Source organism: Hyalella azteca, unplaced genomic scaffold, assembly GCF_000764305.2.
Source record: "Hyalella azteca isolate HAZT.00-mixed unplaced genomic scaffold, Hazt_2.0.2 contig1765, whole genome shotgun sequence".
NCBI lineage: Eukaryota > Metazoa > Arthropoda > Malacostraca > Amphipoda > Hyalellidae > Hyalella > Hyalella azteca.
In genome coordinates this window covers 1-72089 of record NW_025932066.1, presented here as the reverse complement: position 1 = coordinate 72089, position 72089 = coordinate 1, and the positions used below count along the sequence as shown (strand labels likewise).

Sequence of the window (72089 nt, the reverse complement as noted above, 5' to 3'; positions counted from 1 at the left end):
GCTTTGTCAGCTTGGAGGCATTGGCATCCATTACGCCATCACATTACCGCTCATGCTCGTGTCTACCCTTTCCAAGGTATCATCAACTGTTATGATTTTGGGAAACAATTAGAGAGAGACTTAGGCTCCGGTTCACGGGAGGACTTTAACCCTTTACCGCCTTTACGTGAGTAACCGGAGCAATATTGTCACGCGTCTACTTCCCAAAAAGGATACGTTCTAGTGAGCGCAAAATGACTTGCACTGCGATGGTTGCCGCCACGTACGACAACTTTGAAATGTTCTCTGTTGCGTACAGAGAACATTTCAATTTAATTTAAGAAGAACATTTAATTTAAAGAACATTTTAATTTAATTTAAGAACATTTAATTTAAGTTAAAAATTATGTTCCCGGAGAGTGCCATACGGCGTTAGAGGGTTAATAATAACGGCCGCGAAATCGGTTACTGGATTACTGTAACAAGCAATAGTGGCGATTTTTGCGAAGAGGTGGAGAATACTTCAGGATGAACAATTTCATTGGCATCTACGTGACATCAGCTCACAACCGATGAGCTGAAGTCAAATCAAAACACATGGAAACAAATCATAGCTTTTGTTTGAAATCACCCATTTTTGGGTACGCTGGTGAGTAAAGTAAAGACAAGGAGCTTTATTTCCACCCCTAGACTTTTTGATTCTTGGAACTTCATCGCTTAGACATACGTTTAGGGACTCCAGCTTATATGCATTGCAACCTTTAAACACTTCTAGGCAATCGAGCTTCATATCACTCCAGATCCTAGTTACATTAACTTCTAGATACTGTATCTGCTAGGCACCGTAGTTTCTTCTATAGACATCTTAGCCTCTGGGCACTTCAGCTTCTGAGCACACTAGCGGGAAAGCTGTCAATGCAATAGGCATCCTAACTTCTGTACATCCTAGCTCCACGACACTACAGCTCCTAGTCACCCTAGGTCCTAGGCCCTCCATGCAGTTATAGTCGCCCTAGCTCATATATAGGCTCTCCAGCTCTGTCACCCTCCACTCCGCCGCTCCAGCGATAACGGGACTTGGGCTATGAATGTTACACTGCTTTGAATGCTAATAAGTTTATATTAAAAACTAGGCTTAACTTCCCGGCTTATCTAGAAGTGAATTTTGCAGGCGGTTTATCAGGTTTTTCCTTGGTAGATCATAAAATAATCTTTTCGTGAGCCAGACTTGTGAAGGCTAAAAGACTGACTTATATGTTAATGCAGGAGGCTAGCTTCGCAAATACCATATCATTATGTTTGCTAATCAGCGACTTAAGCTCCAACTGTAAGAAAGCTTTCACGTTATTTCCATATGATATTTCAAGCCACTATTCACGCGCACTTATCAATGGACAGCCATCATCGTCTTCTGTACACTGCCCGTGTTAGAACTCAGCTTTGCAAGTTACAATCGCAGGGCTTGAGATCGTGATCCTTCTCACAACATTGAATGTGGCTCGCTTAGATCGGATATAAGGTCAAGGTGCAGGATACAGTACATATGACTACACACAGCCGGAAGAGGTAGAATCAGGTCGAGGGGATGAACGAAACTTCAATGTAAGATCAATGATGTACACACAAGTCACTCGTATCTTGTGACTTCTATTGAATACAAGCATCAAGTGTTAACCTCGGCATATGATTGATTAACGATGTATTACAATAGCAGCTATGCCCAGCGTTGCTCTGAGAACTCATTGAGATCTGAGATCTCATCTGAGAACAATCTCATCCACAGATCTGAGAACTCATTGAATCGTCCGCCAACCCAAGGGGGCATAATATTCAAAATAAATGGTGTTAATTGAAAAAGACAAGTTCGTGTTCTTCTTAACGAAGAACACCTGGATTTTATAGGTGCTAAATTTACAAAATATGAAGAGTTTACTTTCTTACATTATAACTAAAATTAAAATTTAATAATTTTTTGTTTAAATTCTTCAATCCAACCAAAATTTGACGATGCCTAGTGACATTAAAACTAAAAATAAAATTTTATATACATACAATATTCCGTTAAATTAAGGACTGATGGTCCATCCTCGAGTTACTTCAAGGAGCAAGAGCCGTTTACTTTCAAATAATTCAACAAACATTAGACACAAAATTCAAGTCAGAATGTGACTAGGTATCTCAAGTTTCGGAGTATGACAGAAATTTGAAAGTAATAAACATCTGTCACATTGAAGCAAAAAATCCGAATTTTGCTTTCAACCAACGCTCCCCGATTTTCAATACCGTACCGTATGACCCCCACCACTTAACATGAAATTAAAGGTAAAAGTAATGTCCTGACGCGAAATGTCGTGGATGCGCGATCAAATAACTACACTGTATATTTATTGTGCTAGAAATCAAACGTGAAAATTTCCGATTCAATAGATTAAAAAATATAACTCAGTACTCATTGCAGTGAGTGACAGAGAGCGCAATTTCTCGTCGACGAAAACGTGGTCACGGACGGACGGACAGACAGACGTACCGACAGACGGACGGACATGACGAGCACAATAGCGCATTTTTTCCATAAATGAGAAAATGCGCTAAAAATCAGATAAATCCACGTGTAAATAGGTAATACCTAGATATATAACGACTCAATAAAAGAGTTCAAAGTTGTCTGCTTGCTATGCCTTTAAACTGAAAAGATATGGCTGTATCTGATAAGAATCTATCTTATGCCTGTCAAGATTTATTTAATTAAAATACAAGTAATGCATGGCTTAGATGAACACCACTGATAAGATTATCTTCAAGGCTTACTTCAACAAATGAGTTGATGAGTTATATACTTCACGCGAGAACACATGCTGTTCTGCAGCCAGCATGCTTCGATGTGTACAGTATTACAAGTTTATTTCTTTTACTGTAATTAGCGCCACATAGAATAAACCTGTGTCAAAAACACGTTTGTATATTGTATGTATATATTGTATGTATATATTGTATGTATATATTGTATGTATGTTGTATGTATATATAACAACATCAGCTGTTGAAGCTAGCAAATTGGTTGGTGATATGAAATCTTGAGCGAGCGTTGCGTTAATGACTCCACGTAATTCTATTTAAAATTACTAGATACTGAACCTGGGGTTTCAACGCACTACATTAAATGACTACTAAAATCCAGAGATTTTTAGAATATGGCTACTCTATCCACTAAATAATTTTTCAGCGAAAGTGATGGATTAAATAAAAATCCTCGTTCGGATCGACATCTAAAATGTAACACTCATTTGAATTAGCATATTTAAACACTTGTAAAAAATACTTACTGTATCATCAATTAAACTCATATTTCGTTTGTACAGGTGGAGGTACCTATGTTAATATTACATATTTAATTCATTCAAATTTATTCAAACGTTTGCTCAAGAAGAAAAAGTAAATAGTAACAACAATTTCATTATTGTTAATGAAAATTACTACTGGTCTTCATCAAAAGCTGCACTAAGGATAACTTCAGGCTAGCTATGTCACTTTAAACAAAACTGAATGGCAAACCCGCTTAGGTACATCCGATTTGTTTCAACCTTATGCCAATTATAGTGCAACATTATATGTTGAATGCAACATTCGACAAACATAAACAGTTTACAGTTCATGTCGACCAAGCCTCACAACGAACCAACCCAGAATATTCGCGTTCAAACGAATATATAAAATGAATGGAGTTATTCGTAAATTATTATTCGTTTCTTGGTTTATGCGCAACATACTAAATATAATTCAGATACACGAATCCTTGGCTGCGAAGACTTGGTCTAACGGTAAAATCTTTCCGTATTCAGGGAATCGTGAATTTATTATGACAAATTATTCTAGTAGTAAAACTCATTTGTTGTTCGCCATGTATAGTTCTGTATTGTACATGGTATGTATAGCCTTGTCTAAAAAATCGATCAATTCGTAGAATAAAACGTGGTATCAAATAAATCAATTCAAAAATATTTTTATTTCAAAAGAGTACGCTTCATTAAACGCAGGTCAATAGTTTACTTTTATCTAAAAATAATATTTACACGATTAGGTTCGATACAAGGTAAAATAAACATGATATAAATATTCTGATTCGATGTTTACGATGTTGAAATCCAACATAACAGAAGATTCTGTTCTGATGTATTGGCATTATCTTCATTTCTCAGCAACCTTAACTCCATGGTTTGCGTGCTGACACTTAACAAATATTCATAGGTTGCACCAATTTTCATGGTATTTCAGTCATGGACTTTTGCCTTCGGTAATAAATTGATTAATCTTACAAACAAAAACTTTTCACAGTCCCAGATTACATAACTAAAGAAATTGAGATAAAGATTAATTAGTAGTTGTACTACTGATAAGTCAATTAATGATTGAATTGATTACCGGATATCATGCACCTATAATTATACGGAAGTTGAGCCCCACAATCACGCACACTGCACAGCTCATCTCCGGCCACCCCGTGTCGTTCAAACAAGGCGGACACAAAATACTGTCACGTTACATGCGTGGGTGACGAACGCCGCTCATTAACTTAAAACGTTGCACGGATACACTGAAAACCAAGGCCAAATCCCGGTGATCAATTTATAATAATTCCCTATATTCAAATTGATATTAAAGTTGATATATATTGGTGATGGCCTTGATGGTGTTGTTAGGTACCTAATGCTGATGGTCCAATATCTGGAGCGTCATAGCAAACACAACTCAACTCATGTTTGGTTCGAGAAAATAACGAAATGTGCTCAATTGGTAGTCACATGGCCGTTTTTTATTCGAATAAATTTCATTGAGAGTACAAACTTAGTGGGAAGGGAGCAGCTGCAGTACTCCACTGCACGACAGAATGCGCAGCGCCAGACGTAAGAGCGTCTCACGAAGCTCTGAAACAAAGCGCGATTTATCCAACGCGTGACAGCTGCGTTTGTTCTCCATCAAGGGTAAAAATACGTATCGTGGTTACAATTCGTGCCAGCGTAATTGAAAGGGCACGTGTTTTGTTAATACAGGTGACTCGCAGCACTCTCGGACGTCCGAATAATTTCCTAAGGATTATGTCTCAACATCATTCACTCTAAAGTTAGAACAGCAAAACACGATCTTTCATTCATTTTGAAAACTTTTGATCCATTATCCAGAGTTAAAAAATAGATATGCATGTACTGCATTAATCCATTATCATCCATTGGCCAACGTTCATGCTAATAATAATCTAGGCATAGTGATTGTATAAATATAATCATCCAAATCAACGGCTGAATGCTTAAGAAAAACTTCGATGTCGAACCCACGCGGTGGGAAGACGCAACAGAATTTCCGGTGACGCATCAGCCACAAGCGGGTGGCTGACTTCAAAAAGCCAGCCTGTCAGCCAGTCAGCCACGAGACAGGGCATACCAGCAAAAGCTGACATCGGAAACAGAATTAATTCAACAAAACGACTGTTACTTCAAGTGAACTGCTGCAACTGGCCGGCTGGTTTATCTAGAATCTAGATTCTAGAAAACAATTTCAACTGATTTCAGTGAACATCTCAGACTAAACTGCAGTAAGACGGAGGTAGTTAGAACTGCTAATAGGTACTTGAGAATTCACAACTGTAGTAATTATGACTCATATGCATTAACTTGCGTATCATTTGATTTCAAATCACTGCAATTGCGTAAGGCCTACTAAGAGCGGGACCGGTTTATGAGACGCGTGTCCAATGCCGCGAGTCTGCAGGCAGGTTTCTTTCGTACGCACCAGGTTCATTTAGGTAAATATTATTCAATGCGACGAAGTGCGAATTCTTTACTGACTTCTCTTGAACTGTAGTTAATATCTAGTAGCAAATCTTCGAACTAAGATACAGTAAAAATAAAATACATTATTAAATTAATATGAGAGCGATACTCACCGGAGAAATTAATTGTTGCATGCGACGACTGTCACTGATGCTTTACAAGTTCCCTTCACTGCCGAAAAAATAGTAAAGAGGGATTTAGCTGAAACGAACTTAGTAGTCAGAATTTTAAAAAGGGAGCTAAAATAATACTATTTTATAGGGCTGAAATATGCCGTCGAGGGAATGAATGCGTGAGATGGATGATAGTCAATGATATTAGGGAAGCCTTTAAGAAATGTTATCTTTATCGGTAGACGGAAGTGTACAACAGTACAACATTCACACTGTCACACATTGCCCACGCGTCAACATAATATAAAAAGACTAGTTCGCGTAAGTTTCTGTAACACACGAACACGTTTCTGCATATAACTTTTCCCGCCAGAACGAGTGGAGTTCAAGAACACTCGAGTTCATCGAACTGCGTGTCTTCAACAATAGCAACACCCGATGCTCTCTGCCGTGAGTCTGTCGCGACGGATCTCTCGCGCTTAGGGAAAACTGTGAATCTTACATGTCTTGGAAGCTTGTAGTATCCCGAGAATTCATTACAAATATGATTTGGTTGGTACTAATTCACGACGAATAATTCATAACATAATCAAAACCATCCTGCATTATTCGCTTAAATGCTTTTATGCAAAGCATACGTCGTTGAAAGCATCGATAGAATTAATTCGAACAGCGAGCGTAAATGTCAAGTGTGTTCGATCAAGAAGTTCGAAGATCGCATTTAAAGATTTAATCGACCACAACTTCCACGCTACTCTGTTATTTGTTATAATTTTATATTATTTTGCATTATTTTCACCCAAGAATTGTCATTTCGTTAACAGAAATGACACTGATTATCAATCATGCTTACAATCATGATAGGCTAAACAAGAGGAAGCACCCTTACAGAGCAAAGTTTCTATTTTCACTAGACAAGGTTGCTAAAAATTTGAGATGAAATATTGTCAAAGTTAGAAGTCTAATAATACCTAAGATAGAAGCATACGGCACATAGAGCTTTAGGTCATTGAGAGGTGAAGCTGAAACACGCGCCGCTCAGTCAGACGGAAAAGACGCTCTCGAGGTTAGCGGCCTTCACGAAGAAAACTAAATTCATGTAAGGATGATATTATCCGCAGTTACTCTGTGGAGTAAATGAGAATGCTTGGGGTTGAACTCAGTTAAAAGCACGATAAAGCAGTAGAGGTGATTTAAGATGAGAGAAGCATAAATTATGTTATTAGGTTCGTTGGGGATACTCTAGCTCATTCAGCACAAACGCACACGACTTTCTCCACTGGCACCCATCGCGCGACTGAGCGACGGCAGAAGTCAGAACTTCAGAGTAGAGTACAAACTACTCTAAGCATACGGGCTGGCTTGCATCCACGACGACGCTCAGAGCATTTCTTCTTTTAATTATAGTGAGGGAGTTGAGTGTTGAGTTATATTTGTTTAAACAAAGTCATTAGTAGTACATTTAAAGTTTAAATTCATCACGTAACCGGGTTTATCTAATGCAAACCGAGGTGTTTTAGCGATTGAACATAAAAATGTTCAGTCGCGTCTGCCGGTCGCCTCAAGAGGACAGGTGCACAATATGGGCGGCGCCAAAGAGAAAATGTAGCTCACGACAGGAAATGTATGTACACCAGTTGAATTCAAACCAATTTAGTTGTACCTGTTGAATTGTTGACATAAGCAAGAATAATATCAGAATACCGTCCGCGTTCTTCTCGCTCGCTTATTTGAAAATCTGAATTTATTTATTCATTGAATTCTAACACCAAGTGTCAATGTAACTAAGATTGGTTTTTATATTACCGCTCCGATCGGGCCGGTATTTCTACTCCCACCGGATTGCATGCCTTACTGATTAAACACGGAACAAAACATCCCAGGTCATAAATAAGTTCCGTAATACAATTATAAGTTGGTTATTTCCTATCCGATCGTTACAATATTACGTACATTAATAACGTGTAGACTGTAGACGCTGCCGGTAACGAAAATAATAAAGTAAAGAATGAAACATGTTAGGAAAACATGTTTCGATTCTTCAATGGTCACGATAATGTTACAACTAGAACAGATTTGGCTTGTGAATGTTCCGCGTCGCTACTAGTGAGGACGGTAAGTTTCGTACCTACTTTCGAGTAGAAAATGGGCTTCTAGTAAAAAAAAGATGCTTCTAGAGTGAGACATGGACGCAACCCAACCATCTATGTTGATGCCAAGCCCTGTGAATACAAGCCCTTCACACAAGCCCTGTGTGAAGTGAATATGACGTCGTTGCAATAGAAGTAATAATGGACGCTGCGAGGTGACAAGCAGTCGTCACCTTGAGCATGCAGGAGGTTAGGTGGCGACGGCAGCAGCGGTCGCTGGAGCTGCTAGCGTCGCAACGCGCGGTAAGTTTCCCTAGGTTCGCCGGGTAACGTCAAGCGCTGAGAACCAGTTTAAAAACGATGGCGCGGGGATATCCCTTCCATGAAGCATCCATGTGGTGCAGAAGTGATGGGTTCCTCGAGCTGCCAAGGTGTCATCATTCCGAGAACAAAGCGTCGTTCCAAATTCCAGCCAGTTTTGTTGGGTAAAGAGCTATTTAATTATGTTTTATAATTGCCTTGTACATGTTTGAGGCTAGAGTTCGTATTTCCAATACTCAATAAACGTGTTAAAATGCGAACTCCAGCCTCAAACATGCACATCCATGACGCTATAACATTTAAATTACGACAGATAATCGCAAATCACCCCCTCTCATCATATCATCCTTTTGAAAAATACTAAAGTAAACAAAGCGAAACGTTTGTTAATAGGGAGAGTACGAATCATTTTATTTTGCCACTAACTGTACTCATAAATATCAAAAATTTAAACAAGGAACCACCACAGTCCTGTCACTGTCCCGCGCGTTTTAAATCATCCAACGGGTTTCTCTTCCCCCTCCACAACTCCAACCAAACCCAGTTATGCACAATGCGCCATTTTTCATCTTGTACTTTCCTTTCCATTTACCCTTCCTCTTTTCGTTCACACTACGACACCTTTTGTACTTTTTCACACTTTCTTAGTAACACCGCAACAACGTAAGGTGGATCTAAGGCTCTACGCGATTGCAAGTGCGACGGTAAAACTCGCGCAAACAGCAATGTAATGTACATATTGACTTACAATGATTCAGTTTATGGGGGATTACTTAATACGTTCGTCTTATTTATGAGCATATAAATTCCCACGATAAGCAGCTGAAATGAATGGGAGCGATGAGCAAGAGTGATTTATGATGACTTTCGAGCGGCTTACTGTGCTTTTTAAGCTATCATTGCTTTATAATTATTAAAAAAATGGTACGTAGCATATATTCTTATATTTATACTACATTTTTTCATCGCATATATATCGAATTTATCAGTCGGACCGTATATTATTAAGGGCATAATCTCAAATGCTGGGGCAATTATTCCATAACGGTACATGCTTCTCGTACCTTATCGAAGCTGCGGCCCTGCATGGCCTATAAGCTACTCTGCAGCTTCACACTTCGCGGTGATAAGGCTTGCATCTCTACTAATGTGATATAATTGTAAGTGGATGAAGTGGATGACATTACCTACGAACTATGACTGATGCTTATCACGAGGTAAAGAGTCGCTAATACACTAATAAATAACAATAAAATAATAAACAGATAATAAACTAATAAAAGTAACCGTCTAGAGCAAGTCACGATCCAGTTTTGAACGAAGAAGTTATTGCTGCTATTAGCTGTGAATTGAAACATTGGTTTTAGCGGGTAACGACTTATTCGTTTTTGATTAACCAGGCCAGTAAACTAGCTGATTTTGCTAGTTTACTGTTGATCCAAAATTTTGGCAACTTACATCATTCGTTTTTCGGATGGGGGCCCTAGAACTGCGGGGCTATATTTAAAAACGTTGTACACTTTCTTCTTCATTTTTTTCAAGTACGGGAAAATAAATTATAAATTGTATTATTTATTAAAACGGATTTTTTTATCTACTTCTTATTATCATTACGCTTCAAAAATATTGTTCAATCGTTTTAGAAATTTGTTAAAAATCATTTCTGTATGCAAATAAGGCTAATACGCGAACAGACGTCGCTCATCTCAAGTAACAGCGATTTCATGAAGATTGTGTTTCGTAATAGTGTTGCATTATAGTGAAGATTGACCGGTGCATTCAGCAGTTTATGCACGGACACGTCGGTAAAATAACTTAATGGGCCGCACTAAGTTTTTAGTTAAGTGTATAAAATGAGCTTGACAGCAAGTCAGTGGATCTCGGCGGCAGATTCCCTATTCATTGGCATCAGCCTGAACCTTGTCTGAAGTTTTGTAACAGGAAGCCATGACACATCGAGTTCACAGATCACAGTCGTTTAGCATTCACGATGAAACTATACACATACGACCATAATCAAGGATTATAACGGCAATTGCAGCAATTCTCATCATAATTATTAACATCAAGAGTATTGTATTAAAGGGAGACTGAGGAATTGTCGTGGGGTTTGGGCTTGTCTTGGTACTTTTTAAGTGGAGTCGCCTAGGAGTAAAAATATATCAGTTGTGGTGCTTAAGAAATCAGTTTAGACTGTCCTCAAATTACTGGGCACTTGCAGTAAAACATCAGGTTTTGGCTCCATAACTCTGGAAAATGAATGGATCATATTGTCCAAATATATATAGTGACACACTTTCTCACCCACCGGGAGCTGACGTAGCACAGATACGCCCTTCAGTCAAGTAAAACTGGACCCGGATGACGCACACAAGTGCAATAAGTGCATTGCTATTAGGACAAAGTCTCTCATCTCTCTGAGTGAATAAGAGCAGTTCCAGCAATGCTCGTTGGTTGGCTATCAAGCTGTCCAAGGCAGCGCGATCAAGATCGAGTCCGACAATTTCACAGCGAACAATTTCACTTCGCCTGCGGCGAAAGTGCTGACTCTTTTGTACAAATGACGCAAATCTTCATAACATTTATTTAACACATTATTATTACCTTTTCAACACATTATTATTACCTTTTTATCTTATTACCTATATTTAACCTTTGATCTGCGTTGACCTTAACCCCTACCGCAGAAGGTACAGACAAGGTTATAGTTAAGCGAACTGTTCTGCGTGGCTTTGCTTCAACTTCATATCAAGTCTCACTTAGAGCAACTTAATAAACTTCACGCAAAGACAGATATATTTCTTCATCTTGAATGCATGAACTCGTGCGAATATTATTTATAAATTTTCATATGCGATTTATTTTTCGTTCACAGTTTATCGGAAAATTTTATTCTAATTACTTAAAAGTACCATGAGAATTTTTTGCGAAACGTTTTTCAGATTGAAGGAATAAATTTCAAACAGGGTAGAGCGGTCCCGCTGAGGTCACTCAATGACTCCTTCGGGTGACCTTGACCTCCTGACCTTGACATAAGTTGAGGAATGACGTACAGCCTTTAAGAACCTCATAGAATTTTCCTTTCTTCAGAAGTACATCGCGATGTTTATGATTACTTCTATTTCCTATCTCTAAAAGTTCAGTCAATATTGCACAAATCCAATAAAACAGTTAAACCTTTGCAAAAACCCATTGAACGGCATTTTCTGGGACAACAGTTTTATCGAAGATCGAGAACAAGATTTTTTAGGAGTCTATAAATTCCGGCCACATAATCCAGCGATTGTTCGTTCCATCATTTATTTACTCGATATGTCTTTCACAAATTGTGAACATTTTCTAGGGTAAGTAATAAATAACTTAAGTTTTCTCATTCAAAACGATCTCGGAATCAGCGCTTCAATTTTCAATTGAATCTATATATCATTTACCTATTTTTTCTTCAAAATACACAGTCACGCATATAATTTTCAACCATATTCATTCATATTTTGCAACATAGTGACGGTGTGTAACGCAAAATAAGGCTGTGAGCCGAGCATTTAAATCATAATATTACACTTTGTGTAATGAATTCGTTTTTTACAAATTAATACCAACTGTAGATGAATTATAAACATTAAAAAAAAACACTTTTTATAGACAGTATGAAAAATCCATTAGTTTTTATATAAATATCGGATAGAAAATATTTGATAGCTCGGTTTTCCAGTAGTATTATAGGTCGTATACGAGTGAAATTCTTTTTACACGTCTGCACGGTGTTATCTGAGGGAAAACGTTGCTGCCAAAACCACATAAAATATTAATAAAAAATGAATATTTATTACAAGGTTCTAGATTCTAGAATATGGGTCAATTAAAATGTAGTCGGCTCAGATTCGCTTTTTATGCGGTTATCACATTTGCTGCGAAGAAAACGTAATTCCGGACTTCTATCTCTCAGTCCCATGCAATTTAGACTACCATTATAAATGATAATTGTTCACCAGAATTATAAGGTGATCAGAATTAGGGATGCGACTGATGGTCAACGTAGTTCATAGGAATATTAATGCAGAATTAAGGTATTGAGCAGTGAAACTGCGGCTCTCAAGGCGGAAAAATATAAAATAATACGTCATACACATGTGGGGAGCCGTAAATTTACCGAAATGGAGGCAATGAAATAAACAAAAAAAATTAACTACTGCATGAACAAAAAATAAGTACAGAGCTTGCTGAAGTCTGTGGTAAAACTAAACATAAAACTTTTCGTAAAAACCGGTTTCTTTACTACAGTTAACTTGGTTGGCTTCGTTAAGAACAATTTTGCCGCCACTTCAGTAGTGTTAATGAAAAACACATGATGCAATGAATTAAAATATAATTGAACCCATGCAGATGTGGTCCAGTTTACAAATGGAATCATTGGTTTCGAGTGTCATTTGAACCTCGTAATGCTCAAAGCACCGTAGACTTGGGCATTTACTGCACTTCAGCAGACTTTGGGCTTCATCAATACTGCAGAGCACGAATCGAATGCCGCTGGGACTATATACTACTATGTATAAAATACAGAATATACAGAATACAGTACTATATAGAATACAGACACGATGCGTATACATTGAACGTTATTTAATGTCCTGTTTAGGGTTCTTACAGTTCATGGTAACGAATTAGACATTTGTTGAGATATTTTTGATTCGAAGAAAACTGGTCGGGAAAGAAAAATGGAGGGAGGCAAATTTTAATGGAGGTAGTGATGAAATTCAATGATAGCTGAATTCATCATTAAAAACAACCAAAAAATGGGTTGTTTTTAAATGTTTACACATATATGCTAAAGTCGGCGGTTTGATTCACATTTTTTAAAGATTACATAAGGAGTTTTGGGAGATTTGTACTCGAAACATCGCTACGGCTTCAGCGATTCAGATAATTTCACTGATATCTCAAACCATTCAAAAGAAACGTCATAAACTTAAATGCCTCTTCAAAGACCAACATTTAAAAAGAATACTTATATACGGTACGTCAGTTTCTGCCTCGGTTTTACCACCAGACTGACAGGTACTCTAACGCGTACAATACAGTATACATTGAACGGCATTTAGGAACTGCAACAGAGAGCATTCGCTGTCTGAGCGATGCCTTCATTAAGACATACACATACAAGAAAAGGCCTTCATGCGAGCAGTACTTACGTTACAGAGAAGAGAAAAGATCCGTCATAACCGTGTTATAGCGAGTCAAGTTTGATAATCCTGAGACCAGCATTTGGAGTTGCAGTGAGGATGTCTGTTCAGACTTGGTGGTAAATAATTCTCTCATAGCATTAGAGGCCACTAATATCCTTGCTGTTGACAACTGCAGCGTGACAACTGCAGCGTGACAACTGCAGCGTGACAACTGCAGCGTGACAGTAAGGTATGATGCGACACCTTCAGAGTGACATGAAGCTTGCACCAAGACTCGCTACTATCAGCTTAGTGATACAGTGCGTAGCAAAAATTTTCAGGTACATATATAACATGCACTTGTATAGGAAGGACGAATGTTCTAAGTTAAAACGCTCATATTAATTGTCATAAAACCAGCATTTAAAACTAATTGAGGTGAATTTTTAAAATTATTTAGCTAAATACATATGAAACATCAATGATTCGCCAATATCCACGAGCTGACCTATCTTGCACTACATCCAATCAGAATGAACAAACAAGCCTCTTTATTATTCGAGTTACATCACTATCGAGACCTGAATATAAAGATCGACAAAAATTATTATTTGTTTGGCTACACCATTTTTATCAAGCCACCACCAAGATATAAAAAATCTTTCTGCTCCTTAGATTGGTTACGTGTACAGTAAGTTGATGTGCACGGTTCACAAAACAATGTCTCCAAGGTAATAATTATAGGCCATACTTTTGAAACTCGCTAAGTGAACGTAAGTACTTACGCTCTATTTTCTTGTCTATGATTGGTGGATTTTGCTTGAAAGGCCGTTAATGATTGGCTAATGAACTTACGATCTCTTAAATATTTTTGAAATTATATTCGAGGATTTTAGGAACTTGGTAGTCAGTTGGGACAACACATGTCAGCCCTTCCCAATATCTGTCGCCATGGTATGATTTATCTGACGTCGCCATGAAATATACCCTGAATTGTTTTACTTCACCGAATTACAACATTTTAAAATATACGCTGAATTGTTATACTTCGTCAACCTAAACATTGTAGCAATTTCAACACACCTAGCTTTGCTCAAAAATAATATTAAATTGTACATGGTGCGTGCACCGGACTGCGTGCGCTGAATTGCGTGCAGGATATTCGGATATTCCATCCACTAGATTGCGTGCATAGTATTGTATTCGTATGCTCTGAACTTCGTGCTCTACATATATGACATGAATTATACTGCGTGGATAGGACTGCGTGATCTAGACGGCATGCACAGGACTGAGTCAACTGTACTGCGTGCAGCCAATTGTTAAGAGTCCTGCACTCACAACAATCTCTTGTTATTCTACAAGTCAAAAAGGTTAACAGTTTTGTCTTGTTTTGTTTTTGGAGACAATCATAAGGTGTGTAAGGTCAATACTTGAACAATTTAGCTGCAACTCCACTGTAATTATCGCATGATAGGTAGAATAAGACTTCAACTCCTACTCATTAAAATAAGGTGACAATGGAATAAAACTTCAACTGCTACTCATTAAAACAAGGTGACAATGGAATAAAACTTCAACTCCTACTCATTAAAACAATATGACAATGGAATAAAACTTCAATTCCTACTCATTAAAACAATATGACAATGGAATAAAACTTCAATTCCTACTTATTAAAACAAGGTGACAATGGAATAAAACTTCAACTCATACTCATTAAAACAATATGACAATGGAATAAAACTTCAATTCCTACTCATTAAAACAAGGTGACAATGGAATAAAACTTCAATTCCTACTCATTAAAACAAGGTGACAATGGAATAAAACTTCAATTCCTACTCATTAAAACAAGGTGATAATAGAAGAAACTTCAACTGCTACTCATCAAAACAAGGTGAAAATGTAGTAGGCAAAGATAGCTAGACGATGTTTTGTGTGATGGAGCGTCAAGACACAGCAGTGCAGCCTCCGTTGCCTTGACACCGCAGTTTATAGCCTCTCACAGCTCCAGCACTATCAGTATGCCACAATTTGATCAAGGACATTGTATAGTCCACATAATAAGCCCAGAATTACAGTCTAAATAATGAGCTCAAATGTACAGTCGATATAATGAGCTTATATGTACATTTCACATAATGAGCTTAAATGTACAGTCCCCATAGATGGTGGCTAAATGTACAGTACACATAATGGTCTTCAATGTTCAGTCCACATAATAAGCTTAAAATAACGATCTTGAATTAGAAATACTGTATAACAGTACATTTAATATAATGCACAGTGCAATATTGCGTAATGTAATTTATTTAAAGCTTTATTGTACAGCCGACATAATGAGCTCAATTATATAGTCGATATATTGAGCTATAATTGTACAGTCGACTTAACATGTTTAGTTGCAAGTTCGACAAAAAGAGCTTAAATATACAGTCGATTTAACGACCTTAAACGTACAGTCCATATAATGAGCTTATAAATGTAGAGTCGACATAACGGGTTTAAATGCTCAGTTTAAAAGACGTGAATTTCGACAAATTAGACCTAACAAGCTTAAATTTACTGTGGACAAATGAATGCGTTCATTTTACCGTCCGTCACACTGAACTTACCTCGCCGCTCGGTTGGATAACCGCGTAATATGTACGAAACTGTTTCGATCTCACTATAAAGTTGTGATTCAGGCTTTCAGCTTTGTTTACATAATAGAAAATTTATATTGAAGGCCAGCGACTCAAGTGCTAACGTAGGCATTAACGTAGATCGAAATCTCAAAGAAGGTACTATTATCGTTCATTCATTCATTATTGTTTTCTCAGATAACAGTCATCCTTCTTATCTCATCAAGGTGCAGGAGTCAGAAACGGCCCTCCTTATTTGACACCTTCTTTAATTAAATAAGTGCACATCGCAGCCCCCATGCAGGCCTGCAAGAAGTTTTTTATCGTGACCATTACCGTTTAACCCGCACTTATTTACTTTATTCGAACAAAATATAGCGATCACTTATTAGAGGAAGTACTTATAAGTATTCCACTTATTAGAGGAAGATCAGTGCCCTCTATTAATTCATGGTACTCGTGACGAATTATAAGATGTTCGTACATTTCAAGTTACGTTAAAAGGGTTTGTGGGTCCGATCATCGATTACAGAGAAGATTATGGTGCACTATATTCTAGAGCCAGGCATTGTTAACCCGAGTTGCAATCTCAATTTTCTCGTCCTGTTTACCACTACCTATCCTGGTGGCCGCAATATAATTTATATAACACAAGTACTTGTGTAAATTGTATAATTGTTAACATACCCATGCATGTTCTATGAATTATACTTGGAAGCCACTGTGGGTAGAACGGCCGAATTAACGGTACACGCCTGCATCTTGACGATATTAGCGTACTGTGAAGGTGGGTCAACAATTATTTTAACTAATCGCAATTATGGAATGGATAATAAATTGTAACATGTGGTTATTGAAGGGAGTTCAACGGCAGTCAACGGTTTTATAGATAAATCCATCTTATGCAACTTTCTAACAGATGTATGATTCATGGAACATGATCGAGTATGTCAACAAATATAAAATTCATATAATTGGTAAACTTATATAAATTAAACAATTTGATTTTATAATGAAATATTTCCTATCCTCGGCACGTACACAACACAACGAAAATGTACAAAACTCGATATTATCAGTGCAAGAGGGACGACAAAAAGGGCCAAAAGAACTAAATTATAATTATTGTTACCACGGCGCTCCAGTTACGTCTCTTGCATTATAATATAATGCACATTAAATATAGTCCATACTGCGTTGTAAACAACAGTAAATAAGATAAAAATGCTCTGTAAGAGCTGCATTTTATAGTTGCTTGTGCTGAACTTATACCAAGTTCAACAATAGAATGTAGTCATTTAAGCGCCATTATAGTTGCTATGTGCTGGGCTTATACTAGGTAAAGTTCAACAATATAGAATATGATCATTTAAGCGCCTTAAGTATTTTGCAACACAGATCGTGTGTGAATACAGTAGGGCAGCAACATTTACATTTACTTCAAGCTTGTTTGGTCTCAAATTGAGGAAAATTTTACAAATATAAACAAATTCCAGGCTCTTGCACTGCTCTGCATGGTAAGATGTTACCCTATGTTCTCGGTGTCTTTAAATTGTGAAAATGTTGTACGTGGACACTAATGAAAACGCTATCTATATGGTACGACAATGGATTCGAAACATTTCGAATATCATAAATCTCGCTACATAACAAACAAGTAAACCGATCATAAGCGAGACTTTTTTAAGTTTTATAAACTCTTAGAAATCTCGTCGAAGATTTCATAGTTCGAGTGCGACACAATCTCAGAAATGTTGTTGTGATGCACGAACTTCTCGTCATTTATGAACGTTTGGTCGCATCACAGCACTAAATAGATATGTTTATGTGCAACTGCAGTGCATCAAAACACTTTAATAATGAGTATTTTAATGCTTGTAAGCATCATGAGATAGGGTAATGAATCATAGGGAACCTGTATCACCAGATTCGATATTAAAGTTTGTGTGCATCACAAAACAGGGTATACTAAATAAAATTAAGTTTTCATCATTCAGTTATCATTAGTTATCATTGAAAGCAGCCGAAAGTAAGAAATGGCGTGCATCACAAAATATATTATTAACTTAGCGTGGATCGAGATACGATGCAAGCAAATTCATGACACGTTTTGCGCTTCACGCTGACTTTAATATGTTGTTCTGATGAACGCATAATCTTTGACAGTATCGCGCATGAACGCACGGCGCGCGCATATGCGCCGTGCACCAACAATGTAGCAGAACAATGCACGGCGGTGCAGCATACGAACGGCCGTGCAGAGTCCGGTATGGCTTAACCGAGGCTACAAAACTTGCTTCACCACTCCAGATATGTCGACAGCATCGCTGCATCAATAGAATACAGCCAAAGCTCAACATTATTTGATACATTAACAAAATATTTAGTAATACACTTTAGCCACATCTCCTCGCTTCACGTTGTCAACCACAAGTCGTTTCCACAGCTCAGAATGAATTAAAATCTTTTATTCACACCTCAACTCCTTTATAGACTACTCAACTTGAATCCTAACTCCGCCTAATTCATATCATGATATAAATGCTTCCTATATCCACTAAGTCTCCGTATAAACCTTACATTCCTCCTACTTTTATCTTAATTTAAGAGAAGCAGGTGAAATGGGAAATTTCAGAACCTCGGATTACATTGGCATACGGTTTTGGTTCTTCGACTAGTCAAAATAAAAATTTTAACTGCATAGTCACGGGAAATTGTGGAAATCGTAATCCCATGATTTAACGGGAGGTAAATATTTGCAGTAATTTTGTTGTCCTGTTTCGAGTGGGCTTAAAAAATAAACGTATTCGTGCAACGCTAATGTAATTTTCAAAAGAGATCATCATATAAGGGCGGTAGGTAGAGATGCAGACATCAGCTAATGGTATAGAAGCCTCTGGTGTTGTTGGATTAGCTAGCAGATCCTGCCTATAGAGGTTATTTCGTCCATATATATGTGTCATATGTGATCATCATTTCATGAGTGCTTGTTCTCTGGTGCTTGTTTCGTTCATAGTGTTCATCACTGCATGAGTAATCAACGTTGTGGTTATTTCGTCCACTTTACAAGGCCATTTAATTGGAAATTGCTTTGAATTTGGCCCACTGAAATGTTACTGTCAAAAGTTTATCACAAAATTTGGTTATGATAAATTTACAATATATACAATTTCTATGGTTGATGGAATGGAATTATGTAGAATAATTTACGTCAATGAATTTAATGACGAGCGAACAAGATAGGAACATAACTGCTGCTGATTGCAAGCTCCAGTGAAAACATGTTTTCAGGATTGCACAATAACAAACGCTAGTGCACTGCAAACTTTACACGAACATTTCAATGAATAAAAAGGTCCGAGTAGAGAATACTAAATGTCCTAATTTAATAATGTTAAATATTCTAGATTGGAAGCTGAGCATATCACGAGCTAGACACAGAAAATCACAATTACCAAAGGTCAAAAATTTATTATATGCACAGGTAAATTTTCGTGTATACGCTAAAGTTATACATAGATAGATGTATAGATGAGTTATTTTTAAATGCTTACACCCTCACGTTAACAAAGTTTAATTTATTTTACCCGCACAAAACAAATGTACTTTTCCCAAAAACAGTACTTTGCCAATCTGAATGTAATTGATGATTATCTTTGAATGTGCACTGTGCAGAATTAATATTAGCTGAGCACGGAAAACGTAAACTTCCTATGACAATAATTCCATTCAATAATAAGAAACAAATAGCGAACTGAATGTAATGGATTTTAGTGAAAAGTTGATGATTATCTTTCGTTATATATAGTTGATGATTAAGACAGTTAAGATAAAGTACAGTTAAGATATAGTTGATGATTATCTTTAAATGTGCAGAAATTAATATTCATGTGCAGAAATAAACGTAAACTTCAAATGATAATAATTAAATTCAATAATAAGAAAGAAATAGCAAACTGTAAAAGATTTAGCTGAGAAGCCCTTCACAAAGGGCAAGGCAGCTCCGCTACTCAAACAAGCTAGAAAAAGTTGGAGAAAGTAATTTTTTATTTCTCCAGAAGGCGCGGTCACTTCATGAAAATATATTGAATTAAACAAAAAAGTTTTAACATTGTTTTAATGTTTTTCAACACTGAATTAAACAACACAGTAATTCACTGTATTTTTTAAAATTTAATCGAAGGTTTCATTCTGAATCAAGTCAAATGATGAATAAAAAGAATAATCGCAAAATTTAGGTTGGCTCCTCTATTTAAATGTTTCTTTATTTCAAAGATAGACGTTATACATTATTAAAACCAACATTTGATGACACTGAAGTGTTATGAAAAGGTTAAGGCTATTTGCCGTGCAGGTAACGAATAACTTGTTGTGCGATATGAGATCATTTCTTGAATGAAATGTGAAAACTTCATGAATGAAATGTGATAATTTCTGGATGAAATGTAATAATTTCTTTTTTAATTATATCAATGTAATATGTAATACAATATAAAAATTTATTGCTAGAAATGTAATAATTTCTTGAATGAAATGTATCAATTTATTTAGAGAAATATTGCAATGAATTGAGAGAAATTTATCAATTTATTGAATGAAATGAAAAAAATGTCTTGAATGAAATGTCTGTGATTCAGAGTGCGATTGAAGACGGAAGCGGCCGGCGACAGCGGTATTGTCAGGGCGGCAGCGCGCAGAAGGTGAAGGCTGCGACGCGACGCTCGCCGGGCCAAGGCTAAGCGGCCGCCCTATACAAGGGCTCTGAAATATCAAGCTTTATCTTGCTCAACCTCCCCTATGGCAAATTAAACCCACAATGTAGCCGAACTAAGGGAAATATACGCCCCAATGTTTCCCAACCCCCTTGAAGAATTAGGCCCTCAATTTGGCCCAACCTACCCTGCAGAACCCCAAATGTAGCTCGCGCTACTCTCTAGAAAATTAAACCCAAATGTAGCTCGACCTACTCTCTAGAAAATTAAACCCAAATGTAGCTCGACCTACTCTCTAGAAAATTAAACCCCAATGTAGCTCGACCTACTCTCTAGAAAATTAAACCCCAATGTAGCTCGCGCTACTCTCTAGAAAATTAAACCCCAATGTAGCTCGATCTAATCTCTAAAAAATTAAACTCCCAAAGATGCGAAACCTTCCCTCTGGAAAATTAAGCACCCAATGTTGCTTAACCTCTCCACTGAAATATCAACCCTGACATTTTTCAACCTCGGCACTAAGATATGAACTTTGACATATTCAAGCTCCGTACCCAAACATGAACTGACTGTAATGGGCGTCTGTATAGATATTCCACTTAGAGAAAAAAATAATGTGCGTCAATGCTTATTGCCTTAAGACAGTGGCTCCCAAAGTGGGCGATATCGCTCCCCTAGGGGCGGTGCAAAGATTTTGGGGGGCGGTAAGGAAGAAGAAGGCGGTAGGGGGGCGATAAGGGGGCGATAGTCCGAAGTCGAAGTCAGAATTTCGAACGTTTGTTTGACGATTTGTACACAACGCGTGCAGCACATGACTCCCAGCGATGGTTTTGTCACCCAGATCTGTTTTTTAACCTCTCCTGTGTTTACGTCTCAGACAAATTAACAGCCGGACTCGCGGCCGGTCTCACGACCAATTTCCAAATTCGATGATCAATGAATATCTCTCAAACTAATGAACTTAACTCGATGAAACTTAGTACCTGCACGTATTCATTGGGACCTAGCGATAATGTTTAGCTCGTGAAAATTGTTTGAATTTTACCATCGTTTGTTTTTGCCTGAGTTATATGGCAATACGGGACTAAATTCACAGTTATCAAGTAATTTCTTCAAAACTACTGAACAGATTCGAACGAAATTTTAATTTGCAGTCCTAACTACCGAACGGTAATGTTTAGCTCCTGAAAATTTTTTCGATTGTGCCTTCGTTCGCGAGTTTTTTTTTTCATTTCCCTTTCATTAGTGATTTAAACAGCAATACGTGTTTAAATTCACAGTAATCAATAAATTTTTCCAAACTGCTGAACAGATTTGAGCGAAATTTAGTATTTAAATACTTAACCTCAGCTACGGTGATGTTTAGCTCGTTAAAAATTTTTCGTTTTGCCTTTGTTTGCTAGTTATACGGCTATACGTATACGGCTCTTGGTTAAACCGGCCTGTATAGAAAAGCCGGTCGTTCCTCCTATATATTCTTATTCCGCGAACGAAAGCAAAATAAAAATTGTCACCAGCTAAACATTAGAGTTGAGAGGTTAGGTAATTATATACAAAGTTTCATTGAAATCTGTTCAGTAGTTTAGAAGAAATTTCTTGATCGCCGCGAATTTAAGTGATAAATTTCCCGGCGATACGGGCCGAATATAAGGAAGTGTGAAATCAAGAATGACGGTGAAATGAAAAAAAAAAAACTCGCAAACGAAGGTAAAATCGAAAAAAATTTTATAAGCTAAAAATTACCGTTTGGTAGTTAGGCATGTATATTCAAAATTTCGATCAAATCTGTTCAATATTTGGAAGAAATTCTTTGATCACTGCGAATTTCGGCCTGTTTCGCAATATACGCGTAACTCACGAATGAAGGTGAAATTAAAAAAAAGTTACGAGCTAACATCACCGTTAGGTTCTGATGAATACGTGTTCCAAGTTTCATAGAGCTGCGTTTATTAGTTTGGGAGATATTACTTGATAATTGAATTTGGAGATTGGTCGTGAGACCGGCTACAAGTCCGGCCGTAAATTCACCCGAGACGTCCTAGGTTTCTAGTGCTGAAACAGTTAAAACAGCTGAAAAACACAGTGATTCAGTAAATGGGGTTCTATTTGTGAAATACTCATTAGTGTTTAGCCTTTCTCTTTTAAAATTGCAGCGTACTAAATTTCAAGAAAGAGGCGTATGTCTGTGGGGGGCGATAGAAATTCACTAGGGAGCCAAAAGGGGCGCCAGCCTGAAAAAGTTTGGGAACCACTGCCTTAAAGATGATAGCCAATTTTATAGTGATCGCCGCTTGAGTGATTGTCGCTGCAGTGTCAGGAGACACAGCCCTGCAGTGTTAGGAGACACAGCACTGCAGTGTCAGGAGACACAGCACTGCAGTGTCAGGAGACACAGCACTGCAGTGTCAGGAGACACAGCACTGCAGTGTCAGCACAGCACTGCAGTGTCAGCACAGCACTGCAGTGTCAGCACAGCACTGCAGCGTCAGCACAGCACTGCAGCGTCAGCACAGCACTGCAGTTGCAGGACACAGCGCTGAAGACAAAGTTTCGCGAAGCTTAGCAAAGTAAAATTCGAAACAACAGAAGGGTCCGTGCACTTAAATGCCAGTGGCACAAGGACGGTCACTTCGCCTCCCACAGCCGTGCTCGGGACACTGGCGAATTGAACTTAATGGCAGCGAGATTTATTATTCTTAAAATAGTCTCCTTATATGGCTATCGAATCCTATTTACGGTCGAATCCAAATGATGTTGTAATTAATTTTGTTATTTGGTAACCGAATTCACTTCTATCTTATACGTAACTACACTGATTAAATAATTATTATCTTCAAATGGACACAAAATTTCGATTTCTTATAATCCAACGCCAAATTTTTGAAAAGACGAAAAAATAGAAGACCGCAAATTTTCAGAGTATAAACAGCATCGGTAAAAGCCAAATGATCAATGAAATAACAGCCTTTTCGACAGTCAGTCTTTCAAGTATCTTTTACTTTTTCCACCTTCATCTGTACACTCCGCATGGATTCATGGCTTTATCTTCAGTATCACAAATACAGAAGAAATCTCTTGCTGGATAACAGAATCAGCTTAGACCAGTGACGCATTTAAAGGGATCAAAATTGATGCACAAGTCAACATTTGTTGATCTTTAATGACAGATCATCAAACAAAACAGTAATGATAAATATTAAACTAATTTCCAAGCAGTATAATTCAAGTACAAGGCAGCGAGTTTAGCAATGCAGTTGTCTCATGTCGCGGATGCTATCTTCGTCGACCGCTCAAGTTTTTTCCCAGTAAAGGTCATACAAGTGAAGAGACCTTCACTTCGCGATCGCTGGGGCTATAGCAGCTGTAAACGAGACTGTGCAGCTGCAGCTGCTGGTGCATGAGAGGCTCGGTGCAGCTGCTGGTGCATGAGAGGCTCGGTGCAGCTGCTGGTGCATGAGAGGCTCGGTGCAGCTGCTGGTGCATGAGAGGCTCGGAACTTGATGCAGCTGTGTATGGACAAGCAGCATATGCTGTTGTTTAAATTTCACTATTCTCCGGGTTTCGCATGGAGACTCGCACGTTGTTTCCTCCACATGAAACTTACATCGCGTCAAGATTCTAGGAATTAGAATGCTAAGCTTGCCATGGTTTTGACTCCGCTTATCTGCTTGATAAGCTGAGCTTCTGAAACCCGCAACTAACTAATGATAAAATAAAATGTGCACCAGTAAAGGAAATCATTCAAGCAAATAAGGAATGACTTGCTTTTTCAATTTTTTATCAACATGAAAATATATATTGTCTACCAATACGGTAGGTATTCTTGCCTACATTTTATGCGATAGCCATGGCAGTCAAACTTAATTTAATAAATAGGGATGCAAAGCTGGCTTATTTAATCTGAATGATTTTAAGTATAATCTGGCCGGGAATTTCCTCACCGTATCAGTGATACGGGTAAACTTGGCTTTCCCCCGATTAAATATCTCAATACCGAGACGCTCGAGTTATTAAGCACAATAAAAAATATTGAAAGTTTATTATGGGCGATAGTGAATGTAACTTTTTTGAAACGATTGTGGAACTAACCTCATTTTGCAGTATAAATATTTTTACCTTTATTGCGAGTAGAGATGCATCAAACTTACTGGCATTTACCATGTTTACAATTACTTTACATAGAATCCCTCAATAGTCAAAACTGGCCGCCCCACTAAGAATAGAAAATACATATGTTCAAAAAAGACGACTGGGATTAAATGAAGTTTTAAAAACTTATGTATTACTGCATGAAATCTCGGTGTTGCTGTTCATGAAGCTGGTCACTTAACCAACTTTTAATTAAAGTAATTTTTCAGAGCATCCTAACTAAAAACAAACAAACTAATATGATTGTAACAACGATTATAATTCTCTACGTGGAATTTATATGTGAAAGTAATTATAATTGATGAGTATTATTAATTATTTTATGAATATTTATCAAAATTTGGTCGCGTGTTGTAAGCCAGACGCCGCAATATACAGGGGCTGTTGGGGCGCGTATCCAGGATACTTATCGTGTCGGGATATTGTATATAGGAGCTGTTGGGGCGCGTATCCAGGATACTTATCGTGTCGGGATATTGTATATAGGAGGGGCTGTTGGGGCGCGTATCCAGGATATTGATCTAAAACACAGTATCAAAATTTGAAATTTTAGTTTCAAATTGGTGAATAATAATAATTATAATATAGAAAAATGTTTTCAGATTTTGAAACGGTCAAAATGAAATTCAATGTTCTTTCCAATTGGGTTAATTTAATCTTTATTAGCGTACTTTATTTAGGATACATTTTCTTCATCATAGCTAACGGGATTAGGGACCATTATGAATGTGAGACGGGGTAAATAGTGTTTTATCGCCAATTATTCTGATATTTCAGTGATAGATTGAATACTATCTGCACGTGTTCCATGTTACATTGCGCACTATCATTCAAGCACCATAAAGAGAAGTCAGGAACACTGTATTCCAATTTAAATCCTAATCTTTTTATCTTTTTATAACCCCCACTTTCCACAGCTTGGTGCTGAGTTAATTTCTTTGTAGACGTATCAAGAATACCGTGCTTTCGTACGCGATTTGAAGAAAAACCAGCCTTTATATTTGTTCACAAATTTAAAAGCGCTACATTCATCTCTTGTAGATCGTTCGTAATTTTCTTGCACTTATTTGGGAGCTTGAAGTTTTGTTACCAGTTTTGGTTCGAAAGCGAAAATATGATGACTCAGTTATTTCTGTAATTCTAATTTGTGATGGATAAACATAATGGCAATAATCTTATCGGCAGGAGGCTCATTATATAAAATGCCGAGTTGTACATTTTCAAGCTAATAATTTTTTCAAGTTTATCTCTCGTTTCGAGCATGGTCTTTAGCTACGAATAGCTTTTGATGGTGATCAATGTACCTGTAGAGAAAGGATCAAGCAATTTTCTAATGAAGGTAAATCTTATCATCATTTCTTCACGTATGAATTACATTGAGAACGTTTGATTTGTCTAGAAACAACTAATCAAGCCTTAGGTTTCATCTAGCACGAATTTCATGCCAGAAACAGCACTAGCGCTGAACGCGTCGTGAGCAGACCAAGTTTCGCAAGCCGGGACTGGAAATTCAACAGGCATCATTTCAGGTCACAGTCAGGGTCAGGCGTCTCTGGGCCTGGCTCGTATTTGCTATCTGGGACCCATACCTTCAAAAATAAAAAGTTAAGAGATCGTAAGTTCATCAGCCAACCATTGACGGCCTTTCAAGCAAAATCCACCAATCATAGACAAGAAAATAGAGCGTAAGTACTTACGTTCACTTAGCGAGTTTTGAAAGTATGGCCCAGCTGATCGTCTGGGCTTCAGACACGTCGCAAGGGATGAAATATTAAGAATAAAATCGCCGTGAACTACATATACTCCGACTCCAAACTCTGGAGCAAGAGCGTGTACGTTGCTGGAGACAGAGCTCCATGGATGGAGTTAGCCCTTGCTCACCCTTCGCAACAAGGACTCCTATCTTATTATTATCGTGTACGTAACTCCTATCCTGATCATCTCACATAGAAATTAACCATAAGAAAATAGCATCGATAACAATATATCTGAATACTAAAACAATATCTGGTACGTTATACAGTATGCACCGAGTCTTGGCAGGAATAGTTTTTCATCCTATATTACAAAGATGTTATAAACTATGCAAGTACTAAACTACATTGCACACTCAAGCACTACAGTATATAAGTAGTAGTATAAGTAGTATAGTATATAGTATAAGTATATAGTATATAGTATAAGTAGTATATACAAGTACTACAGTATATATGGCACGGGAGCGATATTGTATTTGTACAGAATTTGTTATCGTTATATTACCCCTCTTCACACAGCTTGGTGCTGAGTTTATTGCTTGATAGACGTAGTCAGAATACCGTGCCTCGATAAGATTAATTTTAATATTAATTATACTGTAGAATGCGTTTTCAATGCCAGGCGGAAACGTAAATCAGATAACTCTTAATTAATATCGATGTAGTTTTTATTCACAGTTGAAGTATGTTGTCCATGGATACTAAAATGAGCGCTTGAAAAATATCTGAATAGTTTCAATTCAACAATGTTTGGAACAAGATACAACATTTTATATAATTTGATATCTAAAGGTATGTTTCGTGTGAGATACAGACAATTTTCATGTAATACTTTGAATAGAAAATATACCCTATAAGGGGTCGCCTACACACACGTACGTCCCTTCTGTTGTGAAATGGGGCTCGGATGTTGTGAAAAGGGGCACTGATGTTGTGAAACAGGGCTCTGATGTTGTGAAACGGAGCACTGATGTTTTGAAACGGGGCACTGATGTTGTGAAACAGGGCTCTGATGTTGTGAAACGGAGCACTGATGTTTTGAAACGGGGCTCTGATGTTGTGGAACGGGTCTCTGATGTTGTGAAACGGGGCTCTGGTTTTGCGAAACTGGTATGTGAAGTGACCCAAATATATAACTATAAAAGAAAATGTCAAAAGGCTCATAAGTTCTAAGATGGTATGCAGTTCGCAGACGATCGTAAGGCCTTTGTACTCCTGAGATGCTGCTAAAAACTCGTGTGATTTTAGATTAATAAATGCATGAAGTTCTCATTTCTATTGGTATTGCGAATAACCCCATGAATATTCACTGCACGAAGCTCCACACGCCTAATAAGATTGATACTTTTTATAAAAATAAATTGATATAACATACTTATAGCTATTCAAACCAATCTATCATGACTGTAAAGCATTCTCTAATGACCATCTCATTTAACAGACTTCAACAAATGCATCTTGCCATAATGAAAGGAAAACATGCTTATTGTAGCATGGTAAAGGCATTAAATTTAACTTTTTATAGCCATGATGACAACATGAAAGGAGTACCATACTATATGTGGCATGCTATTTTGGGCGTCCTTTTTTGTGAAAGGTTTTGGGTAGCTCTGCGCCATCAGGTTATGAACTCCACGGCAAAAATGGATCTCGCATTGAATTAATGGTTCACCGAGAGATATATATAATACCCCACTGTATGCACCCCGGTGGGGGGTGCACCCCGGTGAGGGATGCACCCCGGTGGGGGATGCACCCCGGTGGGGGGGTGCACCCCGGTGGGTTGCCAACGCTGCGCAATGCAACATTCACAGACGCCAGCGCAATTGCGTTCAAGCAAAAGCTTAATAACCGAAAAACTGATTTACAACGTTATAATTTTTTTTTATTATAATGACCATTTGTTGATGATCGTGACAGATCGGCAAGGTTCCCTCGGCAACATATATAAACGGCGGGCCTGTAAAAATACCGCTTATCATGATAGGTAACGTTCATAATGTGATATGACCGAAATTATATTAAAGCTATATAGAACATACAATACAAATTTATTCCAGCGGACAGAATAATTTAACTTCAATTGATAACATAAAATAATAAATAAATATTGAACATTAAAGAAACTGAATCACAATAGTATTGAAAGCTCAGCTTCTGTGTAACATTACCAGTATTGTTGTTATACCCTGGTACATAATACCCCAATAAAGGGTAACTGAATACAAGGTAGGTAAAATTTAATCCAGATTTACAGAATAATTCAATTCGAGGGTACAGAGTAATTTAATACAGAGGTACAGCATACCTCAATACAGGGTTGCAAGGGTAACTCAAAACAGGGTACAGGTTAACTCAATATAATCGTAGGTTCTTTCGGTACAGTGTACCGCAATATCCCTTAGATGTACTACAGGGTGTACAAATGGTTATCTTGAGGTACAGTGTACCCAATTACCCTTAGATGCACTACAGGGTGTACAAATGGTTATCTTGAGGTACAGTGTACCCAATTACCCTTAGATCTTCTACAGGGTGTACAAATGGTTATTATGGTAATTATTCAATAGTCTGGGCTGACGACCGACGAATTTTGCGCTCGCAAGCAATCAGCACGAATGTGGGAATTTGCTTCGCTGCTCGAGCTTGAGAAGCGCGAAGCTTCATTTTAGCATACAAACAATTAACTGCTGATTCATATTCATCAAATACTTAACTGAATTAAAGTTAACATAAGGAAATTCATGACTAAAACTTAAAAACAAAATCAAAAGTTCAAAATAAATAGCCCGCAAATGTTTTCATTGTGCAATTGGAGGAAAGTTTTACGATTACTTATATGTTCATTTTCAAAATCATTTGAAAGTTCTACAACTATATAATCATATCTTTATTTGCGAAATCGAGTGAAAGTTTTTATAACAAATATTTTCTTCAATTGCGAATCAGGTGAAAGTTTTATGAGAAATTATACATTCATTTGAGAAACCAGATGAAACTTCTACAAGAAATCATACTTCAATTGCGAAATAAGGTGAAAGTTTAAAAAAAATTAACAGCGGCATCAAGTTGTTCGAGGTCATGTCACTCTAGCCAAAACTTTCTTAACACAGTAAAGGCCACGGCGAAGAGAACGCATCGTGACCTTTAACTATCAATAATTATCATCAAGCTAACTTTTTCATCATTATATGTACATCTCACATGTACATAATGTAAGTACATCTCACATGTTCATTATGTATGTACATCCCAATTCGAAAAAGCAGAGCATTCACCAAGCGGTGCAGCTTAGGGCAACGTTCAAAATAAATTAACAATTGTTTACATTTTGACAGAAAGATTATCACAACAGCCTAATAGCACTTGCCTCGATATCTATCCTGTTTGCATTTAGGCTAACACAAGTTACATAACGCTATTATACATAGGCTAACACAATGATATAATATGAAGGCTATTCAGCGTACAACAGAATTATTCAATATTTGGGTGCGTGAAATTCAGTCGTGAAGGGGAATTTGTTATAAATTGCATACAATGAAGCGGCTGGTGCATCATTGTTGCGCGTGAGCATCGATCAACACTTCCATTACACAATTAAATTTTTTTGTCAATTTCATAGATATTTTGAAGAAATTACATTGCCCGATCTTGCATTATATGGATTATATGGTCTGACCAGAAGCCACGTCAGTAATGTACATCATAGTCTGCTTGTACACAGAAGATTTACTATTGTTTACATTGTTCAAAATAAGCTCTCAACGCAACAGCTTTTTAGCCGAGCAAGAATCACTTTTATACTGCTTCTGCTCGTCTAATAATAATTACACAGAAAAATCTCCAACAAATATCATTGTTTGAAAAAGACTCATATTCGGTTCATACTCGGACCTCAGTTTACATTAGTATTCACATCAGCTTATTAATCCAAGACGCTCGGTTCACATTAAAAACCAGCTGGAGTAGTGAGAGCTGAGTGACATGAATACTTAAAAAATAATGAGTTTAGAACTACACCTCAAATGAACACAAAAAAATATCATGGTCTCGTGTAAGCAGTGGATACATGTATGTATCGTATGTAACTGTTACAATGAAACTTAGTGTAAAATTTGTATAATTAAAAAAATGATGAAAAATTACATATATAATAGTTGACAGAATGATGCAGTTGAACGGAAAATATGTTAAGCAAATGGCACGTATTAAAATTTAACTAAAATACGACGAGAGGAATTTGGCAGTAGGATAATTTGTAACATGTAGGGTGACATATTCTAGTCTAAATCCGATAAGTATTTATTTTAAAAATCAAATATCGAGACAGAATTAATGTTTGCATCCATGAGGCGTTGCGAAACACGGCTTGACTCACGATAAAAAATAACTGTCAGCGCCGCCAATGTATCTAGCACTCAAGTGTTTATATGAAATCTCTGCGTTTCACCACACAAAAAAAAATAATAATAAAAAATTCAAGTATTTGCGACGTTAGTACCACCAGACCTAAGCACATTTTCACCCAGTCACCAGACTTGACGTGCCACAATACCTACGCATGTTATTTTACCCACAAATGCGGTTATAACATTGATAAAATATTGTACATATTTTCTCCAGTGATTCAATATAAAAAAATTAAATACTGAAGGTAATTTCAACACCGTATTTTCAACCTCTTGCAATACAGTTCAGTTACACCGCAGTTTACTCCTAGTTTGACCACCATTCCCGTATCAGTTTTTTCATAGGCTAGATACAATAAAAAAAATTTTTCAATCATCCCGCGGGCAGCAACGATAACTAATAATATGAACCGTAAGTATATGAATAGTTTATATGTTCATGGCCATATAAGCTGTAAATCAAATGTGGATAAACAGCAAATAATAAAGCTTCATGCAATCAAGTCAGTGAAATAAACTTCTTGATATAATTTTAATTTCCTTTATTTTAATCCAGCGGCCACGCACACATTAACCGTCGTCAATGCTGTTCTCATCTAACAACCTATGGGTACTATAGAGTTAGTGATTGAGTTACTGTCAGTAGGCTAAAGGGTAATGCAAATTTTAATAATGACATCAAAAACCACAGATCGAACTCGCAACAATTAACATAACATAACATAGTGATGTCGGCTCTGAAGTGTAGGCCTGATGTGGCCTGTCGCCGATTCTTTTCCTTTTCGTGTCTTATTCACAGAAGATCTAAAATCGTGTCATTTGACTGGATCTTTTCATGACTGACGATAGTTTGAAGTAGCTACTAGACTTCCACCGGGTTCGATAAGGAGCAAGGCATTTCAAATCTGAACATATATTTTTCCATAGCTTTATCTAGCCTGTTCTTGAACGCGTTCATACTTGGAGAGCAAACGATGCAAACGGGGAATTGTTCTTATGGGCCTTATATATAGTTCCACAACACAGTTAACTGAGCATCGTAATGTTTACACTTCATAGGTCGTTTTGTCAAAACTCGGTTAATTAAGTACACGTAGCGACCGATTTCTCATCTGTAATTGGTGAATTTTATTCTGGTAGCCGTTAGTGATTGGCTAGCAACATCCAGATGCAGCGCAGCCTGATGTGTAATTAATAAGTTTCAGTTAAATATTCTGATATTCATATATATTTGCGTCCCTTGTGATCAATGGAAAAACTTTATTCATTTTCTAACTAAAAGGCGTGAACTAAAAAAAATGAGATCGGCCGCTTCGATCTGTGAACTACGAGAAAATATCTTCATGAAAAGTTGTTTCATTCAATAAGTGTACATACGAGTGAACTCATAATTTTCGATTAATGCAATATCCAAGAGTCATACATGGCGATATGCGTTAATTGTCACTTCTGTCAACAGAGTTAAAATTTTCGCCTGGAAATCGTTTTAAACGTTTTCTTTCGAAACGTTTTCTTTTACAATGTCAAAGAAAATGTACAATATTAGCACATACTTATACAATAATGATTCAATTTTATTCTCGGAGGAAATGAGTAACATAGGCAATAAAAATGTTAAAATAAATAGGTAAACTTAAGATGTAACAGGCGTTAAATAAAGGATAAGAAACGTGTATTCCTAACGACATAGAGAACATTCAACAAATTTCGTCATCCTAAAGTTCATTTTTAAAAGTTGTGGGAAATGGGAATCAAGTTTGACCGCTATATGCTTGGTTTAGACGGAAATAAGCTTAAATGATGCTTTATAAGCAAGCGTTCACATGAAATAAGAATGAAACGGAAGAAGTATAAGAAGCAATTCTTTAAGTAAAACATGGCCGCAGCGATGGAGCAGTAGCTGGCTTATAATAACCTGATAATAGCTGGTAATGAGTGGCAGTGGGTCATATTATAACATTATAAAATATCATAAAACTTGAATCATGTACATTCTTCATAATTTCCCTTTTAAAAAGCCATTCTTAAAGTAAAACATGGCCGCAGCAATGGAGCAGTAGCTGGCTTATAATAACCTGATAATATGTCGCTCTTGGCGCGCTGTGGCGTCAGGTGCAGCGAGCAGCTGTTAACATCACTCGGGGTGACACGCTTCGCATGCCACAAGGCACGAATAAATCACGCAGATATAAACCCTGACTATACCAGCGTTCAGGATTATGGCTGCCTTACGAGTATTCTTGATACATTAAATCAGTGGTTCCCAAAATGGACGATATCGCCCCTGGGGGCAGAGGAAAGATTTAGGGGCGGTGAGGAAGAAAGGGGCAGTATGGGGGCGGCAGTCCGCGAAATCGAAGTCAGAAGTTCGTACGTTTGTTTGACGATTTGTACACAACACGTGCAGAACATGACTCAGACTCGAATAAATTTTCACGAGCTAAAAATCACCGTTTGGTAGTTAGGAATTTATATTCAAAATTTCGTTCGAATCTATTCAGTAGTTTGGAAGAAATTCTTTGATCACTACGAATTCCGGCCCGTATCGCCATATATCTCCCGAATGAAGGTGAAATTTAAAAATTTTTCACGAGCTAAACATCACCGTTAGGTCCTAATGAATACGTGTTCCTAAACGAGCTGCGACTACGTGCTACAAGTTTTATCGAGCTGCGTTCATTAGTTTGGGAGATATTCCTTGGTCACTGAATTTGGAGATCGGCCGTGAGACCGGCTGCGAGACCGGCCACGAGTCCGGCCGTAAATTTGTCCGAGCCATCTTGAACTTCTAATGCTGAAACAGTTAGAACTGTAAAAAAAATTACATTAATTTAATACCTCCTGATATTGCGTGGGCGGCATTAATACCTCCTGTTATTGCGTGGGCGACATTAATACCTCCTGATATTGCGTGGGCGGCATTAATACCTCACGTTATTGATGTATCATTCAATCCTCCGCACACCTGGCCACGTACCAGAGGATTAGACTTCATCACTAACAGACCTCACCATAAACTGCATCACTACGTGCACAATAAAATATTTCACAATCTATACCAAAATCTGCTCATGAAGGCAGGGAGGTGAACAGGCCAGTGACAGGGTAGTGACAGGGTAGTGACAGGGTAGTGACAGGGTAGTGACGGCAGTGACAAGTTAGTGACAGGGCAGTGACAAGTTAGTGACAGGACAGTGACAAGTTAGTGACAGGGCAGTGACAAGTTAGTGTCAGGACAGTGACAAGTTAGTGACCGGGCAGTGACAAGTTAGTGACAGGGCAGTGACAGGGTAGTGACAGGGCAGTGACAAGTTAGTGACAGGGCAGTGACAGGGTAGTGACGGCAGTGACAAGGTAGTGACGGCAGTGACAGCAGTGACAGTAATTCAAGTGACGGCAGTGACGTAATCGACGTAGTAATTGACGTCTGTGACAGGGCAGTAATTTCGTACGAGTGATTGGACATTTATAGTCCATTTATTGACGACATTGACCTGAGCGAACCGCCATATCAGGAATAAACGCATTCAGAAACTCAACATTTTGTCAATCGATGCAAGACTCGCCGCCAATGCTGCTCGTACCTGGATACCGGGGGCCATACTTTAAAAACTCGCAAAGTGAACGTAAGTACTTACGCTCTATTTTCTTGTTTATGATTGGTGGATTTTGCTTGAAAGACCGCCAATGATTGGCTGATGAACTTACGATCTCTTAACTTTTTATGAAAGTATAGGCCCTGGTAACAACAGTTACCGCAGTCCATGGTTACCAGCTTTTTCACCGGGAAAATAACAGCCGCTGGCAAGTCTACGGACCCTACACGGAACATTCTAGTGTCTCAGACAGTCACAAAAATCCTATCGGTATCGCAAATCAGGAATTCGTTCGTTATCTTGAGTCTTAACCAAGCCTGTAAATATAATTAGTATAATTTGAGACCAAGATCGAAGTCAGTGCTGAAATTATTGCGCATTTCGCTGCAAGGCTCTCGTCAGGACTGGTGAAACGCTGCATAATATATGGATGGATATACGTGGATATATTCATATGTAGGTTTCATTGAAGACCAGAGAGTATTTCTTATTGACAATTTTCTTATTATTTTTCTCGATTCGGCGAATTAGGCTCTTGATAGGAAGTGAAAATCCAAATATCAGGTTTCCAAGGGACATTTTATTATAATTTACGACGTTTCGAATGCAACTTCATTCATTATCAAGTAGAGGACGAGTTTTGCAACAAGTGAATTTGAAATTTTGAAATGACAATAGTACAAACATAGGGTATTATGGATACAGATTGGAATCAAAGCTTGAATTACGAGAACAATTTTAACGTCCTGACAAATCCGGTAGTTTGTAAATTAATAGCTGGAGACTCCTGCTTGATGATGAGAGCCTCAGCTATCGTCAGTCTTGTGGCGTCTGGGCATCTCATGATGATTCTGGTGTGGGTCTCCAACGTCGCGCGAGTGAGGGTCTCATTATGAGCCTCTCTCATGTGGTTCTTCGGTCCTCCGGTCTGGAGGTGGCATGTTAGGCGGCGGCTCAAAGTCGTGCTGGTCAAACCAATGTAATTTACGTTCTGGAGAAGTCTACAACCTTCTTTGTGGCAGGAATATTTGTAAATAACATTAGTTTGTTGTAATGGGCCCGACTTTTTGCACGGATTATTTTTCATTATTAAATTCTTGATTTTCATATTTTTATAGTAAATCAGGAGTTTGATTCGGTCGGCTGCGGTCGTGCTTCTGATGTTATTCAGCACGATTGATTTGAGGACTCTTTCGTCAGTCTTGTGGCCTTCAGTCATCTGGTTTTGGTAATAAATTGTTATAATACTTTCGTCTGATGTTGGTTCATTTTCCGTTTGGTTTTGTCGTGCTCGATAGTTTGAGATTTCGTTGTCGATAGTTTTATTCGCATAGCCGTTGTTTACCAGAATTTGCTTGCAGGTCTGGAGTTCAGTTCTCAAGTCACTGGCCGATGTACAGGTTTTAAATGCTCTGTGTATTAAGGCGCGAATAGTGCTGGTTTTGTATCTCTGGGGACATTCACTTGCTTCGTTCAGTACTCTTCCGACGTCAGTAGGTTTTCGGTAAACTTTAGTGACAAACATTGCATCTTCTACTTGCACAAGTATATCGAGGAAGGGCAATGACTGATTTAGCCCAAATTCGCAGGTGAACGTCAAAACTGAATTGAGTTCTAAGGCCACGCGTAACTCAGTCATGTGATCCTCATCTCGAACAACGACAAAAATATCGTCGACGTATCTACAGTAGAGCTCAGGCCTGATTTTTGCGTCCGACAATACTCGGTTTTCTAGTTCGCACATGTAGAATTCAGCAAAGGTCGGACCCAGAGGGCTGCCCATGGCAACACCGTTGATTTGATGGTAAATTTTGTTGTCAGGTGTCCGGAAAGGCGATTCAGAAGTACAGATGCGGAGGAGATCAAGTAGGACCTTTTTAGGGATAGATGGAGCCGGTAAGTTTTCATTTGAATAAACATGCACACGAATTTGGGCTAAATCAGTCATTGCCCTTCCTCGATATACTTGTGCAAGTAGAAGATGCAATGTTTGTCACTAAAGTTTACCGAAAACCTACTGACGTCGGAAGAGTACTGAACGAAGCAAGTGAATGTCCCCAGAGATACAAAACAAGCACTATTCGCGCCTTAATACACAGAGCATTTAAAACCTGTACATCGACCAGTGACTTGAGAACTGAACTCCAGACCTGCAAGCAAATTCTGGTAAACAACGGCTATGCGAATAAAACTATCGACAACGAAATCTCAAACTATCGAGCACGACAAAACCAAACGGAAAATGAACCAACATCAGACGAAAGTACTATAACAATTTATTACCAAAATCAGATGACAGAAGGCCACAAGACTGACGAAAGAGTCCTCAAATCAATCGTGCTGAATAACATCAGAAGCACGACCGCAGCCGGCCGAATCAAACTCCTGATTTACTACAAAAATATGAAAATCAAGAATTAATAATGAAAAATAATCCGTGCAAAAAGTCGGGCCCATTACAACAAACTAATGTTATTTACAAATATTCCTGCCACAAAGAAGGTTGTAGACTTCTCCAGAACGTAAATTACATTGGTTTGACCAGCACGACTTTGAGCCGTCGCCTAACATGCCACCTCCAGACCGGAGGACCGAAGAACCACATGAGAGAGGCTCATAATGAGACACTCACTCGCGCGATGTTGGAGACCCACACCAGAATCATCATGAGATGCCCAGACGCCACAAGACTGACGATAGCTGAGGCTCTTATCATCAAGCAGGAGTCTCCAGCTATTAATTTGCAAACTACCGGATTTGTCAGGACGTTAAAATTGTTCTCGTAATTCAAGCTTTGATTCCAATCTGTATCCATAATACCCTATGTTTGTACTATTGTCATTTCAAAATTTCAAATTCACTTGTTGCAAAACTCGTCCTCTACTTGATAATGAATGAAGTTGCATTCGAAATGTCGTAAATTATAATAAAATGTCCCTTGGAAACCTGATATTTGGATTTTCACTTCTTATCAAGAGCCTAATTCGCCGAATCGAGAAAAATAATAAGAAAATTGTCAATAAGAAATACTCTCTGGTCTTCAATGAAACCTGCATAAAAGAGAAAATTGTCAATAAGAAATACTCTCTGGTCTTCAATGAAACCTGCATTAAAGAACAGCTTCTGCCAAACTACACAAATATTCATATTTCAAGCAGGTTTCATTGAAGACCAGAGAATTTGTTTTATTCGCAATTTTTTTATTAGTTTTTTCAATATATCGAACAATATTTTTAGTTTGAACTGGTAAATCGAAAATCAGGTTACCGATGGACATTTTTATGTCGTTAACGACGTTTCGAATGTTTCTATCATTCATTATCAAGTTAAAAGGCGCATTGAGTGATGGAAATAGCGTCGACATAGGTACAAAGTCAAGTAAATAGGATACTACTAAAAAACAAAATTGTTAGGAATAATTACAAAATTAAAATTAAATTTTTAAATAAATTTTTGTAATTATTCCTAACAATTTTGTTTTTGAGTAGTATCCTATTTACTAGACTTTGTACTTATGTCGACGCTATTTCCATCACTCAATGCGCCTTTTAACTTGATAATGAATGATAGAAACATTCGAAACGTCGTTAACGAAATAAAAATGTCCATCGGTAACCTGATTTTCGATTTACCAGTTCAAACTAAAAATATTGTTCGATATATTGAAAAAACTAATAAAAAAATTGCGAATAAAACAAATTCTCTGGTCTTCAATGAAACCTGCTTGAAAGAAGAAATTCTGCCAACCTATACTAAATATTCATATGTATACACGTGGATATATATATCCACATATATACGTAGCCCCTGCTTACATGTCCCATAACTGATAATATACGTATATGCGCGTGTATACATATGTATCGTACGCATACATAGACAGTGCGCATACATAGGCATCGTGCGCATACATAGGCACAGTGCGCATATATAAGCATCGTGCGTATGTATAGGCACAGTGCGCATATAGAGGCATCGTGCGTATGTATAGGCACAGTGCGCATATAAAGGCATCGTGTGCATGCATAGGCGTCGTGTGCACGCAGAGGCACAGTGCGCATACATAAGCATTGTGTGCAGAAAAAAAACATCGTGAGCATACATTTGCTTCGTACGCACACATGAATTTCTTACGCACACATGAGTTTTGTACGTACGTATACATAATAATATGCGCATACATTACGTGTACTGTATTATTCAATTACATTGAGTTGTTTGGTTATTCAATATCATTTATATAAAGTTATATCGCTTACAGTGGCTGTATATGAACGTCTCTATATAGCGCTATATAGCAATGTAAAGAGATATGGGATAAATGGCTATAATTTATATAATCGGAACTGCACCCTAGTGCGGGGGTATCTAATTGCATTCCAATATTACAAGAGGAAATTAAAATGAAGAATAGTTAACCATCGATTTACGCTTGTTGTTGATAGAAGCGCGAAAGAAGACAAGACAGTGTATTGACAATGCATAACGTTGCAGTTTTTGGCATAATTTGCTGATTACGCTGGCCCATTCTATTATAGCTTATTATAAATTAAAATGTTGAGCGCGCAACATTTGTTAAGAGATCGTCGCGTCAAGCACTCGGTGAGTCAAGCGTCACAGCTGCGACCGCGATGTCAGGCCGCAGCCTCAAGTAGTCTAATTTGAGACATTAATAGCCACCAGCCTCACTCAGGTAACACTCAGCATGCAGCAGCTGCACGCCGCAGGCATGCACGCTGCTGTGCAATCATCACATGTAAGCAGCAGCTGCACGCCGCAGGCATGCACGCTGCTGTGCAATCGTCACATGTAAGCAGCAGCTGCACGCCGCAGGCAGGCACGCTGCTGTGCAATCGTCACAAGTAAGCAGCAGCTGCACGCCGCATGTAAGCAAGACAAGCGGGGCGCGGGGGTGCAGCGCTGCCATACGTCAACGCTCTCGCTCAACATCGTGCGTCTGGATCAGTTGTGCGTCTCAGCTCTCGCTTGTCGTAATAGCTCACAGAGAAACCTTTCATCTGGAAAAGCTCTTGGTTATACTAAAAAAAATTTCAAGATCGGGAGTTCAAGCAAATTCCCATATGTTTCAACATGGTGTAACTATGAATATTAAGCTTCAAACTAAGAAAATATTGAGTTGCATTCTTCAACTGATTTTTTGTTCTTGCAACTTCGCGTCACGAACGGGAGATTGATTGACAGTGTTGAATGAAGACGAATTGGGGTGATGGTTAGTTGTTTCTTCTGCACACCCTTACTTGTTGCACAATTTCATTTAGAAGCCTTTCGGAATTTCAGCAAGAAATAAAAGTACAAAATTAACTTTCGGTATGATAAATTAATTATCTATTTATGAAGTCCATTTGCAAATTTTCTCAGTAATCTCACAATAAATAAAAGATTGTATAAACTTGAATATAAATTACATCATTTACATGTCATCTTACTTATCTCTGCTGCTTTTAAATGAAAATAGTCTACGGAGCGTATTACCTAGAAATAATGTCAAGTCATTAAAACGACAGTGAAATATTCGTCGGCAGTCTCCATATATTAGTCGAAATTCGAAAGAATCAACTATCGTACATTCACACATGATGGATCGGCCTAAAAATCAGGTCATGAGCCGGCATCGTGGTGTACGATAACTTGAGCCGATTAATCGAAGCCTACCTACCTTTGAACGTGTGGTGAACTTTGGTCGCTCCTCTTCACGATGCCTAAGAGGCTAATTGTATTCTATCCAAATCACTTCTTTGAACATAGTTTCTAGGTTGTTTCCCAACCTTGCAAATTTTAAACACTTGCGCTATACACTGCACAGATCGCACTGCACAAGACACAAATAGTTTGTACGTCAAGATACAAAGATGAACAGAATATATTATAAGTATGGCGGTAAGGCTGATCTTAAATGACGTACGGTTAATGATTTATTCTGAGCCAGAGTACAAACAATGTAGGACTTGCAGGTAGTCCAAACGCTAAAGCGTTCAAAATTAGGTACTCATTTTCAGGTAACTATTGGTGAAAAGGGTCAATTTTATCAAATAAAATAGTGCTTAATGAAAGCATAATTTATATGCAAATAATTGGCTTTTTGCCAATTGTTTTTATCATTTTTAGCAAGTTACAGCTCAAAACTAATTTTCTGATAACTTTTAGTTGTTGAAGCCATCTTTGATGGTTATTAGTTAATAGTTAGGAGTAGGACAAGAAGTCAAGAACTGATTGGAATTGAATATTTGACACATAAGACTCAACCTTAAAAGTCCTGATATAGAAGTCCCAACTTACTAACTACAATCCATTAGGTAATTCAATATTTGAAGTAATTTAGTTCATAGTTTGTTCGAAAGGAAACAGTTTTGAGCGTCTCTGACAAATATAATCGGGTTCCGGAGCGGGGTGGCAAGCGGCCACACTAAAGGGGTGTTACTGCAAATCTTCAGGATCGGACCTATTGCCCTCTAGCCGAACTTCGTTTCACCTTGGTCATGTTAGCGATCTTTCATGTCTCCTATGCCAATACATTCATTCTTATACGCCTGATTGCCATTGATTTGTGGTAATATTTTGAACTCTCCCGTTTTTGAGCATCACTCACAGGAACAGATCAATAGAGGAACTTAAAAGACACATACTCCCCTCCACGTCTGACAAGTCGGCCCCAACTGTCGACGCTGCCGAGCGGGAGCGAAGCTCCGCCGCATCGTGTCGTTGGCACGGCGGAGTTCTTCTATTTCGAATGCAAAGGAACATCGTTGTCATTGCGAGAGGCGCAGGCCACGATAACCTTTATATTTCGTGGGAGGTGGGAATAATGGCCGCGTCCGATGAAAACACGTTACGTAATCCGTGAGTATTGTCGTGAACTTGAAATAAATCACGAACTTTTGGGAAAACGGCTGCTCTGTTGTTTTCAGCGCATTTATCATTTATGGAAAAACGCACTATTATGCTCGCCATGTCCGTCTGTCCGTCCGTCCGTCCGTCCGTCTGTCCGTCTGTGACTTCACGTTTTCGTCGACGAGAAAATGCGCTCTCTGTCACTCACTGCAGTGAGTACTGAGTTATATTTTTTTATTAATGGTTAGGCAAATACCTGTGATCAACATACTGTCGGCATTGTGAAACTTTTATAAATACTTGCAAAAGTTTGCGCGTGTGTGAGCCAAATTTGTAATGTATATTTTGTGATTGGTAAATGTATACATGACATTTTGAGGATGCAAATAATATTATTATCGTTTTCATATATAGGCAAGCGTAGAAATGGCATAGTATCTTCAATGTAAGATACGGGTTTAAATGGGTTTCCATTTAATTAGAATACACAAGTTTTATTATTACTACCGAGATAGAGTTTACGGGAATGACTGAATTTTAATAAAAGTATTAAGAAATTACAATAATTTATTCAGGCGAGCTAACCTGCTAGTAATATTATATTTTATATAATATATTATATTATAGCGGTTTCAGCGTTATGAAGCCGTAGGCCTGTCGCCGATTCTTAACATAGCAGAACATTCACAGCTTGTTGCGGTCTCGAACTCGCAACTCACTGCTCAAATTCTGCTTTGCTTAGTCACCCGGCCTCCTCGCCGTTTCTGACCAGAAACTGGCGCACAGAGCTGGGGTCGAACCCGCGCCTCTCTGCGCCAATCTTGGCACTCTGAACTGAACCATTGGGCTGAACACACCACACTCTGAAGGAATTGGACTTAGAATATTTTATTTACGTGGAAAAAAGTTCAAGTTCGATCAAAATTCGAAATAAATCTCAATCGTAGAAATTGTTTAGAATTGCAATATTTTATAACATAAACATTTTGGAAATTGCTAAGGAAACTCCGCGGTTCTTGCAACTCGCATTTAAGTATGGTTTACAAAAATGGCATTTACATGGTCTTCGTTCTGAAGCTAGTCACAGGTAATTTATTATTATTTGTCTAAAAATAAATTAAAACTCCGTCAAAAAAGTTCTAGATTTTATGAACTTTTCAATAGTTTTCCTGAAAGGTTTTCATTTTATTCTATTCTAAAATTTATTATATTCTACAAACAAACTAAGCCCTCTAAACGATTTCGTAAGCATTTACCCCGGAATATGTGTTAGTTACCCTTGGTTGCCTACTTAAAGCTTGGTTAGTTACCTACTTAAAACATGGTTAATTAACAGGATAAGCTGTAAAAAGGTTGTACCATGTTGCAAAATGCTATTCATGCTGAAATACACAACCTTCCGGGAACGTACAAAAATTCGAGTTGAATCTAATGTAATGCGCATGACTAGTGTTGAGATCAAGTATGAAACGATGCTTTACTTTTTAACAACTTCAATAGTGAAAAAAAAACACACTCAACTTTTATAATATCGATGGAGAATTACTGACCATTGTATAATTTATACCTATATTTCGCCAATCGCTATATATGCGTGTTTGTATAGCCTTTCGCTGGTACCTCCAATGCTCAATATGGTAGATTAAATCATAATATTTCATCAGCGCCTCTACCAGAATTTGGCAACTCGGGAAATGGGAATCCTATACTTTGTGTTATCCTACGGATCAACGAGTGAATTACTGATCATTAGAAATAAAAAACAGTCTGAAAATTTATATCATCTAAATACTTTGGAATTGTTTACAATATTTCCAAATTCCAAGTATTGGAAATTGTTCACAAGGATTTTGTTATTCACATTTCACAAGGTAGCAGATGAGGGACATCGTCGCTAATGCTATGTCAAATTAATAGTTATTTTATACAATAGTTATTTTATACCCTCATCGGCTTTTTTAGCAACACTATCAATAAAAATACTGAAGAAAACTACTGTACACTGCGATTGTAACAAATTTTTAACTATATCAATGTCACAAACTCATTCTGTATTGAATCGCTAGGGCATCCGCCCATCTCGAAAGAGGATGATTGCTCACCGTTCGTCAACGTGCAACTTGCTGATGACAGAGTATAGAATGGCTAAGCAGTCCGACACTGGCAAGATAGTCTCGGGCTTCGGCTTCAGTTGACGCAGAAATGTATATGGTTAAGTCAGATGACGCGGTGAATCACTGCAATGATGCTGAGTTCATCAGATGGACCGGTGCTCAACGTGTGCAAGTTCCAGCTTGAGATGCTAAGTGTGCACCAGGTGAGCTTGAGATGGTTTCCTGGAACTCGACTTAACGATCTGCTTTTCGACATAGTCTTATAGCCCGTACCAGTTTTCTTCCGTGTTGTGGTCTTACTGAGATGCGAGACTATAGTGACGACCTCTCCAGCGTGATAACCTGGGCTTAAACATGGAGATTGATTGATTGACTGATTTGATTGATATTATTGCTTAAAAATACGCGCTGCCCAAACAACAGGATCTCCTTCTTTGTCGTGCCTATTGGTTCCTAGAGAATTCAAGCATTACAAATGGTGCTGACTTGACTGCATAAAATAGAATAGAATAGAAGTGTCGGCGTTGAAGAAATAGGCCCATGGCCTGTTGCCGATTCTTGAACTTTTCGTGACTTGATTCACATGGGATCCGGCCTTCGGAACCCGATCTTTCCATAACTGACGATTGATTGAGATAGCTGCTGGACTTATTACCTGGTCCGTAATTTGCTAGGCATTTTAAGACTGAACATATGCTCCTGCAAAGCTTCGTCTAGTCTGTTTTTGAAGATGTTCATACTCGGAGCGTCAACGATGCTATCAGGGAGGCTGTTCCACATGTCGGCGACTCGAAGCGAGAAGAAATATTGTCGCATGGATTTGTTCCAACGCTGTTTTTTAGTTTATAGCCGTGGCCCCTGGTGTTGGTTCTTATTTCAAATTCTAGTATTCCTTTTGGGACCTTGTATAAGCCATGAGTATACTTGTATGCTTCAATGAGGTCCCCACGCAGACGTCGATAACTGAGGCTTGGAAGCTTCATAATCTTTAATATTTCCTCATATGACTTGCCTTTCAAGCCCGGAACTATCCTTGTTGCGCGTCCTTGAACACTCTACTCAATTTTTGTCCTTTTCAAATTTCTGTGACCACACGACGTTTCCAAACGTTCAGGCGCACGACAGCAACAAACAACTGCTTCATCGTATCTGCATCTAGGAACTCGAAAGAGCGTCTGATCAGTCCAAGTCGTTTATTGGCTTTATTAACTTGACCTTCAATATGCTTGGAAAATTTCAACTCATTGTCGATATTAACTCCTAAATCCTTTTCCGTTGTCGAGTTCGACATCATCACTCTGTCGTTGCAAACGTGTCTTCTCATACTGTAATCTTGCTGTTCATTATTCTTGCCAAGGTGGATAACTTTACATTTGTCACCGTTAAAACGCAGCTGCCACTTATCAGCCCAGTCAACCAGCCTGTCAAGAACACCTTGCAACTGTACTTTTTGCGACGTATTCTTCACTGTATTATAAATTTTTGTGTCGTCAGCATACATAGAGCAAACGCTAGATCCAGCTTCTGGCAGATCGTTTATAAACGCAACGAATAGAATAGGCCCGAGAACGCTTCCTTGTGGCATGCCGCTGCGTACTGAAGCCCAGTCTGATACGGACCCATTAATACTGACACGTTGTCGCCTCCCTACTAGAAAATCTCTTATCCATTTGAGTACATTACTCTCAATTCCCAAAGACTTCAATTTACACAACAGCCGCTCATGTGGGACACTGTCAAATGCCTTGGCAAAATCGAGGTACACTGCATCTACTGGCTCTGTTGCATTTACTGGCTACATAACTGCATAAGTTGCCGGAAGGTCGTCAAAGTTGACTCTCTCAGCTCCTTAATTGTCTCGAGGCTTTCTTTGAAGCACGGTAATAAAGCAATAATTTGCTCTAAAAATTGAGGTGGGACTCCTACCTCATAAGTACATGTTTCCGTATTTTTTTCGTTAATTTTAGAGAAGTCTAGTTTCCTGCACCAACAGTCAATCTTTTACGACGTTTTTGCGCTCGATTCAAGGGCTTTGCAGGATGATTTCTCCGAGTACAAGAGTTTGCAGTTTTGATACACGTACAGTAGTCCGTTGAGTTTTTGTTTGCCGTAGTTTAACTTAATTTTGAGCTTCATATGTTGAATTCAGAATAGCTATGTGCGACCTCCGCTGGCTTATTGTCACTGAAATCGGTATTGTTTTTAGATTGCTGTAATATAAGGTGGAATCTGTGTCAACCGTCTTACTCTTGCTACCTGAATTACTAGATGTTAAACAGGTTCCAGTAACTGATCTCAATCTCAAACAGGTTCATACTTACGTTATATTACAGGGTATATATAAAACTTAGTAGGAATATTCAATTCAAGACCTCTAATAGAATAGAATAGAAGTGTCAGCACTGAAGAAATAGGCCCATGGCCTGTTTTCGATTCTTGTACTTTTCGTAACTTGATTCCAAAAGGGATCCGGACTTTGGAACCAGATCTTTCCATAACTGACGATTGATTGAGATAGCTGCTGCACTTGGTGCAAGGTCCGTAAGGAGCTATGCATTTTAAGACTGAACATATGTTCTTGCATAGAATAGAATAGAATAGAAGTGTCGGCGTTGAAGAAATAGGCCCATGGCCTGTTGCCGATTCTTGAACCTTTCGTGACTTGATTCACAAGGGATCCGGCCTTTGGAACCCGATCTTTCCATAACTGACGATTGATTGAGATAGCTGCTGGACTTATTGCCTGCTTCGTAATAATTCCCAAAGACTTCAATTTACGCAACAACCGCTCATGTGAGACACTGTCAAATGCCTTGGCAAAATCGAGGTACACTGCGTCTACTGGCTCCCTTTCGTCCTACAGGCGGGTCCATTCGTTCAGAGTCGACAAGAGGTTAGTGGTGCAGGATCTCCCAGCAATAAAGCCATGTTGACAGTCTGATAGGAGATTATTAGCAGTCAAATGATCTATCAATCGATCCCTCACAACAGATTCCATTACCTTGCAAACGACACTTGTCAAACTGACAACAGCTTCGTCTAGTGACTCTAGTCTGTTCTTGAAGGCGTTCATACTCGGAGCGTCAATTATGCTATCAGGGAGCCTGATCCACATCATCCAAATGTCGGTGACTCGAAGCGAGAAGAAATGTTATCGCATGGATGTGTTACATCGCAGTTTGTTCAGTTTTAGCCGTGGCCCCTGGTGTTATTTGGCTCTTGTTTCAAATTCTATGACTCCTTCTGTATAGTTTTTCTTTAATTTTATATTGACTGTAGTAATAACAGTACATAGTAATATGGCAAATTAGCTAATCCAACAATTGCAAACCATTGAAGCTCCACAAGAAAGCATTGCATTCTTGACACGTCTCGTACCAGTGAGGGCGTGCACGTCTCAGCTACTTATACGCTTTACAAGTTACCTTTGCATAATGCAGCTAGGGTAGACGTGTTCAGCGCCTCCTGTCAAGTTGATAGATACTTGGTCATCGAGTCTTTTCGAGTGCAATTCACTTTCTGACTGAGATCAGGGTGGTCTAGATTCGGCAACTTCAAGTCTTGACCACAAGTCACAACTATATGAAAAAATCCACTCGGGCACACTGCAATTCTCCGCCGAATTGAATTAATTTCCCGTGCATTATGTTTGGAATCTCAGATTACATGGTAATTTATTTTATTCAATTAGCTAATGTCGTATTATGCAAAAAACTGAAAAGTGGCCTCAAAACTATTGGATTGGTAGAGTGCAGACAGGATTGAGGCATCATTAATGGGAGAACTAACAACTCAGTAACAAGTAACTTAGGACTCGGGCATAGTGGCAAAGTAGAGAGTTTTTTAGACTCTCCCTCAAGTTCATTTTTGAGTCCTAGTTATAGCTATGTAGACCATGGTGGCAGGGAATTATTGTGAGTACTTATGCGTTTGCAAGAGCATCGACCGGTCCGGCTCAGCGGGGGGGGGTAGGAAGGGAATAACGAAAGTCTCATTTACGACTGGACTAACCCATTGAGCAACATTTTCTCAGTTATGGTCTCATAACAACTCAATTTTAAAATATGTACAGTTTCGAAGTTGATATAAGTAAATAAATAAATATTTGAACTGGGAAATTCCTTACTTACTTACGTTGCTTCCAGATTTATATCAATGACGTGAAAAATGACAATGACATCGGTAAAATTGGCCAAGCCATGATGTTAGAACTTCGATGTTCAAATGTTGACACTTCTGTCAAGTGTCAATATCACAATCAAAATTACTTCACAATCAGAAATGTTATAGTATCACAATCGAAAATATTATTCACAAATAACCATCGATTTCAATGCAAAACTGAACTTCCCAGCTTCATAGCTGTCGTGCTGTCAGGCGTCAGCTTTGGTTTGACGCTATATGTTTACATACGTCACAAACGGTGACGTATGTCGTCCCACGGTGACGTCATCATACAAACGAACACGTGGAGACAAAAAAAAAGCAATATTTCGCTGCACCACAAACAAATAAATGTAAATAATTGGTAATATAAAAGTTTTTCTGGAACATTTTGAGAGACTGTGCCTAAGCAGAATACGATATTAATAAATTATTAGTGAAGATAATAACAATAAAGTAGTTCATTTGATGGCCGCTGCTACTTGCTAGCGCTGGCATCTGAATACGGGTACATTCTATTGGTACAACTTCTATGATCAATTTGAATCATAAACATTTACCTAATGCAAGAAATTAGCAATCAATAATTCAACATTGTTTTGTAAGTTTTGTACCAACGGAACTATGGAAAACTACATTAATTACGTATTAGCAACTTAAGCTAAAAAAATGCACTGTAAGGGAGATCAGCTGTTAGAGAAGATGCCAGAAAGCGCGATGGATTCAATTTAGTCGTTTTTAATTTGAAATTGGTGTCAGTTCTGTGCAATAGGATCGTAAATTTCAGTGTAAAACCTATTAAAATTTTACGTTTCTGTGTGGATTTTGATGCTGTTAGCACTGAAATACTTGACAGTATCTCTGGTGCAAGAAATACTGGCTAAATACATTTTAATTTAGAAATTAAGGTCAATCGAAAATTCGAAATGACTGCTGTCAAGGCTATGTTCCTTGTTGCGAACCGATTGTTGCATCCAGTCGCTTATATTGAAAATAAAATGATTTAAGCAAGTATTTCTTGCATCAGAGATAATTCAAAGTTTGCTAATGTTAACAGCATTATAATACATGCAGAAACGTAAATTTTTTTAGAGATATTTAAAATTTAGGCTCTATGACTTGTAAGTTGTATACTATACAGTCGAATGAGTCGATAGGATTTCAAGTGGATGCATTCAAATTCAAATTCGGTCCACCACGCCCCACGGCCAGTGTAGCTGTCAGCTGACTTTCTTCAGAAGTGCAAAAGCTTTTGCCGGTGAAGGTGTTATACGATCGGTCCGTAAAGAAGCGTTGATCGGTTCAAAATGACATAAGAACAGGTTCTTTTGAATAACCTATGGATTGCCACCATGATGTAGACCATTAAAGTATTGTGGATACCACATACCAGCATTATCATATTTAAAAAATTTGTTTAAATCTAGAGTATAGTCAAATGGGGTAAGACAGGATCGCAGCCTTCATGGGATGATGGGGTAAGAAAGGACTGGTCCATGGCATGCATTCTAATTGCACTGAATTTAATATGATGGAAGAATATGTTAGAGCAATCATTGCCTTTCATTTCAGTGTTTGTTTCAACCCTCTTCTGCAAATAATGAATTTTTGGTTAATTTTCAAAGAAAACCTATGTAAAGGGTCGCAAAATAGTTAACTCGACAAGCGGAAGAGTCAGAAGTAACCCGGACATGTCTTACATTTTATTATTGTCTGTTCGACTCACGTAGTTGATATAAACTTTGATCTTTGATGACCAACGAAATCTAACTTTAATAGGGAGACTTCATGTTTATTATACTAACAAGTAATGATCTTTATTTAATTAGAGCCACGTTGAAATGTTTTTGTAAAGCCCGCTTCTAGATCATTAATGTTTTTATATACATCCTTGTATTGTTAGGGACGCTTGCTGCTTCCATCAGATCTTAAAATGTAAAAGTCTAATAGATACAGATTTGCATGAATAATGCCATTCAATATCGTTAGCTACATTAAACTGAGGGTGAAACATGGGAATGGCAATGATTAATTTATCTGAAGCAACCTTTACAAAATTAGCGTCAAACAAGCAAACGGATGTCATGTCAACCACAGCAGAGAGTATTTTATGCAGGTAATGAATTTCGCAAACTTTGCTGGAAGCAAGATTATGGATGAGGTCACCACTGCGGTGCGCACGCTACCTAACAAGCAGTGCGCCAGCGACCTGTTGCCGTCGCATCTACTTTGGGAGAATGTTGCCAGCCTAGCACCTTTCATGGTTGAACTGTTCAACTGCTCCCTTGCTGATGGCATTGTCCCTGAGAATTTCAAATCCGCTTACATCACGCCACTTCTCAAAAAACCGGACCTCGATGCCTCAGACCCAAATTCGTATCGACACATCTCCAACCTGTCGATTTTATTGAAACTTCTCGAGCGCATTGTGGCCCGGCAGCTAAATAACTACCATCATAATTCAGGTCTCATGCCCTGCCTCCAGTCTGCATACCATCATCACCACTCAACGGAGACCGCCACGCTGAAGGTTCATTTGGATATTCTGCAGGCGGTCGACTGCGGCAACATTGCGGCGCTGGCTTTACTCGATCTTTCTGTTGCATTTGACACGGTCGACCACGCCACCTTGTTGCATCGGCTAGACGTATCGTATGGCCTGCGCAATACGGTGCTGTGGGCAATCCTCTTCCTGCTATATAATGCCAACCTGTTGCATATAATTGATTCACACAGCTTGAATCCGCACATGTTTGCCGACAATACCCAAATCTATGGCTACTGTGCATCAGCGGACGCTGCAGCGCTGCAAGACCAGATGTCTGCCTGCATGGACGCCGTTTCAGACTGGATGCATTCCAACTGGCTCCAGCTCAATGCATCAAAAACCGAATTTATTTGGTTCGCAACCGCTTGTCGCCAATATCAGCTTCCAGTCAATCTTGTGCGCGTGGGCGACGAGTTAGTCGCACCTGTAAGCAGCCTCGGCATTCAGCTGGATTCAGAACCATCTATGAACAACCACATTGCCAAAGTAACCACTGCTTGTTTTGGCATCCTGCGGCAAATTCGTAGCGTCAGTCGCTGTCTCTCAAGGCCCTCATGGTGGCGCTAGTGCTGACCAGGCTGGATTATGGCAACGCCATACTCTACAGACTTCCCATCACGGCACTTAACAAACTGCAATTCGTAATGAATGCTGCCGCGCGACTCATTTGTGCCCGGCGTAAATTCGACCACGAAACCAGTTTTGCGTGATCTTCATTGGCTGCGTATCCAGCAGCGCACGCAGTTTAAAGTCGCTGTTCTGACGTTTCACTACCTCCATGGTTTAGCACCACCTTATCTTGCTGATGGCCTACGGTGCGTGTCGGATCTGCCTTCTAGAAGGCGACTGCTTTCCTCGTCAAAGGCTGACCTTGTCATCCCGTCCTCACGTCTGTCCACCGTCGGCGACAGAGCGTTCCTGGTCGCTGCGGCCAGAACATGGAATGGTCTACCAGCATCGGTGACATCTGCTTCTTTGCTGCCGTTGTTTTGTCGACACCTAAAAACAGAATTGACGCCTTTGTATCTTAGGTCTAGCCGTCATCTAATCTATCATGGATATTACTGGTTTAGCATCGGTGTTGTTTGTTCTAGCATAGACGTTGTCAGTCTTGGCATATGTCCTTTGTTTTAGCATAGACGTCATCTGTTTTTATCCTCTCGTGTCTTTTTTAGCCACTTATAACGTGCCCTCAAAGTTCGATCTGAATGAGATGCCACGACAATCTCTTCGTGGAATAATAATGAATTGAATTTTAGAAAAAAGGCGGGATAATTCAATGAAGGGTGGTAGCAGAACTGCAATCATGATCCTCTATGGCGATTCATGCTATAATAACCTATGTAACAATTTTCATATGATAGTTATAATTTTTACACATTCAAAGTACACATGACATAACATAACGCACCCAGATTTGGATACCATGATTGCTCAAATGAAGCAAAAATAAACGACAGACCATTGAATTATCTGGCAAATATATATATACATATTTTGTATCACGTAGTTTAATAACGCTCTGTAATTATGCCGTATTGACCTAATTTGTATAGTCCATTTACGCGCATTGTTATTAGGTAGTGATCGTGTCAATTTTGCCGGCCAGGAGGATGTCGGGAATGTAGTCCCAACATTGGCATGCAGGTTTGTACTGTCGACTCATACCCTACTTGCCGCAACCAGTCCACACTCCAGACTCCAGTCATTCATTAGAAGGCACTGATGGCACATCTAGAGCCATGTTGCCTTCTTTAGTTTTGTAATTTGTGTCCGATTGAATTGTGATCTATGAATGAATATTCATAACTGTGCTGACTCTTAGAACCTGAGTTGACGCGTTAGCAATCTAGTTAACTCATATCCAACCACAACACAATGCGGATACCTACATGTTTGTGTGTACGGTCAGTGCGATTGCATAATTTGCGTTGCCGCGCGTCCATATTTAAACTATTTTAGCTTTCTAAAGTATGGCGCACGGCGCATTTTTTTACCAGCATAGTACGGTGCACCGTGCAGGTCGTTAAAATGACAAAATAAATTCCCGCGCACCTGGCACATCTTCCTGACCATGGCTTTTGAGACATACCAGGCATTTCTACCTGCTACCATCACTGCCTGACATGTATTCTAAAATGGGGTAAAAAAGGACCGGACATGGGGTAAGACGGGACCACTAAATGATCCTGTTTTACCCCACAAGCGGTCCTATCTTACCCCACAAATGGTCCTGTCTTACCCCACAAATGGTCCTCTTTTACCCCTTAGTTTATCAAAAATAGCTTTTAAATTAATATATTATTGTGCATAAGTATACCATGGTACATGGAGTATTTTGGTCAAAATTTTCATCTTTTGCTTAAAATAACCTTTCTAACTTGTTAGCTTTTTTAATTAGATAAATTTAGCATACTGTTGTGAATTGCATCATGGGGATGGAGAAAATAGGGATATCTCTTCCCATTAGTGAGCTGCAGAACAATATGCAAGAGTGGTTGGGGGAAAAATCATTGTGTGAAACATAAAAAATAATTATTATCACAATTTTGTGAGAGGGCATGAGCTATGTTTGAAGAAGTGCACCACAAATGCAGTTAGCAAGAAAACACATGACATCTGACACTTAAGTTATTATCCATTGGTTTTATTACCAATTTGATAAATTTTCAGGCAATGACACTAATGGAATATACAGGGTGTTTCAGAATTAAGTAACCCTTTTAATTTGTTAATAAATAAAAAACTAAGAACGTTATGAAGTTGAAACTTATTTTATTTAAAAGAAGAACATTTTTATGGTAATATTGTATCCTAGTTTTTAAATATAATATCTTTTAAATGCCCACCACAATTGTTTTGACAAAATCAAGTGTGACGGTAGCGTCACATGTTGTGAACTCGTTCGAACGACGTTCGATGGAGTAGGCGCGCCGCTACTGCCAGTACAACACAAAGACTGCGCGTGATCTGAAAAGTAATTCAGATTGTTTTTTCCCTTTTGAAACATAATTCAGTCATTCAGTGCGTAAAGGGCTAGTTACTCGTTAGCCTTCAACTGGTCAAGATCGCTGCCACATCTACTGCTCACTTTTATCAAACTACATAATTTTCCTTTCCTTTGCTATTTTGGAGGATTCATTATAATTATTCCCATATATTCATTAGTTTGATTAGCGCGGTTTTGCTTAACACGGTAAAACTCGGGGATTTATTAACCGCGTTAATCAAGGGATTGCTGTAGCGATAATTTTTGTTCTTTCTTCTTTGCTGTAGCGAATCATGATGAAAATTTAAGGCTTGATAATTAAACACAAATTTAGCAAGCTATACAGGATAACGACGCAACAATGATACAATATTACCATGAAAATGTTCTTCTTTTAAATAAAACAAGTTTCAACTTCATAACGTTCTTAGTTTTTTATTTATTAACAAATTAAAAGGGTTACTTAATTCTGAAACACCCTGTACATGTAGCATTTGGCACTGCTCTACAATGAATCAAAGCCAACCTAATATTTCTCTGCTCAACAAAGTTTTCTCATGACAAAAACTCCAATGTGACATTGGAGTTGACTTCCCGCAACACAAAACAGTAACAAGTTGCTGTTTGATCAAATAATGTGTTTCTAGATGGATAATATTGAATATCAGATTTATATTTTTACTAAAAACCTTGTAACATAAGAATTACCTGTTGGTCCTTTCTTACCCCAGCCTGGTCTCATCTTACCCCAATGGGGTAAGATGGGACCAGCTCACTTTTTTTAATCTGTACAGAAAACTATGTTAGATGCAAAGTGTCTGAGATGTAGCTTAGAAGCCCATTGCATAACTACACCTTTTGATAGGTTTAGGGTTTTTTAGTTATTCATGGTATAGATGCTACATGCCTGTTAGTGATTTTGGTCCTGTCTTACCCCATCTGACTATAAATGAGGAAATTAAAAATGAACTGATTCTAAAAAAACTCTTGTTTGCCACTATGCTTAGAAGAAACCAACCATCTCTTCTGCTACAAGAAAATATTTACAAGTCATTAATGACATGATATCACAAAATAAATTCTTTCACATCTATGATTGAAGTCTGGCCTTGGCCTGACGTAAGACATTCATGGTTATGACAGTATGACTTCAGGTAAAGGTGGTGTCTACCCTAAAGTTTTTGGATTTGGCTTTTCCGGTTTTTAGTCTCCTCTTAAAGCTGACATTCTGCCTTGTCCAGTGGTACCATTACCATCTCTGTACGTTGATTTATGGGTTCACCACAGTTCATGAAAGGCAGGGAGGTAGGGGAATTCTTTAACAAATAGAATAGTAGGAAATTTGCTGCAAGCACTTTAAATAGATTGTCTGCTTGAGGTGCACCTTAGTTACCTGCCTGGCGACTGGCGTTGTATGAGGAGGTGTGCATGCAGTCACTCCCACCATCCTTGACTGGAATCAAGCTCCAATAACATTTAGTTTGGTATCCTTGCTACATTGAGTGCCTATTGTGATGCATGCGGGACTTTGTCGCACTCTCCTGAACATTCACACTTATTGTCATGGCAAACCTATCTCCTCCTAGAGTTTTGAAGCTACAGCAATGAGACATATACCATTCAATTTGTAAAGACCATACGGTTCATACCTATTGAGTAACAAAGCCCTTTTTTTTAGATTTGTGCATAGTTTGGATTCAAAATGGAGGGAGGGGGGAAAATCTGAAGAAAATGAGAAGAAAACAGGAAAATGTGTGTAAAAAAAATGGCAAAAATAAAAAATCGGGCTTTGTTACTCGATTGGTATGGTCTTTACAAATCGAATGGCATATCTTTCAATGCTGTAGTTTGAAAACTGTAGCAGGAGATAGATTTTTAAAGTATATTATACCTCATTTTTTTGTCTGTTTTCTATGAATTTAATTTTTCTATTAATTTTTCCAAGAAAATCATACAAACAAAATCTGCTTGTATTTTGGTTTTACATATACGTGTGAAGTTTCAGAAAGATCCATTAGTAAATGTGGAAGTTTTTCTGGAGGGTAGACACCCCCCTTAAGGGGACCGACCTAGCATACGGAAAACTTCTACAGTTATTATCCGATTGTCATGAAACTTCACATACATACGTAAAATGTAAAAAAAAAACATTTTGCTAATATGAATTTTTCGAAAAAATTGATAGAAAACGTGAAATTCATAGAAAACGGCTAAAAAGGGGTACTTTATTTATATCTAATTTCTTAAAGAACTCTCCCACCCGCTTCCCTTTAAAGAGACGTCATTAACGTAAATATTGGCGTACAGCGATGGCAGTGGTACCATTGGAAAGAGCAGAATTCCAGCTTCCAGATGAGCACAAAAACCGAAAAACGTCAAAATTGAAAATTTTAGCTAGGTCGGTCCCCTTAAGGCTACCTCAACAAGGTTAGATTAAGTACCGTAAAAGGCGTGAATGTACCAATCCACCATAATTGAGAATTGAGATATATTTATTGTATTACTTTTATATATACATAAGCTCATATATTATCAGTTTTTTGATACAAGTATTGGTTTACAATATTGAACTGGATAATCAAGTTCTGTATTGTTTTAGCAATTCCTGTGAAAAAGATTGTCACTCAGATTATTTTATCATATTATGATTTCTTATTGTTAATTCAAGATGGTTATCACAACACAACATTGACAGTTGACACAAATTGCAAAAAAAAAAAAGATGAAAATGCTACAACATCAAGGTTTCCAAGCAAAGTTAAGCACAGAATTCTAGTTTGAGAGTCAGAATGTAAACATTGTGTTTATAATGTGTTACAAGTAACAAGTGTTAATAGTAGTTATGAAGCAGATGATAGTTGAAGCAGATTTTTAGGTTTGTCAGGAGCAGCAATACTGCCAAATGCAAATGAACAGCAGACATGTATGCATGATCACAATGTATACTAGGTGTATACCAGTGCAAGGGCTGAAGGCCCTTTAAATGCTGGATTAATCCATGCACCATGCTGATGGTGGATTCCACTCTCCCACGGTAAATCTTGAGAAAATTAAAAATGAACTGATTCTAAAAATCACTGGTTTGCCACTGTGCTCCCACCCCAAACTTACATGCACAAAATGTTTTCATAAAACGTCTCACAGTTGCAGTCATGTCAGACAGTCAGTTTTTTTTAATCTCTCATTTGCCTCTATGGACTGATGTGATGGAAACTAGAGATCATCAACAAAGCATTTTAGGGGCAGTCACAGACTCACAGTGAAGAATACTCTTGCAAGAATCTGATTCTGCACTGCAGAACTTTAAATTTTCATAGAATGACATTTATTTCCCACCAAATTTATGTGAAACCATTACACATATATAACAAAATTAAAAATGCATTATAATGTGCTAAATTCAAAGTCCTCCCTGACTCTAGTTTGCGAGTACAGTTGCACTCAATTTACTTACTTTCTTGGATTATCAAACTGCTCTTTGGGTTCAACTACAAACATTTTCTGGTATAAAGATGCAACATGTGAATTATTTATGCAATATTTTTGTTTATGAATTTCTTGCAAATTTGCAATGAAAGTGATCAAGTTGTCATAGATCTTTCACAGATGTAGCAGCTGCTCCAATGTTATTAGCCTCATTTAAACTAACTTACTAATCTCTTTCCCTGAATTTGTGCTTTTATTTTTTATAATATGAATGAAAGTGTGAATTATTTCCATCTTCATCAGCTTTTCAGTAATTTACCTCATGTTTGCTGATATTATGAGTAAATAAGGAAAATTTGTTCTTCAAGTAATCACAGTAAATGTGGCACAAAAATGTTGCAATTGAGATTTGATTTTTCCATTCATTATACATAGTTTTGTATAATTTTTAAGAGAATTTAATTATTATATTTATTATGCAGATTCCTTTAGTGTATAAGCTCAATTTAAAAAACAAAATTTGACAATTTCTTGTATTGCAGGACTATGAGGGGCAGCGGCTAGCTGAAAGAATATTCCAGGCCATCATTGTTATATTTGGGGTGAGTGTACTTCCTTAATGTGCAGATGGTATCTGAAAGTATTTTGTAAAGATTTTATGATTTTATACTTTAACTTAGACCATTTTAGCCACTCTAGTCAACAGTTTTAAGGATTTAAATGGCATTGACAATGTTTTGTATATTTGAATGAAGGGTTCAAGGTTCAATGATAATTCATTTATAACTAACAACATCAGGTTTTGTAAGAAATGGGGAGTATTTAATTAAGCTTGCCACAACAACTCAGATTTTATCACAGTTTACATTAGTATTGCAGTGAATTAGTGATGGAGCAAAATGATTTCATGCTAACACTAAAAAAATTTGGAAATGCTTGTACATAACAGATGAGTATCAACTGTTATTGTGCTGAAATTTATTGAGGTACATTATGGATGCAAAGCTGCTGAATATCTTCTGAATAGGTTTTCAAATTTTTCTGATTATTTACAGCCTAAGAGTTCAGTTCTTTATTGCAGATATCAATTGCCATCAGAAGTGCATGATAATTGTCATCAATTTCTATTGCAGTGGATCTGCTGTAGTATTGATTACATTATTTCTTTATTCATAATTCATCCCTGGTCATATGATGACAAGTAACTAGGATGAGTTTGTTCATTATGATGATTTAGTTGATCTAAATATTTACACTATTTTTGAATTCCATTTTTAATTGATTTTAGTGTGCTAAAAATGAATGTTATCACAAACTAGCTAGCCGAAGTCATTCAATTGACTCCAGCTATTCATTTTTGAATAAGGTATGATAACAGTAATGCTTGTTTCCATTAGTGCCCAGTAATGTCCGCAGCATGAATCCTTTTTGGCGGTTATGGATCTATGATAGCATATTTAATAAATGCTTTTTAACTGCAGGCTGTGGGCTGGCTCTATGGCTACCACGTTCAGGATTTCAAGATGACAGTGATGGCCTTGGGTGCTGGATTTGCTCTAGCATTTTTGGTGAGGTCTAAAGCTCAATTGTTTATCATTTGATATTTTCAGTAAAGATGATGACCAGTTGCTGAGAATTTGACTCAAAGCTTGCAGATACTATGTGTTATGAACACATATTTTTTAAGTAAATTTGAATACTACTAGGATTTGTGTTCCTAGAATTTTTTTTTTATTTGTCATAAATTTCAATTCTGCTGTTGAATTTTTATGTTCAAAAATAGATTGCCTAGTTCATATGTGAGCTTAGAAGGTTAAATTTCTAAACTTGTCACTCAAATCAATGCATTGATAAGCAGCATGAGTTATATTTGCTAGCAAGCAAAAATGAACCTCTTTGGGGGAATTTTCATTCAATAAATAATTAACTTCTCCTTATTACAATAGGTAATGTTAAAAAATGATAAGGATGTAATCAATTTATTAGTCGTATATTCATCGTATATGAACTTTATTATAATATTTTTCTGAAATTTTGTGTTAAGATGTGTTATTATATGAGCTCATTACAGGTTACCATCCCACCGTGGCCGCTGTACCGTCGCGCTCCTCTTAAATGGGCGCCTGCCGTGGCTTCAGAGGACAAGAAGAAGAAGAAGTAGTGATGAGTGATGGTCTGATAGCACATGAAGTGATGATTGTTGGTCTGGTGGTGCATGAAGTGATGAGTGTTAGTCTGATGGTGCTTAAAGTGATGAGTGTTGGTCTGATGGTGCATGAAGTGATGAGTGTTGATAGTATGTTGGCAGATGACGAATTAATGTGTGTTGCATGTCCTGGATTGTGTTGGGCGGGCAGTAGAGTGAGGAATTGATGCCTTGTGGACCTCACGCCGGCAGGCAGAGCGTGACGACGCTTTCTTCATGCGTTCTAAAACAGAAAGGCTGAATTGCACGTGTTGCGTTGCGTGTTCATCTTTCATTTTCATGCCTGAGCCTGTTCTTGTTATTGGTTTATATATAGCACGTTTGGTTATATACATTATTAGATATCTGGCTGTTTTTGCAATTCAAAATAACCGCCCTCGTTTTTGTGTCTGAGAATAACGATGTTTTAGCACATCTCAATTTGTTCCTTAGTTGGGAGAATTGACCATTCGATCTGCGTATCTTGTTCATTTTTTACATACACTGTTTGACGAGAAATTGTTTTAGTCCTATTTAATTGTAAAAGGATAGAATGTGGAGGAATTTCTTTAAATGGAGCACGATGCTAATGTACGGTGCTTGCAGATTGCCACCAAATTCAATGGTAAATTACAAGTATATACTGAGTTGATTTTTAACGTTGTTAAATGATTTTATTTTTTGTTAATTGAAGTACAATGAATCAGAGTGCATTAGTTGTGACTCATTATCTTGTTCAACTCTCAAGTTTCATTGTGGATTATCTACAGAAGCTTCAAATTCACGTTTTCCACAGCTTGTTTCATTTTCATGCCGTAAGAGGGAAGACCTGCCGGCAAGGCAACTGTGACGTCACCGTCACGGCAGAATGCCATAGCTTGCTATTTTGTAAGATGTTTAGTACATTTCGCAGAAGGGGATGAAATGATAACGCATAAAGCTACATGTTGAGAATTTGGAACATGTACACTTACCGCTGGAAAATAGGAAGCTCGAAGCGTTACCTTAATTTGGGAATAGAAAATGAAAATAATAGGCTTGCGCAGTCAAATTTTGAAAATAGAGCGTTGTACTTGTACACGTTCTGTCACTAGAATAAATACTGAATCAAATATACTTAGTGGCAACTGTTTATAACAGTGTTTCCAAAAGCGGGCGATATCGCCCCCTAGGGGCAATGGAAAGATTTGGGGGGGCNGGGCGGCGGTAAGGAAGAAGAGGGCGGTAGTCCGAAGTCAATGTCAGAAGTTCGAACTTTTGTCTGACGATTTCTACACAACACGTGCAGCACATGACTCCCATCGATGGTTTTTTTTAACCTCTCCTAGGTTTACGTCTCGGACAAATTAACGGCCGGTCTCACGGCAAATTTCCAAATTCAATGATTCAATGATATCTCTCAAACTTATGAACTTAACTCGATGAAACTTGGTACACATATTCATTAGGACCTAACGATAATGTTTTGATCGTGAAAATTGTTTGAATCTTGCCATCGTTTGTTTTTGCCATACTTATATGGCAATACGGGCCGAAATTCACAGTGATCAAGTAATTTCTTCCAAACTACTAAACAGATTCGAACGAAATTTCGAATTTACAGTCCTAACTACCGAACGGTAATGTTTAGCTCGTGAAAAATTGTTCGATTGTGCCTTCGCTCGCGAGTTTTTTTCATTTCACCTTCATTCGTGATTTAAACAGCAATGCGTGCTTAAATTCGCAGTATCCAAGAAATTTTTTTCCAAACTACTGAACAGGTTTGAACGAAACTTAATATTTAAATGGTTAACCTCAGCATTGGTGATGCTTACAATTTTTTCGTTCTGCCTTCGTTTGCGAGTTATACGGCTATACGTATACGGTTTTTGGATTAAACCGGCCAGTAGAAAAGCCGGTCGTTTATCCTATACCTGTATAACTCGCGAACGAAAGCAAAATAGAAAAATTGTCATGAGCTAAACATAACCATTGAGAGGTTAGGTATTTATATCCAAGTTTCGTTGAAATCTGTTCTGTAATTTAGAATAAATTTATTGATCGACGCGAATTTAAGTGACAAATTACCCAGCGATAGGTGCCGAATATAAGGAAGTATGAAACTCGCAAACGAAGGTAAAATCGAAAAAAATTTATAAGCTTAAAAATCACCGTTTGGTAGTTAGGAATGTATATTCAAAATTTCTTTCAAATCTGTTCGATAGCTTGGAAGAAATTTTTGATCACTGCGAATTTCGGCCTGTTTCGTAATATACGCGTAACTCACGAATGAAGGTGAAATAAAAAAAAATTACAAGCTAAACATCACCTTTAGGTTTTGATGAATACGCGTTCCAAGTTTCATAGATCTGCGTTCATTAGTTTGGGAGATATAACTTGATAATTGAATTTTGAGATTGGTCGTGAGACCGGCCACGAGTCCGGTCGTAAATTCGCCCGCGACGTCCCAGGTTTCTAGTGCTGAAAGTTTAAAGAGCTGAAAAACATATTGGTTCACCAAATGGGTTCTATTTGTGAAATACACATTTGTGTTTAACCTTTATCTTTTAAAATTGCAGCGTACAAAATTTCAAGAGAGAGGCGTATGTCTGTGGGGGGCGCTAAAAATTCACTAGGGAGCCAAAGGGGGCGCCAGCCTGAAAAAGTTTGGGAACCACTGGTTTATAACGAAAAGGTAGACAAATATTACACCAGAATTCCTCACGTGAACAATTTTTCCGTACCTTTTCTGACACGAACTTCGCACACCATTAAGCTTCATGGGTGAGGGAGCGTTCAATGGACAACGTGCGCCCTGCCTGAAAATTTATTAACATCTGCGGCACAGAAGGAACACGCTTGATAACAAATCAGGGATGGCGAAATATGAGTCTCGGGGATGACATATCCCTAGTCCTTCAAAAGTTTCTGTGTCACCCATATGAGTCTCAGAGATGACATACCAGACAAATGAAACTCTGGTGATGATTAGTTATATGAGGAGTTACCTCGTCAAAATGACTGCATATGAAATAGCTATGCAGGGATGGTATCACAAACACGGTGTAAGGAGGATTAAGAAGGATGCAAGAAAGTAAAGCCGGTATCCCGTTTCCCAAGCTGGGCAGCGCTACTTTGAAATGTAGCGGCCGCTACCGCTTCATGCTCTAAATGTAGCGGGCGCTACCGCTACCGCTACAATTGCTTAAATGTAGCGCCGCTACTTCTACTGAAAATGTAGAGGCCGCTACATGTAGCGCGCTACTGCCCACCTCTGGTGGCTGACGTGATTAGGAGACCTAGGGCTGGTGACGGCCGAACTTGCACGCGAGCCCAGATTTTACCAAGACCTGCTGGTCTCAGGGAAGTATGACTTCGCAACCCTGTGATGCAAAGCCTCAATGCCTGTTCTGTGCTGATAGCGCTCAACATTTAGTCAACAATTTCGCCCATCAGTTGGTTCACCCCATGAGTACAGTCTTTCGAAATTTCGAATTGGTTAATAGTGTCATTAACACCGCATGCTCTAGAAAATCTTACACTACAAATACTATGATAACTAGGTGCCTAAATGTTTTACCATTGCACGATTTTTCAACGGCACAGAATGCCAGTCTCTCTCGCACGCCCCACGTTACACCAGTTTTCTTCTCATCCTCATCACTCCTAAAACTTTATGCCTTTCCAGTCTCATTGCACACATTTGTACGTCTTTTCACAACCAGCGCTTGAACAAACCGTAATTCCCCATCTCTACTTCCATCATAAATACGAGTCTTCAAATTATTTTTTTTTTGTTTTATATCTTCAGTTAAAATGTCGCATATTCATACTGTGGTATATTCTTACGTAGAAGACAGGCATCCAAAGAACACTTTAATACTGAATAGAGGCCTTTTTTGTTAGACATACAAAAATTTAAATTTCCCAATGTTTCAATAGGGTTCGTCTGCTTTTTTGTTACAAAGATGTAGAGTTCTCATTAGAGGGCCGCCAGTCTCGAGTCATTACCAGCGAACGATTAGCCGCAAGTCGCTGACCGTTCATTATTTTATGTTCAACATTTTTCATTCAAATCCTGCATGCACGCAGAGCTCCGGTGCTGGATACTTAATTCTTACCTGGTGATAAACTTGATAATCATTTAAGGTCACGATATATTTATCAAAATGGGTTTATTATTCCTATTATAGTTAGTTTATTGGTAGTTTATTCACCTATGGTAGTTTATTCATTCCTATTATTTAAATTGTTTACACTAGAATAAGTTCAATATACGGTGCAATATTATAGAGCTTTTTTACACTTTTTTAAGATGCTTCCAAAATATTGCAAATTTTTCAAATACTTAATTTTACTCCGAAGTAACATAAGAAATACTATACTAAGTATAAACTTTCAGCATATTTTCATCGTACCTTGACAACCATGTGGCAGGATAATGCTCAGGTATAAACATGACATGTGCTGTTAAAATACTTTCGCTTGAACTTCGCTAGCATGTTGTAATATAATAATTAAGTATACAATGAAAGTACAACCATGACCCGTGGCTAGGTAGAAGACTTCTCAGCTGCTACTTCAGAAGCATGTGACAGCATGTGCCTCAAGTACCAACATGCCACGGTCATGCGACCATGTAGACTTCTTCTCCAGGACGATGTCAGTAAAAGATGGCACCGAAGGGAAGACTAGCTAAGATTCCTCCGGAAAAGGAGGAACTAGTAGGGTAGACTTCTATAGATATTTCTATTTATGAAATATACCATGTAGACTACTGTTTTCACAACATTATGTCAGCAAAAGACGGCACTGAAGGTAAGACTACTAGAAAAGTCTACTTTGTAGACTTCTTCTCCAGGATGATGTCAGCAAAAGACGACACTGAAGGTAAGACTACTAGAAAAGTCTACTTCGTAGACTTCTCCAGGACGATGTCAGCAAAAGACGACACTGAAGGTAAGACTACTAGAAAAGTCTACTTCGTAGACTTTTCCAGGACGATGTCAGCAAAACACGACACAGTCGGGAAGTGTTCGCCGTCGCTGAGCTCGACAGGAGCGTTGTCAGGTCTACTGGCTAACGCCACACGCATACCCGCAGCCAGTACAGCGCGAGCTTCTGAAATTCAATAATTTTTCATCATATATTTATAGTAAATTATAATATATAAGGTAATTATATTTCTTCTCGATATAATTCACGCAAGACGTGATATAATAATAAACTCTGACGTCAATACATTCAGTGACAATGACATTTTCGGAATACTATCATTATATTTTTACTCAAATGATTCACACGAGACACGAAATGATTTAAAATGGATTTACAGAAGAACTGAAATTATTATCATCCTATTATCACACATGGAGTGACATTGAGCACTTCAGAATACTTATATTTTTTTGTCCCAACGGTTCACACACGAAAACATTCAATGTTAAACCCAATTCTCCTGTAGAAAAAAAATTATTATCATGATGGTAACACGAGGGGGCTTCAAAAAGTTCTTGGAGCAGCAAAAATTTGAAAAAAAATTAGATCAGTACTCACTGCAGTTAGTGACAGAGAGCGCATTTCAAGCAGTTCAGTGAAGTCACGGACGGACGGACATGACGAGCACAATAGCGCCTTTTTACCATAAATGAGAAAATGCGCTAAAAACGGTCAAAGGTGTAAGGTTTATTATTCAATATATGTTCATCTAGGCCAATACATTTCTGTAAACGCTTATACTAGACTTTAAGTCCACCTGTGTAAAACTGAGAGCAATGCGATTTGAAGCACGTTATGGCAGCTCTTTATACTGCTTCAACTGATGGCAACAGGTAACTTTCAATGACTTTTTCAGGTTTGCAGATGAAAATAAGTCAATGGGTCTAAGAGATGGAAGTCTAATGATTTCTCATCAAAATTCGCGTGGCTCAGCTCTGTCTGCAGAGCATCATGCGCGGTTGCATTGTGGTGGTGTAAGAAGGCGCGCCGATGCAGCTTCACAGGACGTTTTTCTGCGAGATTCTTGGACAATTTTATCAAAATTTCTTCAAAAACAAGAGCTGCAATGGTTTTCTTGTTCTCGGGGAATCAACAAATGCGATCTAATCTTCATCCCAGAAGATAGTGGCCATATTATTATTATAACGCTCAGATTTTCCTTTAACTAACCCACTTTCACCCTTGGACAGCCACTGTTTCGATTGAGTTTTGTCCACGGGATTGTACTGGTAGTGTACTGGTAGAGTGAACTGGTAGAGTGAACTGGTAGAGTGTACTGGTAGAGTGTACTGGTAGATTTTACTGGAAGAATGTACTGGTAGTGGTAGATTGCACTGGTAGATAGCACAATTTCATCCCCGGTCACGACTCGCAGCAGAAATTTTGTAGTGTTCTCATAACACTTGTTCAAAATTTCAAAATAAAGATCTGCTCCCAGATTCCTGCTGATCTGCCTCGAAGCCATCGAGCGAATTTGCTCAGTACCCAAACTGCCCAGCAGAATTGTGCGTGCGGAACCCACGGAGATGTTGAGAGTATCTGCTACCGATACGTTGGTTATTCGCCTATCTTATTCAATGAGATCACGAACATCATCAATGTTTTCCCCACAAAATGATGTGCTTGGCCTGCCTCCGCAGGGTTTATCTTTGGTCTCATTCCGCTTCTGGGGCGACTAATCCATTTTTAGGCAGCTGATTTTATTGGGGCATTATCACCAGAAATTTGTCCCAAAGAGTCAACGGTTTGGGGATGTTCTTTCACCGAAACTTCATCATGAAATTTTTGTTTGACCGGGCCTTGATTTTGGCAGATGCCATGTTGTTTAAACGCTGTTGCATTGAAAAAAGCACCCCGCGCTTGTAACATTCATTCAAAAGTTCAAGTGAGAACACGCTATAAAAAAATTGATATAGGATCGTTATGGTGCATTGATATCACATATTTTTTCATTTAATTTTAAGTTATGTAAATTTTTCACGAAATTTTTGAAGCCCCCTTGTATTTATTTAAACATTTATCCAATACTCTGATGCAAACAGTTCATTGTCATTAGAAGTGAACTATCAAATCTTGCATTCCATTTATAAGAACATCTTTCACGCTGAATTATTTAAAACTCAAACCGCAAAATCAAGGTAAATCATTAAATTTACAGCAATTGATATTAACAAAAGTTATAAATTATACTATCGAATAAAATCGAACCTGAATATTCACATGCACCAAAATTTAAATCTTCACTAGCGCCATAATAGATTTATTTTCATGCACTTGAATCAAAATGCTTACTAGGCCTAAATTTAAATCTTCACATGCACCTATTATTAAATAAATGATCTGAGAATAACAAGCAATATTAATTAATAATTGTGAGGAATGATCCATGTCGCTACTCTCACCTGCCTATTAATAAATAATTGATCTGAGAATATTAAACAACTCATCACCTAATAATTGTGAGGAATGATCACTAGCGCTTAAATTGAATTCTTTTCATGCACCTAAATCGAAGTGTTTACTTGGCCTAAATTTAAATCTTCACATATACCTATTATTAAATAAGTGATCTGAGAATATTTAATTAATAATTGTAAGGAATGATCCATGCCATTACCCTGACCTGCCACGATGTCGGCGAGGAAGAGGATCTTGTCGGCTGGAGTCGAGATCAACGCGGCGATTTTGACGTAACTTTCGGATGCCGTCTTGGGGCCCACGGCTGTGTCGAAGTGACCGTTCAGGAACTGTATATATTGTAATAATTTGATTAGTAATATAATAATAATATCAGTAGAACATCCTGAGTCCAGAATCTAACATCACTGACCAAATCAAAAGAAAGAACTACCACAACCTCCAGTGCTATCAAAAGATAATCAAGCAAAAAGATTGATAAAAATAAAATATGTGAAAATTTTTACTTTATGATAAAATTTTGGACGGGGTAGCGGGACAATCTCGAGTAAAACGCTGCATAAACTGCCTAACTGTCGTAGTCTTATGGAAGTAATACTTGAGAGGTAGTAAGAGTAATACTTGAGAGGTAGTAAGATTAATACTTGAGAGGTAGTAAGAGTAATACTTGAGAGGTAGTAAGAGTAATACTTGAGAGGTAGTAAGAGTAATACTTGAGAGGTAGTAAGATTAATACTTGAGAGATAGTAAGAGTAATACTTGAGAGGTAGTAAGATTAATACTTGAGAGGTAGTACGAGTAATACATGAGAGGTAGTAAGATTAATACATGAGAGGTAGTACGAGTAATACTTGAGAAGTAGTACGAGTAATACTTGAGAGGAAGTAAGAGTAATACTTGAGAGGTAGTAAGATTAATACTTGAGAGGTAGTAAGATAAATACTTGAGAGGTAGTAAGATTAATACTTGATAGGTAGTACGAGTAATACTTGAGAGGTAGTAAGATTAATACATGAGAGGTAGTACGAGTAAAACTTGAGAGGTAGTAACAGTAATACTTGAGAGGTTGTAGTAAGAGTAATACTTGAGAGGTAGTAAGATTAATACTTGAGAAGTAGTACGAGTAATACTTGAGAGGTAGTAAGAATAATACTTGAGAGGTAGTAAGAGTAATACTTGAGAGGTACCGGGTAGTAAGATTAATACTTGAGAGGTAGGAAGAGTAATACTTGAGAGGTAGTAAGATTAGTAAGAGTAATACTTGAGAGGCAGTAAGAGTAATACTTGAGAGATAGTAAGAGTAATACTTGAGAGGTAGTAAGAGTAATACTTGAGAGATAGTAAGAGTAATACTTGAGAGGTAGTACGAGTAATACTTAGTAAGTAGTAAGAGTACACCACAAGTTACGTCTATGCACTAGCTAAAGTACTACCGGGGTGAGTTCACCGTAATCGGTATGTGCGAATAGTAGTTTTTGTGCCGCCACGCTGTACTTAGATGCTGTTGCTGTTAATAGATGTAAACTTGTACTCCAGTATCCTCCCTCCACTGCTTCAGGCATGTCGGCATATGTCCGCGTATACGCTGAGGAGAAAGTGCTTATAGAAAACCGCACGAATATTATTTATGATCTTATTAGCGCATTTTCTCATTTATGGAAAAAAGGCGCTATTGTGCTCGCCATGTCCGTCCGTCCGTCTGTCTTTCTGTCTGTCTGTCCGTGACTTCACGTTTTCGTCGACGAGAAAATGCGTTCTCTGTCACTCACTGCAGTGAGTACTGAGTTATATTTTATTTAGTATACATACCTGGCTACTTTTGTTAACGTTGCAAAATACAAAGCTTAGTCATCATTCATGAATTTTATGATAACCTATCTCTCTCTTCTATTCACTTATCGAACATTATATATTAACCACAATATGGTTAAACCTTTGTCTACAGATACATTAACTGCTATCAATACCATTCGTATCTCAAGGCCTGATAACGAATGTTACCCTAATTACTCTAAAGGTTAAAAGAACAACTATGTCACTATTAAATTGTCATGCATGTAAAATGGAACTTTTCTGAGAAACAATAAGTTTGGACGGACGACTAAAATCTGTTTCTATAACTCAGAAGAAATATCTCAGGAACATGGTAATTCTTGCCAGCATTACAATAGGAATTCTACTACTTAAACCCTCTACCACCAGGCATGAGTAACCGGAGCAATATTGTCACAAGCCTACTTCCCAAAAAGGATACGTTCTAGTGAGCGCAAAATGACTTGCACTGATGGTTGCCGCCACGTACGACAACTTTAAAATGTTCTCTGTTGCGTACAAACATCCTCAGGCTGCTACACTTTATATGGTAGTTTACATATAATTTAAGTTGATAGTTATGTTCCCGGAGAATGACATGTGGCGGTAGGGGGTTAAGATCTTAACAGCTGATCGCTAAGCATCCGAATTTGAAGTGGCAAAATTTTAACAGAACACGAACATTTTCAAGCAAGAGGATTTGCGGCAAGATTGCACTCACAGTCCTTAGTGTTAGAATGTTAAGTGCAAGATTCTAAATCAAACGCCTGGTTGAAATCAAAATTACACATAATTATTGAATTAAACGTTTTTCCACCATATTTTGACCTCTCCTTGTAAAGCTCGAATGAAGGTTTTTATACATCACATATAGGTTTCAAAACGGTTAATATTCGTTCAATATTTTTGGTCATGTTACTATGAACACCTTTAGTAGCTTCCCATGATCATTTGTTTTCGATGTCCTAGATACCATTTTTTTATTGAGGAATATTTTAAAATTGCGGCATTTAAATTTGACGAAATATTAAATTATTTGTAACTCCGTGAAGAACTGAGGCTGCGACGAGAGCCAAAATCTGATTTTAAATTTCAAATAACTCACTGTCCCTTGAGTCGCCCATCTTCGTATCCTTTCTTCCATATTTTTCCCTGCAAGTTCTTCAGACATGGCACCTTCCTGTCCTGAGCAATCATATCCTGCACCAGCTTCACCACTCGATCAATCACGCAATCCTGGTCGTTGTTTTCTACACCAGCAAGATTCTCCCCACTATCTTCTGCCGAATGTTGGAATAATGTTAAATTGAGAATATGCAATTAAATAGTGATTATAATTAAATAAGGTTCATATTCAGGTATGAATATACCTAGATCATACAGTTACGTCCAGATCACACAGTAAAATACATATCATACTTGCTGCAATAATTCATAAGAATTTAACACAAATAGTAATGCACTTTGTAAGCAATAATGACTCGTAAAAAATACATGTGAATTTTCAACCCAACACTATATCATTGGAGAATACACTTCAACTACTTGAAGATCTCAGCGAGATGTTATCGGGATCATTATTTGGCTAAAAATCGGAATATCAATGAATCGTTAGAATTGATATAACCGTCTAAATTTTAAATCAGGAACTCTTTGTAACCTCAAAACCCAAATAAGGAACCAAGATGTTAAAAAGTTAAAGTATATTTCAAAAGAATTTATAAATATAAGCTGTAAGTGAAATCATGACTTGTATACAGTATAAAATCCCTCGCCTATCGCGAATGTTACAGACCACGGCCGCAATAGGTGAAATTCGTGGTAGGGAATTGGTCGCCTTATAGTACTTGCATCAACCTAACCTGCAACAGCATCAACCTAACCTGCAACAGCATCAACCTAACCTGCAACAGCATCAACCTAACCTGCAACAGCATTAACCGAACCTGCAACAGCATTAACCTAACCTGCAACAGCATTAACCTAACGTGCAACAGCATTAACCTAACCTGCAACAGCATTAACCTAACCTGCAACAGCATTAACCGAACCTGCAACAGCATTAACCTAACCTGCAACAGCATTAACCTAAGCTGCAACAGCATTAACCTAAGCTGCAACAGCATTAACCTAACGTGCAACAGCATCAACCTAACCTGCAACAGCATTAACCTAACCTGCAACAGCATCAACCTAACCTGCAACAGCATCAACCTGTCCTAACCTGTCGCAGCACTGCGTTTGCATCGTCTCTTGTCTCCCGGCTTTGCCAGTTGTCCTCCAGGGTGGCGTCGCACATGCGATGCCGCGAAAGGGAACAATTCGTCCTGCAAGAAGAAAGATTATACCACACATGTTCTCGCATCGCTTTAGAATTTAGTTTAGTCCTTAAGTAAGCTTTACACCTTTATAAGCTCGCTTAACGCGAAATAACGCCAGATGCCAGTTGACCAATTTACTCAACGATAAACTACATCTCGGTATCCATACGGACCATACCTCGATTGAAAACTTCAAGTTCATGTATGACATGAATGCTAATTGTTTAATAAAAGTATGATTTTACAGCTCCATCTTCTGACATACGTCAGAAGAGATTTTAACAGCGAATTTGGGAAATACGAACGTAGTTCAATACAAAATTCTTGACGAATATTGTCATTAAATGCTTGTTTGTTTTAAAAATTAGTGAGATGATGAAGTTTTTTTAGAATTATATTAAGATTAGTATTTTCAATTTTGAAAAGCAATATGAATTACTTCTAGTCTGGACTCTGGATAACAGATGACTTTATTGATCACACCAATGAATCACACCAATGACAGTATGACACCATTCAGAAGTAAAAAGTTGCAAGTAAATGTAGACGTAACTTATGTAACTAACTCAATCTTTACTTTCGTAACTTCGTAAGAGACGTGATACTCAAAGAGACCAAATTTTCAATTCATGATTTGAATCTCGATACCACACAGAAATTGAATAATGAAGGGTTGTCACAGAAAGATCTTCTGGCAGCTAATTTTGAAGTTGTTTTCAAGGTTAGTGTTATAACTAAAAGCTGGAACAAAACTCGAAGTCATCAAGTCAACAGTGTGTGAGACAGTGAGTGTGACAATCGAGACAGACAGCACTCCACAGGCTTCAAACATGACGTATTGACGATTTACAAACCTTGACAAATTTGATGGAAGTAGTGGTTCCTTCGACATCCAAAATCACACAGTCTACACAGAAAGTCAAGTCAGAAGATTTATCCATTCTAATGAGAATTTAAATCTTTAAATGAATATGATATTGAAATGTGTCTCAGAGACTCAGACTCTCAGTCACCAAGACGTGAACAGACACACAACCTTTCTCACTGCTAATCGCTTACTGACTACTGAGCAGTGTTGCCAGGTTTTTTCTTGGCCTGAATACCAGATTGCCAAGCTCAAAATACCAGAAATATAGCAGAAATTCTATCGTTCAAACACGGACTAATACCTCCAAATTTAATAAAACTATTCGTCAGAAACGTTAGTTAGAAAAAAATTATCTTATGTACTGTGCAGTTATCTGGCTTGACGATAATTAGCCAAATTGAACACGTTATATTTTGTCACCTCTGTTTGGAACATTTTGACACTTTTCTTTTCCTGTGTTCGATTACATTGACACTTTTTCTTTTTTTTATCAGTGTCATTGTGGCACTTTTTCCTCTTCGCTCAACATGAGCAAGCCACGGAAACAGGTCATCTTCATTTTGCTTATTTTCGTACATGCTTGCATATTGCATTAATCTAACATTTCGGGTGTGATCACTTGTTGCGGTTGAGCAGATAGATTTTGGTCCGAATAAGGGACTCCAGTACCGTAGT

The 72089-nt window shown here is 38.0% G+C and overlaps 3 protein-coding genes across 3 annotated transcripts in view; 1 reads left to right on the top strand and 2 right to left on the bottom strand.

The window, feature by feature from the left end:
- Window positions 1-5995, bottom strand: part of LOC108682986 (sodium bicarbonate cotransporter 3) — a 58152-nt gene extending 52157 nt beyond the window's left edge. Inside the window, exon 1 of the mRNA XM_047883950.1 lies at window positions 5918-5995. The gene's annotated coding sequence lies outside the window, so the exon portion shown is untranslated. The remainder of the gene's footprint in view (window positions 1-5917) is intronic.
- Window positions 5996-47152: 41157 nt separating this feature from the next.
- LOC108682988 (signal peptidase complex subunit 1-like) lies at window positions 47153-59811 on the top strand. Its single transcript, XM_018172258.2, has 4 exons — window positions 47153-47375; window positions 57376-57435; window positions 58315-58401; window positions 58905-59811. The coding sequence occupies exons 1-4, from the start codon at window positions 47352-47354 to the stop codon at window positions 58992-58994; spliced, it is 261 nt and encodes an 86-aa protein (XP_018027747.1). The 5' UTR covers window positions 47153-47351; the 3' UTR covers window positions 58995-59811.
- Window positions 59812-66450: 6639 nt separating this feature from the next.
- On the bottom strand, window positions 66451-71591 carry LOC108682987 (enolase-phosphatase E1-like). Its single transcript, XM_047883943.1, has 5 exons — window positions 71401-71591; window positions 70450-70552; window positions 69331-69514; window positions 67847-68012; window positions 66451-66742 (listed from the first exon to the last, which is right to left on the bottom strand). The coding sequence occupies exons 1-5, from the start codon at window positions 71485-71487 to the stop codon at window positions 66500-66502; spliced, it is 783 nt and encodes a 260-aa protein (XP_047739899.1). The 5' UTR covers window positions 71488-71591; the 3' UTR covers window positions 66451-66499.
- Window positions 71592-72089: the final 498 nt, after the last annotated feature.

Excerpts from the sequence above, each read along its gene's own strand:
- LOC108682988 (XM_018172258.2), top strand. The coding sequence starts at position 47,352 with ATGTTTGGAATCTCAGATTACATG. Across the intron at positions 57,436-58,314 it reads CCATCATTGTTATATTTGGG|GCTGTGGGCTGGCTCTATGG; the intron begins GTGAGTGTACTT and ends TTTTAACTGCAG. Across the intron at positions 58,402-58,904 it reads GATTTGCTCTAGCATTTTTG|GTTACCATCCCACCGTGGCC; the intron begins GTGAGGTCTAAA and ends AGCTCATTACAG.
- LOC108682987 (XM_047883943.1), bottom strand. The coding sequence starts at position 71,487 with ATGGATAAATCTTCTGACTTGACTTTCTGTGTAGACTGTGTGATTTTG. Across the intron at positions 68,013-69,330 it reads GATGGGCGACTCAAGGGACA|CACTTTCTCCTCAGCGTATA; the intron begins GTGAGTTATTTG and ends GTTTTCTATAAG. Across the intron at positions 66,743-67,846 it reads ATTACGGTGAACTCACCCCG|TTCCTGAACGGTCACTTCGA; the intron begins GTAGTACTTTAG and ends CAATATATACAG.